Source organism: Arvicola amphibius, chromosome 1 (assembly GCF_903992535.2).
Source record: "Arvicola amphibius chromosome 1, mArvAmp1.2, whole genome shotgun sequence".
Classification (NCBI taxonomy): Eukaryota; Metazoa; Chordata; class Mammalia; order Rodentia; family Cricetidae; genus Arvicola; species Arvicola amphibius.
In genome coordinates, this window is record NC_052047.1 from 128,664,984 (window position 1) to 128,734,798 (window position 69,815).

The 69,815-nt window shown below is 47.0% G+C and overlaps 4 protein-coding genes across 8 annotated transcripts; 1 reads left to right on the forward strand and 3 right to left on the reverse strand.

The window, feature by feature from the left end:
- Positions 1–7,174: 7,174 nt before the first annotated feature.
- LOC119825754 (eukaryotic translation initiation factor 3 subunit C) lies at positions 7,175–20,054 on the reverse strand. Its single transcript, XM_038346841.1, has 21 exons — positions 19,904–20,054; positions 19,634–19,777; positions 18,106–18,171; positions 17,824–18,013; positions 17,074–17,199; positions 16,677–16,731; positions 15,830–15,936; positions 15,169–15,296; positions 14,288–14,447; positions 14,054–14,157; positions 12,876–13,017; positions 12,575–12,700; positions 12,377–12,470; positions 11,871–12,061; positions 11,408–11,632; positions 10,320–10,683; positions 8,022–8,181; positions 7,863–7,928; positions 7,689–7,776; positions 7,437–7,599; positions 7,175–7,342 (listed from the first exon to the last, which is right to left on the reverse strand). The coding sequence occupies exons 2-21, from the start codon at positions 19,732–19,734 to the stop codon at positions 7,260–7,262; spliced, it is 2,739 nt and encodes a 912-aa protein (XP_038202769.1). The 5' UTR covers positions 19,735–19,777; positions 19,904–20,054; the 3' UTR covers positions 7,175–7,259.
- A 7,880-nt stretch (positions 20,055–27,934) lies between these two features.
- Cln3 (CLN3 lysosomal/endosomal transmembrane protein, battenin) lies at positions 27,935–39,458 on the reverse strand. 5 transcript variants are annotated; one of them, XM_038335169.1, is made up of 17 exons: positions 38,971–39,458; positions 37,880–38,185; positions 37,564–37,668; positions 37,335–37,413; positions 36,323–36,419; positions 35,552–35,623; positions 35,072–35,151; positions 34,882–34,967; positions 34,170–34,242; positions 33,942–34,085; positions 31,952–32,064; positions 30,955–31,001; positions 30,811–30,879; positions 30,668–30,723; positions 30,460–30,553; positions 28,351–28,491; positions 27,935–28,266 (listed from the first exon to the last, which is right to left on the reverse strand). In XM_038335169.1, the coding sequence occupies exons 3-17, from the start codon at positions 37,607–37,609 to the stop codon at positions 28,147–28,149; spliced, it is 1,317 nt and encodes a 438-aa protein (XP_038191097.1). In that variant the 5' UTR covers positions 37,610–37,668; positions 37,880–38,185; positions 38,971–39,458; the 3' UTR covers positions 27,935–28,146. The 5 variants fall into 5 exon arrangements, with proteins under 5 accessions (XP_038191097.1, XP_038191119.1, XP_038191111.1 ...); XM_038335191.1 differs by having other exon boundaries at positions 37,564–37,690; XM_038335183.1 differs by having other exon boundaries at positions 37,564–37,747.
- A 293-nt stretch (positions 39,459–39,751) lies between these two features.
- Positions 39,752–43,970, forward strand: Apobr (apolipoprotein B receptor). Its single transcript, XM_038335161.1, has 4 exons — positions 39,752–39,873; positions 40,198–42,693; positions 42,779–43,041; positions 43,126–43,970. The coding sequence occupies exons 1-4, from the start codon at positions 39,817–39,819 to the stop codon at positions 43,193–43,195; spliced, it is 2,886 nt and encodes a 961-aa protein (XP_038191089.1). The 5' UTR covers positions 39,752–39,816; the 3' UTR covers positions 43,196–43,970.
- A 128-nt stretch (positions 43,971–44,098) lies between these two features.
- Il27 (interleukin 27) lies at positions 44,099–50,164 on the reverse strand. Its single transcript, XM_042054119.1, is given in 8 exon segments — positions 44,099–44,380; positions 46,046–46,069; positions 46,071–46,122; positions 47,467–47,606; positions 47,609–47,632; positions 47,722–47,778; positions 47,780–47,883; positions 49,876–50,164. Coding segments are annotated over 8 exon segments (933 nt in total). The 3' UTR covers positions 44,099–44,137.
- Between the last annotated feature and the right edge of the window lie 19,651 nt (positions 50,165–69,815).

Consider the following 69,815-nt stretch of genomic DNA (forward strand, 5'->3'; position numbering starts at 1 on the left):
AGAAACATGAGACATACCAATAACAAATAAATTTAGCATTTGTGTTAAGAAATTTTTCCTAGGGGCTGAAGAGATGGCTCAGAGGTTAAGAGCATTGGCTGCTCTTCCAGAGGTCCTGAGTTCAATTCCCAGCAACCACATGGTGGCTCACAACCATCTGTACTGAGATCTGGCGCCCTCCTCTGGCGTGCGGGCATACATCGAGGCAGAATGTTGTATACATAATAAATAAATAAATCTAAAAAAAAAAAAAAGAAAGAAATTTTTCCTAAAGGGTACTAGACAACATCTGGAGCCTTTACCCAGTATATAACGGCTTTTCCATTGTTGCACATGTAGACCCCATCCTTATCCTTAGCTTCGTACCCTAGTTTCTCCAGACAACCTGGAGGCCTCAGGCAAATAGGGCCTGATTACATACAACCAACGGGGTGGAGTGATTGGATGCCCAGGGGCAAGTCCAGTGACCTTGCTTATCTCAATCTTTGGAAAGATGTTTTGTTTTTTGTTTTTCAAGACAGTTCTCTGTAGCTTCAGAGCCTGTCCTGGAACTAGCTCTTGCAGACTAGGCTGGCCTTGAACTCACAAAGATCTGCCTGCCTCTTCTGCCACCACGGCCCAGCAAGAACATTAACTTTTAAGAAGTCCAGCTCTGATTTTTGTTTGTTCCGAGACAGGGTTTCTCTGTGTAACAACCGTGGCTGTCCTGGAACTTGCTCTGTAGACCAGGCTGGCCTCAAACTCACAAAGATCTACCTGCCTCTATCTCTTGCATGCTGGAGGATTAAAGGCGTGCACTACCACCTCCCAGCCAACTCTGATTAGTTTAAGCATATCTGGTGTTATTATTGAGATTTGTTTTATTATATAATTAGTTTGTGTGTGTCTACAGATGGATTCAGACAACCTGAAAAGCTTAATAAGTATTCATATGCTTATAAATCTTAAGGTACAGACAACATTAAAGCACAGCGTCTTTCTTAGGCTGTTGTTTGTTGTTTTTCCTTTGCCCTAGAATCAGATCCTCCTGACATAGGACACAGATTGAGGAAAATTTTTAAACAAGCATGCTTGGGTCAGGAGAGGAGGCCATAGACCAACTCCAGGGTCAGCTTTTTAATAAAATAGAACATCATAACACAGTATTTTAATATTATTCATAACCAAAAGACTGAATCCTTGAAAAACCAAATTCTGCAATCATAGGGAGAAACCAGAGCAAGCAGAATACAAAGAAGCATCAGAAATAAATATCTGGGTGTGGGCCAGCTGCAGCAGTGAAGTGAGCAGCAGGGAGTGGAACGGGGGCTGAAGGAACCCACATTACCCAGCCCAACAGTGCAGGGGAGTGACCATGGAGAGCTCCATGGTCAGTCCCCGGATTCAGCTGGGAGATACATCCTTCAGAAGCAGAGAGGAAAGGATCTCAAAGGGAGAGTGTGGAGAACCGCCTGATGGACCTGCAGATTTAAACAGTAGGCTCCAGCAAGGAAACATAACAGCAAAAGAAGCTCCTGGAGCGAGACCAAGTCTTTGTGGGAACCCTGAAAATGTAGTATGCACCTCAGGGGCAATTTGGTTGTGCTGATTGATTCCCATCCCTGCAACAAGGCTTGAAAATACAAACCTAACAGACAACAATGGACAAAGACAGACAGTATAACACAATCAGGGAAGACCAGATGGACTCAGACATATGGTGAGCACCTTCATTCATATACCAAAAACAGGACAGTATGCCAGAGACTGGGTCTATGATTGCACCCAATCTTAATCTTTCATCTCTTTAAATGTCTGGACTCTAAAACAGAATGCAACAACTCACCAATGGGGGTGGGGGTAAGGGGGCAAGCCAGTAAGCAACACCCTTCCATGGCTTCTGCATCAGCTCCTGCCTCCAGGTTCCCGCCCTGAGTGCCTGTCCTGACTTCTTCAGCGATGAACAGTGACGTGTAAGCCACATAAACCCTTTCCTCTCCAACTTGCTTTTGCGTCATGGTGTTTAACAGCATCAAAAACCCTAACGAGGATACCATCCACGAGTTGTGGTGATTTTCCCTTTTGATGCTAGGATAAAACCTGGAGCTTTGCAAATGAGAGGGAGATGATGGCTGGATCTTACTGTCTCCTCCAAATTCATGCGTTGAAGAGTTGGTCCCTAGTGTAGCAGTGAGCATCTGTAGGCAGAGCCCTGGGAAAGTCATCGCTTATGAATGCTGTCTGACTCATACATGGATTCATAGCCTAGGGACTACTGGGAGGCGGTGGGAACCTCAGGTCACTGGGACACTGTCCTTCAACAGTTTTGTTCCCTTCTTCCTTGCCTTTTCTGTTTTCCAGTCTATAATTTTGCTGTATGTGCCCCACACTATGATGCTGTCTCACAAGGCCAGAAACAAATGAGTTTTGTAATCATGTGTGGTGGTTTGAATGAGGATGGCCTCCATAGGTTCATATATTTGAATGCCTGGTCCCTGTTGCTAGAACTGTTCGGGAAGGATTAGAAGGCTGGCCATGTTGAGGGAGAGAGTGTGTGTCACTGGGAGGAGGCTTTGAGGTTTCAGTCTTTCTCTGCCTACTTGTAGACAAGATGTAAGCTCTCAGCTACTGCCTCCAGCCAGCACTAGGCCTGCCTGCCACCATGCTCCCTACCATCATGGTCATGGACTCATTCTCTGAAACTGTAAGCAAAGGCTCCAATTAAATGTTTTATCCACCTGCCTATGTCTCCTAGATCTGGGGTCAAAGCTGTGTATCATCATGCCCAGCTGTTAGCTTTCTTTTATAATTGCCTTGGTCACGATGTCTCTTCACAGCAACAAAATAGACACCATGAATTCAAACTTAAGAACTGTAAGCCAACAATCAAGCCTCTTTCCCCTTTAATTCTCAGTATTTTGTCAGTGATAGAGTTAACACAGTAGGGAAATGCTGTCACCAAACAAGTGTCTTTACCTTATTTTCTTTAGTGCAGCAGTGTCTGTTCTAATCAAAACATTCCCAAGACTGAGGAAACTCAGAAATTCAGAAGACTGAAAGGCTCTTACTCTAGGTGCGTAAAGCAGCAGACAGCTGCCTCTGAATTACCCAGGTTCCCCTAGATAACTAGGTACGTAAAGCAGCAGACAGCTGCCTTGAATTACCCAGGTTCCCCTAGATAACTTGGTAGATCCATAGGCTCTCCAAACTGGTCTTAGGTAAAATCCCAGGAAGTCACAGATGCACACTTACCTACCTTCCACACTCCAGGCTTACTGAGCTATACTCCTGTCCCTTAATGTGTCTCCAATGTATGCATCTGATTTCTTTTAATCTTACAATTTTGCTGAATTCATTTCTTAGGCTTAGTCTTAACATTTTTGGTTTTTCTTTAAAATTTTTTTTTTTATTAAGTTATGTGTAGATGTTAGTGTCTGTGCATGAAGCGGAGGTGTCTGTGAATGTTAAGTACCCAGGAGCTGGGGTGACAGACAGTTGTTATCTACCTAACATGGGTGCTGGGAATCAAACCCAGGTCTTCTGAAAGAGCAAGTACTCTTAACTGCTAAGCCATCTCTCTAGTTTCTTGAGATTTCTTTTTTATGTTCTACATAATGAATTGTGTCATCTGAAAATTAGTATCCTATTTCCTTCCTTATTTAGATCCATTTGAATCAAACTTCTAGACACCCTTGGTGCTAAAACCTGTGTTCCTGGTCTAACTCTTACTTGGTCAGGGTGCATAGTTCTTACAATAAGCTGACAGGTTTCACTTGTTAGACACCGTTGCTGTTTACGCTCATGAAATAAGCAGGTTACTCTAGGGTATATTGAATACTCCATTGCTAGATTGTTAAATTTCAACTACTTTCTGGTGTAGTGGTACATGCCTTTCGTCCCAGCACTTCTCTGGAGTTCCAGGGCAGGATGTCTACACAGAGAGTTCTAGGACAGTCAGGAAAAATAGAAAGATCCCCATCTCAAACAATACACCCCCTCCCTCCCGCAAACCCTCAAGTACTCACATTTGTGTGTGGACAACTGACACCTACCGGAAGGGCAGAACTGTTAAAGTTTTGAGGCTTCTAACACCGTTACAGCTCTGTGGTAGAGGACATCCTTAGGCTAAACCACAACAAAAGTGTTAAGTGGTGGCTCACCCCTCTACTGTCAACATTTTTAGTTGCCAGAGCCAGGCTCCACAGCCACTGCTGCCTATACTTGGAGAGAAGGGAATGGATTCACCTACCACACTCCTAACTTACAGTCCTTTTGCCTAGTCCTCAGTTTGACCTTAAAGGTTAAAAAAAGCCACAAGAAAGGAAAAATACCAGGAAGTCTTAACTACCTGTGTGGAACACATAAAGTTCTGAGTCCCCAATCTGCTTATAGTTTGCAAAGTTGATGGTACTTCTCGTAATTTTTCTCATTTCTTTCTATCTCCAGTGAGAAACAAGACACAGGCTGGAACATAACTCCTCAACTCCATACTCAGTAAATTCTTGATACTGAGCTGTCTCATGACTGCTGTTGCAGTTACTCATGTAAACTCATCTTGCAAAATGACCTTTTCCACATACATTTTATTAAAACTTGGTATCATTGGGTGGTGGTGTTACATGCCTTTAGCCCTAGCCCTTGGGAGTCACAGGCAGGCAGCTCTCTGAGTTCCAGGCCAGCCCAGTCTACAGAGCAAGTTTCAAGACAGCCACGACTACATAGAGAACTGTCTTAGGGGGTGGGGGAGAACAAAAAAAACAACAAAACACTTCCTCGAGCCAGGAGTGGTGGCGCATGCCTTTGATACCACTTGGGAGATCTCTATGAACTGGGACCAGAGCAAGCTCCAGGACAGCCAGGGTAACAGAGAAACCTTGTCTTGAAAAAAATAAAAACAACCCAAAAAACAAAACTTCCTATCTACTGAGCACCAAAACATAAAACACAAGCAGCAGGAATCATACAAATTAGCAGAAAAATAAAAATAGGCTTTCAATAAGTCACTCAGTTTCTCAATGTTCACTGTGATCATGGCACTTGGCCTACATTAACTGGTGCATCTCTGCTGATCACTGGACCACAGTGGTCTGAACTACCCCTGCCTGACAAATCACTACCCACCCCACTCCAGGTCCACTATACCTCCTGTACACTATACCCCATAATCATATCCTGTTCAATATACCTACCTGTTGATATAAATTTAAGGTCAATTTTGTTATGTGTATATGTATTTCTGATATTAAGGTATTGTGATTGTGTAGTTCATTTAAAAATGTAATGTATAATTAGGAAATATAGGTTGTTAATGGATAATCATTGATAATAGTTAGGCTTGCAGTCATGTTAGATTTTCTAGATTTTTTTTTTGTTTTGTTTTTCGAGACAGGGTTTCTCTGCAGCTTTTAGAGCCTGTCCTGGAGCTAGCTCTTGTAGACCAGGCTGGTCTCGAACTCACAGAGATCCGCCTGCCTCTGCCTCCCAAGTGCTGGGATTAAAGGCGTGCGCCACCACCGCCTGGCTATATTTTCTAGATTTATAGAGCTATATTTCAGTTAAATAGGCATTCCTAATATCTTTCAAAGACTACAGAATATGGCATTTAAATGTTTTAATAACTTAGGGCTTTTCATGACAATGAGACACGTCTATTCCTGGCAGCACCAATCTACTTCAAAAGGAAGATGGGCATTGAAGAGGCTCTTTATGGAGTTTGATAGCCATTTGGGCAAGAAACTGCTCTTGCCTGGACTATTGCATAAACTGGACACAGAAAACCCTCAGAGAGAGGACTGCTGAACTTGCCTAAAGGTGAGATCTTTCGGGGTTCCTGATTCATGAAAGAGTCTGCGAGACATTCTGCAGGACACAGCAGAAAGTGACTGAACTGCCTTTGAAAATTTCCTGCTTCATGGAACTGTCTGCTGGAAACTATGGGCCTGTAGGCCGAAGATGGATGCCCCAATGGTACAGAGAACTTTGGGTGACTGTCCAGGCAGCGAGATGTCTCTGTGATTTCTAGAGTTTTGTAAGAGAAGTAACTCATTTACTTAGATAATATTATATCCTTCTGGAGTCTTTGATGGAGTTGAAGAATAGACAGTTATAGTTGTTTTCCTTTGTTATGATAAAAGATAAAATAAATATTGTAACTGTAATTCTTACTTGATAACTGTTTTGTTATATGTAATTTTACTATGTTAAAGTGAAAGCCTTTCTTTTTTGTTTAAACAGAAAAAGGGGAAATGATATAGGTGTGTTTTCTATCTATCTGATGATTTCATTGGTTAAATAATAAAGTAAATGCTTGGCCTGATAGGTTAGAACATAGGTGGGTGGAGTAGACAGAACAGGATGCTGGGAGTGAGGCAAGATGCCTCAGGCAATCGCCATGCCTCTCCTCTCTGAGACAGTTGCCATGGAGCCAGCCACCAGGTCAGACATGCTGAATCTTTCCCAGTAAGATACCACCTCGTGGGGCTGGAGAGATGGCTCAGAGGTTAAGAGCATTTCCTGCTCTTCCAAAGGTCCTGAGTTCAATTCCCAGCAACCACATGGTGGCTCACAACCATCTGTAATGGGGTATGGTGCCCTCTTCTGGCCTGCAGGCATACACACATATACAGAATATTGTATACATAATAAATATTAAAAAAAAGATACCACCTAGTGGTGCTACACACATTACTAAATATGGGTTAAAGCAAAATGTGAGAATTAGCTAATAAGAGGCTGAAACTAATGGGCCAGGCAGTGTTTAAATGAATACTGTTTGTGTTGTTATTTCGGGTGTAAAGCTAGCCGTGTGGAAGCCAGACAGGACAAAAAGCAGGCCTGCTCGCCTCATCACTACACCTACCTCCTTTAGACATCCCCCTCCGAGACAGGGTTTCTCTGTGTAGTCCTGGAACTCACTCTGTAGTCCAGGCTGGCCTTAAACTCAGAGGCCCACCTGCCTCTGCATCCCAAGCGCTGGGATTATAGGTTTGAGCCACCATCACCTGGTTCATATTCTTGTTAAACACATTATGACATTTTCCTGAGAACACTGAAGAGCAGCAGCCCTCCCAACTGACGAGCATGTGAAATTCATCCTGCATCTGAACCTGGCATCTATCATGGGGTGGAAACTCAAAAACATGTTTGGCAAATGAGTCCAACACAGCTATATGGCAATAAGCAGACAACAACTATATAAATTCTCAACAGACCTTTAATGACTGGGTGAATTTAGGAATGAAAAGCTAAGTAGTCTGGTCACAGGATCAGAAGCGGAGAACTCAGTAGGCTGTCTGAGACTGCTGCTGGCGGTAGCCACCACGGCGCATATAGCCTTCGTTTTTTCGGTAGCCATCCTTTTGGTCTGCAGGTGAAAAGCACATTGGAAAGAGGGCGTGAGTGAGTGGAGAGACAAAGGTTCAAGGATCCTCGAAGAATGGAGAAATGGAGCCACTCACCTCGGAAATAGCCACCATAGGTTCCCTGCTTATGGTCAAATACCCGTTCATTATTCTCCACTAGGCTGCCAAGCTTCTCAGCCAGCTGCAGAGCCAAGTTCTGCTGGGCAGTGGGCTCAGTACGGTGCATCACCACTGTCTGTGTCGGCTGGTCCAGGGAAGCCTGACGGGAGTGAGAGGGACAGGCAGGATATAGGTCAAACTATATTGGCTTCTTTGTGACCTGCTCAACCCACCACCTCCGGCCCTCACCATCAATTCTTCATTAATGATCATCTTGCTGATGATGGAGTGAACAGTGGGAAGATCCAGCTCGAACATATCTGACAGCGTCTCCATACTGGGGAAATAAGGCAGGAAAGAGGGCTGTTAGTAAGGAACCCTGATGACAAAGCTGGGACTCTGCACCCCCAGAGCCCGCTCTACCTGATCGAGTCATAGACACTGCTGTAGGTAAAGAGGTAGGTCCTCAGTGACTCTTCCTGGATCTTCCTGTGAGGAGAGGGCAGAAAAGGTGAGGTCCCAAGGGAAGGAGACCAGCCAATCTTTTCCTTCCCATCTACCATGGTTTCCTCTACTGCTCACCGAACTAGCATGGTGCGAACTTTGTCAGCCTCAGGGAAAAGGTCCCACACTTTCCCATTCATCTTTTCATTAATGATGAAACTGTGACAGGTCTTCCAGTCACCCATCTTCATGGCCTTGGAGGCAGCAACCACATGCTCCCTCATGGATTCAGGAGGACCTGAAAGGGGAAGAATAAGGCAGGACTGAAAGAAACTTGGGACTATGACTCCTGCCCACATGAGTATTGTTTAAGGAGAAGCAGAGGCCATAAGGGCAAATAACCAGACTAGAGACTTTCCAGCACTCCACTGAGTAGCCACAGGACTGTACAAGTCACTTAATAGCTGAAGACACTGACTTTAGTGTGAACCAATCCATACAAATGTTTCAAAGGATTACTGACTCCCCTGAAACTGCTGACAAATGGTTGCTGTGGATACACTCATGTGCATTTTCCTAGGAAAAAGGCCCACAGCTTTTCATCAGATTCTCTTAAAGTTCCTTGACCTTAAAAAGAGTTACCGGGTGGTGGTAGAGCATGCCTTTAATCCCAGCAGAGGCAGGCAGACCTCAGTTTGAAGCCAGACTGGTCTACAGAGTAAATTCTGTGACACCCAGAGCCACACAGGGAGCCCATGTCTCGAAAAACAAAACAAAAAGTCTAGGGGCTGGAGAGATGACTCAGTAGTCAAAGGCACTTGACTGCTCTTCCAGAGGACCTGTGTTCAATTTTCAGTACCTACACGGTGGTTCACAATCCTCTGTACTTAAGTTTCAGCAGATGCAACACCTTCTTTTTCCCTCTGTAGGTACGTAGTATGTGGGCATACATGCAGGCAAAATACACATACACATAAAATAATTAAAAAGAAAAGGGTGTAAGATCTTGGGGCTGGACAGATGGCTCTTCTGCAGTTAAAGTGTTCTTCCTGCTCTTGAGCAGGACCTAAGTTTGACTGTTAGCATCCACAAGCATCTATAACTAGTTTCAGAAAATCTGATACCCTATTATGATCTTTGCTGGCACCCGTATGCATATGGTACACATAAATGCACACAGGCAAAGACATATACACATTAAAAAAAATGTTTGAGCTGTGTAAAATGTTTGAGGTGGTGTACGCCTTTAAACCCAGCATGCGAGAGGCAGAGGTAGGAGGACCTATGAGATAAGAGGCTAGCCTGGTCTAGAGTTAGTTCCTGGACAGCTAGGGCTACACAGGGAAACCCTGCCTCAAAATTAAAGCAAAAAAGCTTAACATATTTCAAATAGGATAATATCTACCAAGCTTTACAATTTTATTCATTTATGGTTTTTCGAGACAGGGTTTCTCTGTAGCTTTGGAGCCTGTCCTGTAACTAGCTCTTGCAGACCAGGCTGGCCTCAAACTCAGAGATCTACCAGTCTCTGCCTCCCAAGTACTAGGATTAAAGGTGTGTGCCACCACCACCTGGCAACCTTACTTATTCTTATATTACCTGTTGTGGGATATTTGTACACTGTGTGAAGTTATATTGCTGTGATTGCTTTAATAAAGAGCTGAATGGCCAAGAGCTAAGCAGGACTCCTAGGCAAAGAGAGGAAACTCGTGATGAATCTAGGTGTGAGATAGAGAGCCACCAAGAGACAAGAAGCAGGACAGGTGGAATGTGACAGACTATAGATGAATAGAAATGGGCATACACCTTTAACCCCAGCACCATAGAAAAAGGCAAGTAAATCTTTTTGAGTTTAAGGCCAGCCTGGTCTATACCATAAGTTTCAGGTTGGGCACTATACATGGTAAGACCATGCACTAAAAACAAAAACTAAAAAAACAGTAATTAAAGAAACCAATGTTAAGATTCTTGGCTGATAAAACCATACTATGCTTGTTTTGGTTCAAAGATAATGCACATGAAGTTGAAAAAAAAGGAAAATATTAACTGCACTAAACAAGGATAAACCATTTATGTTCGCCATACTGCAGATTTATCATCAGGTGAAAGGTAACAAAAATACACATCATGTTTTATTACTTAATGAAAATCTAATAAATATTGTTTTATTGAGACAGGATTACTAAGTAGCTCTGGGTAGCCTGGAACTTTCATTGTAGACTAGGCTGATCTCAAACTCACTATGTCTTGAGTAACAAATTATTATTTCTCAGAGACCGTGCCAGGCAGAGGAGGCATCAATATAAACTAGAAATCAAATGCAATCATCTTGTGAGGAAGTTATACCATCAACTTCTCTTAAGGCTTACGGGCAAGCAAAGTTGCCTGTAAACAAAGATCCAATATGTGTACAGGACTGCAGAGTGTCACACTCACCAAGCAGGGGCTGCCGCTCGCCTACCCGCAGTTGGTGATGGAACTGCTTGCTGATCATGCGTCGTCGGGCATCACTCTCATGGGCAGCCATGTAGGGGATCTCCAGGAGCATGGCAGACACCAGATAAACACACTCCAGCAGTTCCAGGTTGATGTGCAGATGAAAGGGCACTTGTCGGCGTCGCTCTACCTTCTCCTGTTCCTGGTTGCGTTCCTGTAGGCTGCGCAGCAGCAGACCCTGCCCCAGAAGTTCCTTGGCACGACCGCTTGACTGGATATCCAGAAGGGCATTGTGTGCATCCTTTGTCAGGCCTTGGCGGAAGGCACAGATGCCCAGCTGCACCATGGTACGGTTATACAGGATCTGAGCACAAAGAGCAGAGGTGATAGCCACAGGCAAACTATTCATTTATTCAGCAAATACACATAAAGCATCTATTTTGTTTGAGCAGTAGGCCAGGGCCAGAGATAAGGCCTATCTTCCATTCTAGAGGACAAAATTACTATGAGAATAATAATGTAAGCTAAGGAGAAAAATAAACTGAGGGGACGGTTTAAAAAGTGAGTTTGTATGATGACAGGCTGACAATCTGATAAAGGCTTCATTGTGAAGTATAGCTAAGAACTAAAGAAGCCACACAGTTAACACGGATAAAGTCCACACTAGAAAAAGGGAATGCTGTGGTGCAGATGAATGACTGAACAAGTACACGTGAAGAACAAGAGTGATGTAGCTGAGACTTGTCAAAGACCTTAGAGCATGTGTAAAGCAGGATTAAAGACAGGAAGCCACGGGAAAGTTCTGAGCAAGCTGGTGGATAAAATCTGACTCAACAGCGTTACTCTGGTTGTCATACTAAGAAACTCACAGAAAGACAAAGGGGACATGAAGGCGAACCAGAACGATGTTTAGGAAAAGGAGAAGGAAAGGACGATCTGTTAAGATTTGGAAAAGACCAAGCACCTGTCTGGGTCTGCACTCGCTAAACAGGTGATAATTCTTATTGAGTCTATTTACCTAACAGAGGACAGCGGCCCAAGGCCTGGCTTCTCCTTCACCATGAAGGCCAGAAATCTCCCCCACCCACCTGCACTGGTGGATCCGCATGCTGAATGTTGTCCTGCAAGTGGCTCATGAGCATGAGGTCACGAGCCTGGTACCAGCGCGAGTGGAGAGCATGATGGTAGATATGGCAGAGGATGGCACAGGTACGGATCCGGTCTGTGCGGTCCTTGGCATAGATGTATTTGCAGAGTCTTTCCATCAACACAGCTGAGTCCTCACCCTCATTTTCTGCCTGGTCTTGCTCAGACTAGAAGAATGGAAGATCTCAGTGATGGCTATCCACCAAAGACCATGGCTTTAAATGGCTGAGGCTCCAGCAACAAAACATGGAATTCTTCCCAACCTCAGTACAATCTCTCCAACTCCCTCCCTGTCCTACTTCAGAAGTCCCCTGGGAGATAGAAGACTTACCGTCAAGGTCTAACAGATAAAGAAGACAAATTCACACTTCTCTCGCTCCTCACATGATTGCCAAGTAGTCTCACCTTTGAGGACCCTTCAGGAGGAGTAAGCTGACGCTGATGGGCCTTGTAATCGAACTTGTAATAAGTGTGCAGGATGCGCCTCAAGTAGATCTGGCAGATTTCCTCAGTGGTACCTTTCTCCTCCAGGTAGCGCTGCACACGTTCAATGATGGCACATACTTGTGCCTCATCCTTCAGGTGCTCCACATACTCTGGTAGGGAGGACATCCACCCTCATCTCAGATGTGAGTACTGGCTTTCCCAACCAGCTGTCTGCAGTCAATCCAACCACTCTGATTTGCCCTCTATAGTTACACCCTGAAAACATCACCCTCTCCCATGAGCTTACCATCTCACTGCTTAGGAAAGTAGCTGAGTGACTACTCTGGGGTCAACAAGGACTACAAGTCTACCACTTGCCTCCCCAGGGTTGCCCTTTCACTCTGACTGTAATGCTTACAAAACCTCTGAGTTAGTATGACCACCAGCACTGTTCCTCTCACCAAAGCCCGGTTCCTTAGGCTTACCTTGGGAGTGAGGATCAGTATTTTGCATTATTTTGGTAAATTCTTCATCCATTCGCTCCACCAGAGTTAGGATGCAGCCACGTACACGCAGTGGCTGAAGGATGCAAAGAAGAAACACATTAATCCAGGGTCCTAGCCTAAATTCAACTCTTGTCTCCACCAGGCCTTTCCAGTTATCCTGCCAATCCCTCCCCTTACCTGATCAAAATTGTTTAAGTTCTCACTCTCTTCCAAAATGTTCTCTCCAACAAAGATGTTGGAATGTGCAACCAAGATATCCATCAGTTCATTGATGCAATCCAGGCACATCTGCCACATCTCTGGCTGTCAAGAGATGAAGGGACAAAGTTAAATAATAGATAAATGTTGTTTCTGAAGAGCCATTCACCAAGAATCACAGGGCCTTCAACAAGGCTGTTGTGGGCCCCAAACCTTAAAAGTCTAGGTATTTTCTCATGAGCCCCCCAACATAACCGCTATACTCTTCTGTTGTTCTCACCTTCATGTATGTGGCCAGGTTAGGGTTGTAGTCATAGAGAGAGGCAATGATATTGAACTTGATCTTGACAATGACACCCTCTCCTAGGTTGTTTTCAGAAGCAATTTGAACCAGCAGCTGAAGCAATTCAATCTGGGTAGCACTGGAGGGACATACACAGAACTGGGTGAGGCTTTGAAGATAAACCTGCCAGTCTCACTGTTATGCAGGCTATCCTTTCAGACCAGCAAAGCAGCCAATTCCACATCTTCACCATCTGTGTATGCGCTTCTTGTTTATTTATGGGTTCTTGTGAGACAAGGTCCCATGTAGCCCAGGCAGTCCTTGAGCATGCTATGTAGCTAGGAAGACCTTCAACTTCTGATTCTCAAGACTTTACCACCCAAGTGCTGGGATTACAGCTGGTTTTATGTGCTGTCAGGATTCAAACCCGGGGCTTCATGTATGCTAGGCAAGCACTCTATTAACTGAACTACAACCAACTGGAACTACATCCCCAACCCTTGCTTCTCTTTTAAATTCCCAACAGAAACAATGGTAATGCCAGCCATCCTGAAGTGCTGTTTATAAAAGGTCTTGATTATTACCATCTTTTTGGTTACCTAATAACTAAAGACACGTATCATTTCCATTTAATTAACTGTAACAGAAGTTCAGTAGTTCAAAGTTATAAAAAGAGAACGCAGCAGAAAATGGACATGTATGCTTCCAGTATACAACCACATATAATAGCTGGGTGATGGTGGCACACGCCTTTAATCCCAGCACTCGGGAGGCAGAGGCAGGCGGATCTCTGTGAGTTCGAGACCAGCCTTGTCTACAGAGCTAGTTCCAGGACAGGCTCCAAAGCCACAGAGAAACCCTGTCTTGAAAAACCAAAAAAAACCCACATATAATATTCTCTCAAAACAGAATGATTTCCATATCAATGTTTGTGTTGTAAAGAAAGCTGTCAAAAGAGGACCCTAAGAGAGACATACATGGATCTACATAGGAAGGAGAAAAAAGACAAGATCTCCTGAGTAAATTGGGAGCATGGGGGTCAAGGCAGAGAGTAGAATGGGAGAAGGGAGGAAGAGATGGGAGCTTAGAAAAATGTATAGTTCAATTAAAACAATTTAAAAAAAAAGTTGTCAAACTCTGAAAATGTAGCCATGAGCCAAGGCCACAAATCTCACCGGTCTGTTCCCTTCTTGCCTCTGGCCTGCAGAATCTCATTCAGTTTCTTGATGACGACAGCATGAGTAATCTCAGTGCCCTTGGCAAACATTTTTGGTTTCTCCTGGGCAAAAATATATCCGGTCATACATACATCAACAGAAATCTATTTTTTCTTTAAGCTCCTTCCCACTCCAACCAGGTGGAACTTGTGCACTTTCCTAAATCAGTCTCCTTTACTCCAAAACCCTCACCTTCACAAGTGGCACACCACCACGGACTCTTTCCCACTCCCCGCCTTCATTGTCTTCCTCTTCCTCATCTGGGCGCTTAGACTTCCTATCATGCTTCTTTTTGGCTTTGTCTTCCCGTTTCTTCTCAGCTGCTTTTTTGTCCTCCTCTGTAGTGGGTGCCCTGAAAGGAGACAAGGGAGATGAAAGATGAATCCTCTCCTTGCCCCTCTACCTCTGAGGCCTCCTTCTCCCTGCAAATGCTGGGGTTACAGATATAAACCAATATTTAATTTACATACTGCTTAGGGATCGAACCCCGGGCCCCCTGCATGGCAAGTAACCACTATATCAACTGAGCTACAAACCTAGGCCCAAAACTGACTTGCACATATGCCAAGTATACTCATTAAGTTGAATTCTCTTGGTTTAAAGTGACTATAAATTATGTCCACAGCTCTGACATAGAACTTCTTGTTCCTGATCCATGAGTTTTCCCCTTATAATAAAGAATAATAACTGGAATCTTTTTGAGTTAGCTTGGGATTATGTGAACCACACCCTCACCCCTCTTTTCAGTAACACTGAGCCACTCCCTACACTACCTCAAACAGCTCTCCTGGGAAACAACCCAAGACTGAAAAGGTGTAGCTTGTCCACTATCACATAACTAACAGATGCCTAAAATGTGAGTTTCGTAATGAGAATGTGGTTAAGATTTGAACTCTGAAGACTACAAATCCTGTATTTTCAAGACAAGCTTTATGATCAGGCACTAGAATCTAAAAACTGGCTATAAAAGGGGAGCAGTGGGATTCCATGCAAACAAAGAGCAACAACCTTCAAAATGATTATAAAGGCTTTTCTACCCTCTCACTGTAATGCTCAAACCCATTACTCCTTACTTTTTAAGGAACTTTGAAGCCAGAACAGTCTGTTTTCCTTCTTCTTCTTCTGAGTCCGAGTCAGAAGAGGTAGAACTGGTGTCCCATTCCTCATCATCTTCAGAATCTTCAGAGTCCTCATCATCATCCTTAGAGGAAAGAAAGGATCAGGAGAAAAACAAGAGACTTTCTCTGCTCCTGCTGACACACATTCCAGGCATTTGATTACCAGAAAAAGAGCAGTTACTGATAGAACCAAGCTATTACGTAAAACCGACCACTAAAACTCTGGAGATCATAAATTACCCCAAGAGGTCAGGAGATGGTGGCGTGTGTCCTTAATCCCACCACTCAGGAGGCAGAGGCAGGTGGATCTCTGTGAGTTCGAGGCCAGCCTGGTCTACGAAGTGAAGTCCAGGACAGACAGAACAAGAGAACAGAACAGAGAAACCCTATCTCGAAAAACCAGAACATACACACACAAAAAAAATTATTCCAAAGTAAGTACCACAAAGCTCCCCAGCACAGTGCTGGGCCTGGCAGTTAAGATTCCAATTCACCTAGTGTTCCAATACAATTTCCCTAACTTTCACTGTCTGAACTGCAAGATCAAGTTTCTTCTTCCAAGGACCCAAATAGCCTCTGGCAGCAAATCACCTCCCAGTCTAACTCTGGATCTTACTTCCATCTTTTTGAGGAACTTTCGGCTGTCTCCAGAAGATTCTTGTTTCTTCTTCAAAAAAGCTGCAGCACTGACCCCATCATCATCTTCATCTTCATCGGAAGAGCCTGGTAGGAGGTGGGAAGAGAAGAGCTAGAACGTTAAAGAGCAAGATTGAAATGGGAAACTAGAACAAAGGAACCCATGACTTTCTAACTATCTGTGTGAGGAGGCTTGTGTTAAGGTTCTGCAGTCTAAGGCATGAACTGTAGATGACCCCTCTTCTCTGTTTTGAGAACCTGGCCAGTTCTCAGAATTGAGAATGGGGAATGTTTTTGTTTTAATTAAGATAGAGACCCGTTGATGCGCTTCACGTCTTTGACATCTGTTCAGTGTCTGGGAGTGGACGTGCATGCTGGACCAGGTGTTTGGACGATTGCCAATGACTGAGCAATGAGCTCCCTTTGTTCCTGAGGCTTAAAATCTTGCCTCAGAACGCCTCTAGCTGCTGCTGTTTCAACCCGGGAGAGACATGCAGTCAGATGAATGTAAGCCTGTGCCTGTGATGCTGTGCTGGTGATGTGTAAGGTCTGTCACTGTGACATTTACTGGGATGTGTATTTCCATGTTCTGGTGCTGTATACAGAACGCCTAGTGGTAAATTCCCGGGTGAAATACCCCATCTTGGGGGCTTCCCACTCTATTCCTTTGTTTCAATTAAGCTTCCTTATAGAGTAAATCTCTCTCTACTAATTTCATGTATTGTGGAAGTTCTTTCTCACGGATCGAATCAAAAATAAAAGTCTGCACAGCAAAGTGAACAAAATTATTTGCCCTTACAATCTGCAATCAAGGGATCCTCTCTCACCTTCTGAATCTTCCTCATTCTTCTCTGCATCTTCATCTGCAGACTGTTCAGGGTTCTGCATTGAAGAAAAGCATTGAAGAAAAGAATTCAGGATGCCTGCCATAAACCAGGCATGGTGATGCACATCTTTAATCCCAGCACTCAGGAGGCAGAGGTAGGCAGATTTCTGAGTCTGAGGCCAGGCTTATCTACACAGTGAGTTACAGCAGAGTCAGATCTACATAGTGAGACCTCCATCTCAACTACAACAAAAATGCCTGCTAAATATAACCAATCCTCCTTCTCAAACCCAAAGAGCTTGTTATGGCTCTTTCTCTGGCCATGCCACCATGTACTAGTACTGAGTTTGGTCACAGGATCATTTTGCTAGTCTGAAGTTAGCCTCGAGCTGACTCACCTGCTTGTAGTTTGTGATATGTGACTCAAAATCTCGGTTGTATTTTCGGATCTTCTGCCGCAAGGTACTCAGAGCCTTGGCATTGTTCTTGTTCATCTTCTTTTTCCCTTCTTTATCCTCCCAAAGCTAGCACAATAAGAAAGGAAGAACAGGGATCCAAGACTCAGTGGCATTTTCCAAAACTTTATAGTCACATTTTGGGATCCTGCTGTCTAGATACCACCCGAACCACCTATTAACCAAGACTGTAACTTTTTATTTGTAATGCTGGGGACTAAACCAATGCAAGTGCGCTACAACTGACCTGTATCTCCAACCCTAACTAACTTATTTTTTTGAAGATTCTTTATATATCACGACTACAAATACAAAACCGTAAGTAAAAGGTGATTAAAAAAACAAAAGCAAAACACAACATGGGCAGTGGTGTCACACCCCATCAATCCCACCACTCAGAGGCAAAGGTAAGTGGATCTCTGAAGATGAGGCCAGCCTGGTCTACAAAGCCAGTTCCAGAACAGTCAGGGCTACACAGAGAAACCCTGTCTCAAAAAGACAAAACAAAACAAATACTCCATAAATATAATCGAGCTCTTTTTAAATTAAAAAGTTTCTCTTCTGCTCTATCTCATCTTTTATGAGAGCACGGTACTGTATGTAATAAGACAAAGAACCCCGAGGAGAACCCTGGCTACAGGAAAGGAGCACAGCCGGGGTCACATCCCCCTCTGTATCCTCACGGAGTCACACCTCATTAAGATAGTCCTCGAGGTCAGCCAGGATGCGGATATAGAATCGGGGGACACCTTCCTTATCCACAATACTCTTGGCTTTCCCATACGCTTTTCCCAGGAGCTCAAACTCTTCCAGACACTTGGTGACATCCCGAATCTTCATGGCATTACGGATGGTTCGTATAAGGTTGGTCAGCTCCTCAAACCTAGGCAGAGAGGTCAATACCAGATTGGTTGTGTCTATCACTGAGAAAATAACATCAGAACTCCCGTAGTACCCAACCTACAGTGGCCTCACCTCTTGTCCTTGGCACTTCGGACAACTCTCTTTGTATCCTCCTCATCTTCACTCAGTAACAAAGGCCTGTATGGAAGAAAGAGACCATTAACCTTCATTCTTATCTATCGTGATTCCTTTTCCCAGACAAACCAGGTAGAGAATTAGAGCATCCACACATCCTCTTTTCTGATTCTGCTCTTCATACTCAGCTTAACAGCCATAACTTTCAACATGGCCCTAAGTCAAACCCACACAGCATATACAAGGGTACCCCCCCAAACAACTGAAGTGTGTATGTATATACCCTACGAAACTGGTTACATAATGGCACACATGGCTACAGAAGTACCTAAGAAAGAAGCAGAGAAAAGGTACCTCGACCCTAACAAATGGAAAAGCCTTCAAGGAGCTGGTACATGAACCAGATCCTAAAAAGAAACATTTAGCAAAACAGGAGAAGCCACTAGTAAGAAAAGCTTTAGTGGATTCCAGGGTGGTGGTGGCACACACCATTAATAGAGCATTCAGGAGAGGAGGGTGGATTTCTGAGCTCGAGGCCAGCCTGCTCTATAGAGTGAGTTCCAGGACATCAGGGCTACACAGCAAAATTCTGTCTGGGACATAAATAAATAAATAGAAACTTTTGCAGCTGGATAGATGGCTCAGAGGTTATAAGAGCACTGACTGCTCCAGAGGTCCCGAGTTCAATTCTCAGCAACCACATGATGGCTCACAACCATCTATAATGAGATAAAATGCATTCTGGCGTACAGGCAAGTATGCAGACAGAACACTGTATACATAATAAATATTTCTTTAAAAAGTTGTGAGATGGGCCAAAACATTCATTCAGAACAGTTAATATTTTTAAATACTTTTTGTTAATTTTCCCTGATGGTTTTTCATTTTTGAACAGTGCTATGGAAATGTAGTCACATGAAGATTATATATATAAAAAATAAGATTTTATATATACACACACATAGATATATATAATACTACATTATTATATAACATATCCTCATCTACAATTCATAAGTCTCTGGAGAGGTACTATATAATAATAATATATTAAAACACTATAGGCACACAGAAAAATAACTGAAGTTTTGAGAACTTTAAAAATTTTTAATTCGCAGAGATGGGGGTTAAGACAGTAAAATAAAGGCGAGCACAGCAGCGTTTAACAACTTTCACGCAGACTCCAACGACAGGACAACAGACCAGACACCACTACGCAGCAGTCAATGTTTCCGTGAATACAAAGTCACTGAGGGCTTCTCGGTGGGAAGAGTTTTACGACGCCCAGTGCGACGCAGACACGGAGAGGAGGACACCGGCAAGGCAATGAGGAATCTCAAGATGCAGGCTTCTGATGCAACACCAAGAGGCGGGAAACCTCGGGTCCTCGGTCCTTAGCACCGCGGCGAGGACCCCCAAAGTCGGCAGCCGCTAGGAGAGCTGCCCTCGGCAGACGCCCCCAGCCCACTCGGCCCCCCCCGCCCCGCGAACTGCCAAACCCGGCCTCTCGGCTCCCCCAGCTCACCGTTTGCCGTGGGTCCCCGAGAAGGGCTTGGTGTCCAGTTCCTCCCCGGACAAGGACGACTCGGACTCACTGTCCGAACCGGTGGTGAAAAACCGCGACATGGCGACGGCACTGCTGAGGGGCTGAGGCTCGCGCGGCCGGAACCTGAGGAAAACCGCGGCGTCAGGGCTGGCGGACAACCGTGGCAATCACCTCCCGACCCCGACCCGGTTCCGCCAGCACGCCGCCCCCCTCGCCCTCCGGGGAGCACGAGGCCTAAGAGACACAAACCAGCTGTGCGACGGACTCCCCGGGAAAACACGAGTCAGCCCCGACGACGGAAAAGGAACTGATTCTGCGTCACTTCCGGAAAGCGCCAAAGACTGCGTCAAATAACTACAATTCCCAGCGGTCTTTGCACCATCTATTTGCTGTGCAGGCTCTTTGACTTGTCCCTTCCAAAAACCGCTGCCACTAGGCTGTAGGACTGAAAAGACAGAATGTGGTTCCTGTCTGATGGCTTATGTCTGTAATCCCCAGACTAGGGAGGCTGAAGCAGGAAGATACTGGGTTCTGTAGGATCCTCGAGAAGTCACCAGAAGACCACCAGTCACAATGCAATCAGCAATAGTGTTTATACTACATGCAGGTGGGGTCGCAACGACCCAGAGGAATCTCTCAGCTCCTTTTAAGCACAGCTGTGGGGCTGGAATAGCTTGGTCACACGGCTGACGTGACAGGCTTCATAAAAACTGGGAGGCAGCACTGAATTCCAGGAAAAGTCATAAGCTGACGTCATTCAGAAAAGCCCAGCGTCTAAGGGAAGTAACTGACATTCCAGACCTCTCAACTATTAGATAAGATCACCAGATGTCCTTGAGTCCAGCACGTACCTATTCCATTTCAAGAATTCTATTTCAAGAAGACAGCTTTAGACAAATCACGGTCTTGAACTCTGAAAAATCCCATCACTCCCAACAATTACTATGATAAAAACCCTACCCTGCCCAAGCTGGTCACTCTTTGATCACCTACTCCTACTTAGGACACATGGATGCTACAGCCTCAAGCTTGAAATAAAGGTTCTTCACTTTTACATATGGGATTTGGTCCCCATGGTGGTCTTTTGGAGGTCCCCAATCTAGGCATAACACAGCTACAGGAATTTTAAAAGCCGTGTGATCATTCTATTTAGGATTGGCTTATGAAAGGGGCAATCATATTAGTATATTACTAATTGGTTAGGTCTGGTCTGGATGTGTCCCAGACTTTGTCATTTTTTGGCTATCGCCTGTGTGTGTGTGTGTGTGTGTGTGATTTAGCCCAGGCCCAAGTATGTGTATGAAGTGAGGTCTAGGTCTTAACTGTGTTTTTAGGGACTTGCCATGGTACTTGCCTGGTCCTCTCTGTTTTGAGACCAGACTGGACCAAGAAAAATGCTCTGGCCTCCCATCTGAACTTCAGAGTAAGAATCTAAGGGCAAAATGAGCCTATACTAGCCATAGGACCCAGGAGAAAATTCAGCAGAAAAGGCACTTGTCACCAAATCTGAGAACCTTAGTTCTCTGGGGTCACAGTGGAAAAGGAGAACAGACTCCTGATGTTTGTCCTCTGAGCAATCTCCCTCTCTCTGTCTCTCTAAATGTAATGAAAACAATAATGAAAACAATAATGAAAACACACCCTCACATTCAGGCGTTATTTCATGCATACTTACTAACAAAATGGTTTTTGTGACTGAGCAATGGTGCAGGCACAGGACACAGTGAGTAAAAGTGGGCAGACTTAAAGAATCCACATGTGTGTTCAGGGAGGAACTACTGCTCTCCCAGGTGCTTTTGGCTGTGGAAAGACAGTGATTTCACAGTCTCTGTCCAAGTGTTCCAACAGTGACGTGATCATCTATGTAGGATGCGCTGAAAGAGGAAATGAGATGTCCGAAGTTCTTCGGGACTTTCCAAGCTCACTATGGAAGTTGATGGTAGAGTCAGTCATGGAGAGGACAGCACTGGTGGCCAATACCTCCAATATGCCTGTAGCTGCAAGAGAAGCCTCTGTTTACACTGGAATTACACTACCAGAATATTTCCGTGACGTGGGCTACCACGTCAGTTATGATGGCTGACTCTACCTCTAGATGGGCTGAGATCCTCAGAGAAATCTCTGGTCCCTTAGCAGAAATGCCTGCAGATAGTGGATATCATGTATAACTCGGTGCCCGGCTGGCTTCTTTCTATGAACGAGTGGGCAGAGTGAAATGTCTCGGGAACCCTGAAAGAGAAGGAAGTGATAGCATTCTAACTTGACTACAAGTTTGATTATTACTATAGATGACTAACTACTAACCATTTGGGAGGATGAGGCAGAAGCAGAAACCTGGGCTACATGGCAAGACCCTGCCCCAGTCAAACAGCAGTAAAACCCACACACATCCACCCCACCCCTTTTTGGGCTCATCCCAAATCAATAATTGCAGTGATGTGGGTAGCAAAACACACATTTCCACCATCCTTTGGTAAAGTTTTGGTTGTTTTTCTTTTTTAACTGACTTAGGATCCTGAGAAGGGTATGAGGAAACACACATGTGCACACAAAGCCACTGTTACTGAAGCAAACTTGGAGAATTACTGAATTATCCTTTTTTAAAGGATAATTACTGAATTTTCCTTTTTTAGAAGACTTTTTTTGTTTGATGTGTATTGTCCAAGTATATGGGAACCGTGTGCATGCAGTGTCTGTGGAGACCAGAGGAGCACAATAGATCCCCTGAGACTGAAGTTACAGTCAGTTGTAAACGACCCTACTTGTGTTCTGGGAACTGAACCTGGGCCTTCTAGAAAACGAGCAAGTCCTTGACTGCTGAACCATCTCTCCAGCCCTTTGCTTTTTCTTAAAATATACATTATTTTCTCTTCATACCAACAAACGTATACATAATGTCTTCAGGCCAAGAACTTTCAGGGAATGGAAAAAGTTTCCCTACTCTTCCTCCTTCTTTCTTCTTCCTTCCTTCCTTCTGGTTTCTTCCTTCCTTCTTTCCTTTCCTTCCTTCCTTCCTTCATTCTTTCAAGGAAGGACCTCAAGACTGGAGAGATGGTTCAGGTTGGAAGCACCAGCTGCTTTTCCAGAGGACCCAGGTTCAATTCCCAGCACCCACATGACAGCTCATAGCTGTCTGTGGCCCCAGTTTCATAGGATCTGACACTTTCACAGACATATATACATGCAGGCAAAACGCTAATGCACATGATATTTTTTAAAAAAAAAACATGAAGTAACCCTTTAAAAAAAGGAAAGGACCTCAAGCCTTGCTGTGGTGGTGCACGCCTTTAATCGCAAAGGTAGGTGAATCTCTGTGAGCTCAAGGCCAGCCTGGTCTACAGAGTGAGTTCCAAGACAGCCAGGTCCACACAGAGATCCCTTTCTCGAGGGTAAAAGACAGACAGACAGATAGAAAGAAAGAGAGAGAGAGAGTCTCACTCAATAGCCCAAGCTGGTCTTGCCTCATGTTCCTCCCACGTTAGGGTCCCAGTGCTTGGATTACAGGAATGAGCCACATACCTGGCATTATATTTCATTTTGATGAGTGTCCACAATCCTGTCTTCTTTCTCTTTATTCGTTCACTATTAGGAATTGATCTAGGACCTCATGGGTGTTAGGCAAACACTACTCCTGAACTGTATTCTTTCATCTCTATATGAAGAGGGGAGGGACGAACTCACTGTGTAGCTCTGGCTGACCTGCAACTTAGTAAGCGAACCACGCTGGCCTCAAACTCACAGACATCCACCTGCCTCTGCTTCTTTAATGCTGGGTCTAAAGGCGTGCACCACCATGACCAGTTTTGTTTGTTTGTTTGCTTTACATTTAAAATATTTTAGCTGGGTGGTGGTGGCACAGTGCTCTAAACCCCAGCCTTTGGGAGGCAGAGGCAGGTGGATCTCTGTGAGCTCATCACAGTCTGGTCTACAAAGCTAGTTCCAGGACAGTCAAGGTTACATAAACAAACCTTGTCTCAAAAAAGTCCAAAATCTTGCTCACCTTCCTGGACTTAGGGGGAGCTGGGAGGACCTTGGACTTAACATAGTGAAGGGAACCCTGATGGCTCTTTGTCTTGGAGAGCGGTGGAGTAGGGGTATGGGTGGAAGGGAGGGGAGGGAAGGGGGAGAAGGAGGGGAGGAGATGGAAATCTTTAATAAAAAAAACGAGAAAAAAAAGTCCAAAATCCAAACTCAAGGTTTATTTTGTATCTGTACGGGTGTATTACATGCATGCATGTCTGTGCACCACATGTGTGCCTGACACCCATTTGGCCAGAAGAAGGCATCAGATCCCTTGACTCTGTAGTTGCAGACAGCTGCAAGCTGCTCTGTGGATGCTGGGAATCAAATCAGGGCCCTTTGAAAGACCAGTAAGTGCTCCAAACAACTGAGCCACCTTTCTAGCCCTTTTTTAAAAAAATTATTTATTATGTATACAATATTCTGTCTGTGTGTCTGCCTGCAGGCCAGAAGAGGGCATCATATCTCATTTCAGATGGTTGTGAACCACCATGTGGTTGCTGGGAATTGAACTCAGAACCTTTGGAAGAGCAGGCAATGCTCTTAACCACTGAGCTATCTCTCCAGCCCTCTAGCCCTTTATTTTTAATCTTAAAAATTATTTCTTTGGATATTTTATCTACCTGTATTGTATGTCTGTGTCTGGTTCCTGCAGAAGTCATAAGAGGGTGCTGGATCCTCTGGAACTGGGGTTACAGTTGACTCTGAGCCACGGTGTGGGTGCTGGAACCATACCTGACTCCCCTTCAGAAGCAGCAGGCGCTCTTAACTGCTGAGTCATTTCCTCAGTCCCAATTAAACTTTTTTTTTAAAATTGTTTTTGCCTTGTTTTGGGAGACAGGGTCTCACTATGTATCCCTAACTGGCATGAAACTCACCTCACCCAGTCCCAATCAAAACATTTCAAATAACTCTATTGAGACACACTTCACAGGCTATACAAATGGTCTTTAGTATAATGAAAGATGCCTGTGAGTGTGTCCACACAGATGCCTGTGAGTGTGTCCGCACAGATGCCTGTGGGTGTGTCCACACAGATGCCTGTGAGTGTGTCCACAAAGATACCTGTGAGTGTATCCACACAGATGCCTGTGAGTGTGTCCGCACAGATGCCTGTGGGTGTGTCCACACAGATGCCTGTGAGTGTGTCCACACAGATGTTTGTGAGTGTGTCCACACAGATGCCTGTGAGTGTGTTCACACAGATGCCTGTGAGTGTGTCCACGCAGATGTCTGTGTGTCCACACAGATGCCTGTGGGTGTGTCCACACAGATGTCTGTGAGTGTGTCCACACAGATGTTTGTGAGTGTGTCCACACAGATGCCTGTGTGTCCACGCAGATGCCTGTGAGTGTGTTCAGACAGATGCCTGTGTGTCCACGCAGATGCCTGTGAGTGTGTTCACACAGATGCCTGTGAGTGTGTTCACACAGATGCCTGTGAATGTGTCCACAATCTGAGATCACATTTTTCACCTTCAGAAGAAATCCTGGCTGGGCATGAAAGGAATCAGGTTTGAAGCCAGTTTGGGCTACACGATCCCTGTCTCAAAAACAAAACTAAGTGGCCAGAGAGATGGCTGAATGGGTAATAGAACTTGTTGTTCTTGCAAAGGATCCAGCTTCAGTTTCTGTCACCCCCATGGTGGTTCCCAATCATCCATAACTCTAGTTCTAGGAGATGTAATGCCATCCTCTGGCCTCCTTGGGCACCAGGTACATACATAGTACACATAATACACGCAGGCAAAACACTCAGAAAACAAACAAATAAGTTGAAAACAAAACCACCATTTTCTTTTTGTTAAAAAAAAAAAAAGTGAATTGAAAGAAATTCTGAGCCAGGCATGGCAGCATGCACCTAAATTCCAAACCTTCAGGAAACTGAGGTGGAGGATCTCAAGTTTAAGCCAGCCTGGACTTCATAGTGGAATTCTGGAGATAGAGAACAAGGAAGGAAGACTTCATTTGCTGATAGGGTCTTACTGTGTAGCCCAGGCTGGCCTGTAATGCCCATTCCTCCTGCTCCAGTCTCCTGACTGCTGGGATTACACCCGTACCAGTCTGCTGGGCATTTGTGCCATTTGTTTTCTATCCTATCCTCTCTCTACTCAGTCACTCACAGCCCTCCAAGCTGCAAGCCTACTTCCTTCTCAATACGTCATTCTTTTTATGCCTGAATATTATTTCATTGCAAGGCTATGCAGCTATATTCATCCATCTGTTAGTTGATGGACATTTGGATTTCAGGTTTTTTTTTTTTTTAGTATGAACAGTGCTGTTATAAACACTTACATTGGATAACATCAAGGAGAATTGCTAACTCCTTTACCAGTAGTGTATACTCACTCCCCAATACTTGCTATTCTGTGTGTGTGTGTGTGTGCATGTGCGTGTGTGTGCGTGTGTGTGTGTGCATGCGTGTTTGGCTAGTTTTGATTTTGTCTTGTTATAGCTATTCTCACTCTGATTTTGATTTGTATTTACACTATTGGTAAAGATGTTAGACATTAAATCATTTTTTTTTTTGTTGTTTCTGTTTTTTACAGGAAGTCACACATATGTGAAAGACTTAGAGTTGTGGTCTTGTCAGGCCTGGTGGACCAATCCTTAACTGCAGCACTCCACGGGCAGAGGCCAGAGGGTTTCAGAGTTCAGGGCTAACCTGGTTTATAGAGCAAGCTCCAGGACAGTCAGGGTCACAAGGAGAAACACTGTCTTAAAAAAAAAGAAAGACTAGGGCTGGAGAGATGGCTCAGTGGTTAAGAGCATTGCCTGCTCTTCCAAAGGTCCTGAGTTCAATTCCCAGCAACCACATGGTGGCTCACAACCATCTGTAATGGGGTCTGGTGCCCTCTTCTGGCCTGCAGGCATACACACAAACAGAATATGTATACATAATAAATAAATGTTAAAAAAAAGAAAAGGGAAGGTTTTAACTCTAACACAGTAAAACCATATAAAATAAGAACAGTTATCTGGTAAGAATTACATTCACATGTCCAGTCCATTTGTACTTGGCATATTTAAAGAAATTACTCCACTATCTATCCTATCTTGGTGAGTCTAGAGTTCTATCCTAAACCAGTTTCTTTTTTTTTTTTTTTTTTGTTTTTTGTTTTTTGTTTTTTTCGAGACAGGGTTTCCCTGTAGTTTCTAGAGCCTGTCCTGGAACTAGCTCTTGTAGACCAGGCTGGCCTTGAACTCAGAGATCCGCCTGCCTCTGCCTCCCGAGTGCTGGGATTAAAGGCGTGCGCCATCACCACCCGGCTACCTAAACCAGTTTCTATCATAACTTGTATTACCAACTGAAAAATATCTTTTTAAACTTAAAACATTTTCTTAGGGGGCTGGAGAGATGGCTCAGAGGTTAAGAGCATTGCTGGGAATTGAACTCAGGACCTTTGGAAGAGCAGGCAATGCTCTTAACCTCTGAGCCATCTCTCCAGCCCCCTAAGAAAATGTTTTAAGTTTAAAAAGATATTTTTCAGTTGGTAATACAAGTTATGATAGAAATGGTTTAGGAATAAAACTCTAGACTCACCAAGATAGGATAGATAGTAGAGTAATTTCTTTAAATATGCCAAATACAAATGGACTGGACATGTGAATGTAATTCTTACCAGATAACTGTTCTTATTTTATATGGTTTTACTGTGTTAGAGTTAAAACCTTCCCTTTTCTTTTTTTTAACATTTATTTATTATGTATACATATTCTGTCTGTGTGTATGCCTGCAGGCCAGAAGAGGGCATCAGACCCCATTACAGATGGTTGTGAGCCACCATGTGGTTGCTGGGAATTGAACTCAGGACCTTTGGAAGAGCAGGCAATGCTCTTAACCACTGAGCCATCTCTCCAGCCCCTTCCCTTTTCACTTAGACAAAAGGAGGGAGACGTTGTGAATATTTGTGGATACTGTGTGAAGATGTGTCACTGTGATTGGCTGAATAAAGAGCTGAACGGTCAATAAGTAGGCAAGAATAGGCAGGATTTCATGGGAAAGAAAGAATGCTGGGAAGAAGAAAGGCAGACACCAGGAAAACACACAACAAACTGGACATACAGTACAGAGGGTCCAAGCCACATGATAAAAGGTAGATTAGTAGAAGTAGGTCAACTGAGCTATAAGAGCTAGTTGGGAACAAGCCTAAGCTAAAGCCAAGTTTTCATAACTAATAATAAGTCTCTATGTCATTATTTGGGGGAAGGGGCGATACAAAGATAGTCTGACAGAAAGCTTGTTACACGGCACAAAAGGTAAACTGATAAAATAAGCATTTATTAGAAGGGCATGAGGCTGAGGGAAAACTCCCAGAGACCAGCTCAGGGGTGGGAAACAATGGGGGCTCCTTGCTGAAGCGTGGCAGGACTGTAGCTCTTCCCACTCCCCAGCCTGCTAGGAAGGGCTAGAGCAGAGCTCACAAGTGTATCTCATCTGTCTGCAGGTCAGTGAGTCCTGAACAACCCATGTTAAGGGAGATGGCAGAGGAAGTCATGCAAAGGCAAAGCCAGGACCCCTGACATGGAGATTCCCAAGGTGTCAGAGATACAGGCAGCCTCCATGGCAAACTCTCGATGCTTGTCACTGGTCTAGGAGAGCAAAGAACAAGTTGTTAGGCTTCCATCCACAGGAACCTGGAGGCCACCCAAACCCCTTACCCAGCCGGCACAGACCTCTAGAGCAATGTTGTGGAAGGTGTTCACGTAGGCGGCCCCACCCAGGAACCCTTCATACAGAATGATGATGAAGATGAGGTAGATGCTGGGCAGGAAGCTCAAACAAACATCAGCCAGTAGAAAGGCCAGGTTGAGGCACTGTGGACAGAGGCAAGGGGAGGCTTGAGACCGAGCCACAGCAAAGAACAGAGGTCGCAAGTCTCAAAGCTGGGGAAGGAAAAGAAGAGACTAACAGGTCTGGGTGGGATCCCAGTACCCAGCCGGGCCTGCAGGACCCTGAGATCTTGGTGGGCCTCTCCTTGCCCCATCCTCATCCCCACACACCTTGTAGGTTCCTCCCTTCCTTTGTTCCCAGAACTCCTAGCCCTGGAATGCTCCATCACACCTAGATTCTCCCACACTGCTCTCCTCCCCCCCCCCCCCCCCCCCCACCGCCAGCAGATGGAAGTCAGGACCTTGTGCTTCACAGGCAAGTACTCTACCAGTGTTATCTTCAGCACCTAGGGCTGCCCTGAACATCCCCCGTTCTCCCCTCATTACTGGACTGAGACCAGTGGGTCTCTGACAATGTCTGGAGGCCTCCCTGTCTGTCTCACTGCATCTAGTCAGGGACACTGCTAAGCACCCACAATGTACAAGACGACAACACAACAAACTATCAGGCTGCAAATGTCAGGACCACGAAAATGGAGACTGGAAAGATGACTCAGTGGTTACTGGCACTTGCTGCTGTCGCAGAGGACCTGAGTGTGGTTCCCAGCACCTATGGGGCTCAGAAATATCTGTAATTTCACTTCCAGAGGATCTGACACCCTTTCTGGCCTCCACAAGTGCCAGCCACACAGGTAGTTCACACACACACTCTCACACACGCATGCACGTGCAGGTCAAGGTTTTTCTTTTCAACGTTTATATAATAAATTTAAAAAAAAGAGGGTCGGTAGCGTGGTAGAGCACGCCTGTAATCCCAACACTCCAGAGGCAGAGGCAGGCAAATCTCTCTGAGTTTGAGGCCAGCCTGATCTAAATAGTGCATTCCAGCCCACTCAAGGATACATAGAAAGATCTGGTCTACAGAGTGAAGTCCCCATAGCCAGAAAGAACTGTTATACAGAGAAACCCTGTCTTGAAAAACAAACACACGAAAAATAAAACAAACCAAAAAATTTGCCTCCAAATAAATTGCTTGGGCTGATGAGATGGCTCACTGGGTAAAGGCACTTGCTCCCAAGCCTGATGACCTGAGTTTGATCCCTAGAACCCACATGTGGGAGAAGAGAACCAATCTGCAGGTTCTTCTCTGACCTATACACACTACTTGGCAAGCGCCTTCTCCCCAATAAATAAGTAAAAATCTAACTATAATTTTTTTAAATTGTAAAAATAAATAAATAAAGTTTGAAGGTTTAAGATGTACCTCAAAAGAGCACTGACCTAACGTGCACAAGGCCCTAGGTTCAATCACAAGGACCATAAGAACAAGCGACAACAAGAGGCCAGGCATGATGGCACATGCCTTTAATGCCAGTATTTGTGAGGCAGATCTGGGAGCTCCAGGACAGCCTGGTCTACATACTGGATTCCAGGCCAACCAGAGCAACACAGTGAGATCCTGCATCAAAAACAAAGACAAAAAAAAAAAAAACCCTAAAAAATAAAACAAACAGCAATGAAGCCAAAACATCTTAGTCTTCCATTTTCTCCTCAATGTTGTTGTACAAACACCACGAGAAATAGTTGCTGCCCACAGCTATTAAACATTTTAGTCTCTGTAGTACTAAGATGGAACCCACAGTCTTACACAGGCTAGGCAAACACTCTGCCACTGAGTTACACATCCTGACCCAGCACATCTGATTTCTCAGTGGGGAAACTGAGGCTCATTAGAGGTTCAAAGACCTGCTCTGAGTCACACAGCTATTCAGTACAGAAACTGGTATTTGCCCACAAGTATGGCCGGCTTCTGATGCCACCACACCTTTTATATAGAATCCTGCCGGCGTTTACTACCGTACTTAGGAATGCTAGTGTACACTAAGATCTTGTGCTGAGTGAGGGATGCTGGGAGTCAAGGTGAGAGTGGAAGAAAGGGCAGGGGCTCAGTACCTGCAGCAAGGCTAGGACCCAGGTGAACCGGATTCGGCAACAGTTCAGAGAAGAGCGGGAGACAAACACACCAGCCTGGTAGAGCATCTGGTACCTGAGGTGGGGGCAGGGAGGATGAGGACGCTCCTCTGGTCCTATGGGGTTAATTCCAGGTCCCCAACATAGAGGGATCCTCCTAGCCCACTGCCCACCTGCCAACTTCTCTCACCATCGGTACTGCTGAGCGTGACTCAGGGATGTGTTCCGGAAATACAGGAGCTCAAACTGCAGCAAAGACCAGACAAGTGGGGATTTGTGGAGCCTTGGCCCTATTTCTCCTCCCGCACCCCCTTCCCAGCAGCCCTCACTCACAAGACCCTGGTTGATGAAATATTCGGCAAAGTAAACCAGCACCAAGGGGGTGATATATCGCAAGAGGCCCTGGAAGAGTGGGAGATGTAAGCGGGTAGCAGAGACAGAGGCTCCTCACAGCCCACCCACAGCCACTGTCCAAACCTTGAACACTATCCACCGTTCCTGGAACGAGAGGTCCCAGCTGAAACCTAGAGAGCAGGGAGAAAGGGGGAAGAAGTCGAACACAGAATGCTTAGCTGGGCACCATCATGTACCGAGCAACCAGCCATCACAGCAGTGTGTTTGCATTAAATGGGGCTGGGATGCATACTTAGTAGTGGCTAAAACGATAGATTTCATAACTTGTGCACATGTATACACACACACACATTAAACTTTTTTTTAAAGCAGCAAGATGTAGATCAGTGTAGAGCTTTCATCTGCTGACCCCATCCCAGACTCTGGTTCTGAGTGCAATTCCCAACAGCCATATGGTGGTTCACAACCATCTATAAAGAGATCTGGTAGCCGGGCGGTGGTGGCGCACGCCTTTAATCCCAGCACTCGGGAGGCAGAGGCAGGCGGATCTCTGTGAGTTCGAGACCAGCCTGGTCTACAAGAGCTCGTTCCAGGACAGGCTCCAAAGCTACAGAGAAACCCTGTCTCGAAAAACCAAAAAAAAAAAAGAGATCTGGTGCCCTCTTCTGGCGTGCAGGCATATTTCTTTCTTTCTTTCTTTCTTTCTTTCTTTCTTTCTTTCTTTCTTTCTTTCTTTCTTTCTTCCTTTTTATTTCTTTTTAAATTTTGATACAGGGTTCTATTATGTAGCCCTGGCTGGTCTGGAACTCCTATGTAGACAAGGGTGGGCCTTTAAGTCATAGAGATCTGCATGTTTCTGCCTCCCAGGGGTCGGGATTAAAGGTGTGCACCACCACTCTGGGCCTGATTGCTGTTCTAGGTTCTTCGGTGAAAATGTCCTCATTTCATCTTGAACACCATGGTCTCAACAACTGGAATGCCTGGCATGTGGTCTGTAAGTGCACGTGACTGCTTTGACCGACCCAAAGCTGTTCATCCAGCCTGTCCCTCTCAACTGTGTCCACTGTTGAGACCAAAACCCCAGAGGGAAAATAACCCTGGGAGGGCCGTTGTCTCCTACCTGGATTTGACTCTGGGGTCTCAGAACCTATGAGTGGCTGCCGGGCAGCAGTCTCTGCTTCATCTTCCCCTCCAGGGTCCTGGGCTTCAGGAGATGTGAGCAACAAGAAGTAGCTGGGATGGAACAGAAAAGCAATAGTCACGGAGCTCTTGTTCTGAAAAGAGCCCCAGGGGTCCTGCAGGTCACACCTTTTTGGGGGCCCCTATACATCTGTATGCATCTAAAGATGGGGAGCTCGCAGACTCTCAGGTATCCAGTTCTGTGCTATGAAAGCCTCAAATGCATCCTTTTGTTTTGTGGTTTTTTTTCTTGGTTTTTCGAGACAGGGTTTCTCTGTGGCTTTGGAGCCTGTCCTGGAACTAGCTCTTGTAGACCAGGCTGGCCTCGAACTCACAGAGATCCGCCTGTCTCTGAATTCCGAGTGCTGGGATTAAAGGCGTGCACCACCATCACCAGGCCAAATACATCCTTTTGGAGCCCAACTTTGGCTCTTTGTTTCTACCCAGGGACCTCATATGACTGGGGCCACACCAGCACCTCAATTCCATTTCCTTGTTCTCATTATCCAACAACTGCTCTAGTACCACTTCTTAAATATTTATTGCAATTCTTACTAAATGTGTTCCTTGACGTTTTAATACGTCTCTACGGCACTCTGGTTCCCTCACCCCACCCTCCCTGTCTTCTTCCCACACCTCACAGATTCCTTTCTCACATTCATGTCTCTTGTGTGTATGACTCACTGAGTTTAACCAGAGCCTGTATGATCATGGGCTTTATGTCTTCATTTAGTTTTTCTGAGACAGGGTCTCACTGTCTGGTCCTGGATGGCCTGGGGCTCAATATGTTTACCAGGCTGGCCTCAAACTCACAGAGTTTGCCTGCCTCTGCTGCCTGAGTGCTGGGACTAAAGGCATTTGCCATCAGATCCAATTATCTATATTTATTTTTTGAGCCAGGGTCTCCAACATGTGATCCCTCTGCTCCAGCTGCCCAAGTGCTGGGATTATAGACTTTCACACTACACACATCCTGACTTCTTTTTTGCCTTGTCCTTGTAACAGGCCCCCAGACCTTAGCATGACTGACTCCATGACGGGAAGTGCCACTCAGGCTATAAAACTCAGCATGCAGACAGCACCACCTGCCAAAACTAAAACAATGACCTAATCCATCAAAGTCCCTAGTTCTGGGGAAGTCTCTAAATGTAGTACCCTCAATTTTTAGCTTCTGTAGTTCTGTTTCTGGGTAATTGTTCTTGTGAACTGAAGTATGTCAACCCAGACCATGTTTTTTTTTGTGCTTAAAAGTTCACCCTGAGAAAGGCTCAGCGCTGCACTGGGATCCTGCACAGCCAGAGTAGTTGTCAGCTGACTAACAAATACTTTTACTGACTTAAGCCCATGTTCGAGCAGTCTTCTCTGGTGAATACCCCACAACAGTCCTAAGCTATAGATGAAGTTACAGCTTTAACTGGCTAGGTAATGTTTTCTTTCTTTTTTTTTTGGGGGGGGGGGTGGAGAGACAGGGTCTCACTATATAATTCTGGCTGTCCTGGAATTCATTATGCAGTCCAGCCAGGCTGGTCTCAAACTCACAGAGATACCCCTGCCTTTGCCTCGTGAGTGCTGGGTTTAAAGGCGTGCGCCAACACTCCAGGTTTAATGTTTTCCCTACACACAGATCCACACAGAATAAACACTGAGCGTGCTCAGCCCTAGTCCAGTCTCAGAGCCCCACTGTGCTGATGCTTCACGTCACCACAGACACGAAAGGACAACCACTGTGACGTTACAGAGACAACTGAGGGTCCGGAATGAAGCTGTCCAGAGTCACCCAGCTAACACATGCCCACTCTGGTACTTAAATTGAGGGCTGTCAAGAGCCCAGAATCCACATGACCTTAGAAAGCTGAGCAGATCTCAAGACTGGATCGGGATCAAGTTTCTCCTCCCCCACAGTTTTGTCCTTTGGGCCCAAGGACACTCACCTGGCCAGCAGCAGAATGGGAATCCCCAACATAGAAAGCAGGGTGTGCTGCGGGGAAAGGCCAGCCTGCGTGAGTCCCAGGTAAGACAGCGATCCAAGGAGCCCTGCACCCCCAGTCCCCGAGGACCACCAGGAGATCACAGCACTGAGGAGAACACAGGAGCACTTAGGAAGATGGAAGCCAGCAGGGGGCACATCTCTCCTCTTCCTTCCTGACCAGCCTGCTTACCTGGGGTAGAAGGCGGTGAGTGAGAGGAAGGTGACCTCCCCTAGACCTGAGGAGATGCTGGCCAAAACCACTCCTGGGAGGATGAAAAGCATATGGTGGCCTTTAACAGAAAGGAACAGTCCCCTACGGTGCTTGATTATAGCCTCATCTCTCCATCCACTCAGCGAGCTAAAATCAGACATCACTGAACAGACTGGACAGGGTAGGGTCTCATCTGAAAGAGCCACACCCTCTTCCTCATGTCTTCTCTGAGACTGTACCCCATCCTCATCTTCCCAGTTATTCAGCCCTGCTCAGCCCAGTCTGTACTGGTTCACCCATCTCTTCCTCTTAACACCTCCAAATTGTTCCTAGAGCGCACTCTGATTGGGGAGCTCTAGCAGGTTCGTTCTTTAGACAAGGTTTCAGTATGTAGTCCAGGAGGGTCGGGAACTTGCTGTGTAGATAGATCAGTCTAGCCTGGCACTCTTCTTGTTTTTTTTGAGACAGCATTTTGCTGTGCAGTTTAGGGTAGCCTCGAGCTCACTATGTGGCCCAGACTCAAATTCACAATCCTCCTGTCTCTCAGTGTGTGTGTCCCAGACAAACACTACTCGCAGGCTCTTGGGGTTACAGACATATCCTTTTACTCTGGGAAGCTGGGGGGACAACCTCAGCAGCAGACTGTGGAGGCTTCTCCAGGCCAATCCACCCCACAAAGCTGCATACTCACCAAACAGGCTTAACCCCACTGAGTGAGAAAAGGCAACCAGGATAAAGCTTCCAGCAGAACAAACTCCGCTGACGAGGACCCGGGGACTGAGAAGAGGTGGAGAGGAACTCAGAAGGCCGCCTCCATTCGAGACTCGCCAGCCTCCTGCTACCTCCCGTCTCTGCCTTCCTCCTGCCACCCTGACCCAGACCTGTAGGGCAGCAAATGAAGGCCAAGAGGAGCCAGGAGTTTGATGATGAGGGTAGGAAGTATGTCTGCCAGGAGCACTGCCTGAGAAGGGAGAACACAGTAAGAGCCGAGACCCTCCCAGAGGTAACCTTCCCAAACCAGCAGCAGAGCCAGCCGAGAGGAGACCTCTGCAAGGTCAGGCTCTCAAGTTGGACAGAACAGTGTTTAGTTTCAGCGTTCCCAGCTTTGGGCTTCTCCAATGGGTGTAAAGGCATTTATTTAAACGCTCTGAGCTTTAGTTTCCTCATTCCAAAAGGGGAGGCGTGCAGTGCCTCGTGCACGAAGTCACCTTGAGGGTTGGTTACCTGAGCTATTTACCACTCACAGAAAGGGCCCCCTGTAACTAGCAGTCTTGATCATTGTAATACTGACAATCCCAACTGGGTGCAGAGGGGACGAGGGTGCAAAGGCATGGATCATGGGGCCTTGTGTGGGTACTCACAGCCGTGGAGATGGAGTTGCAATCAAATCGAGACGAGCTGTTGTGAGGTAAGGGTGTTGGGCCTGGCTCCACCTATGAGAAAGAAGAAAGTCTTTCCCATAAGGAGGCAAGAGGTTAAACAAGGTCCAGTCCCAGCTTTGCCCTAACTTGATGGATAGCTTTGGGTAGGCATGGACTTCCTGGGGCCTTAGGTTTTCGACATGCACAGTGAAGGAGAGTGTTGATAAGCAATTCAAACTATTGGCCCAGAGGCCAACGATGACCCCCTAATATGGATCTAACATATTTAAGAGCATTCATATAGCAATCTGGGTTTCTGGAAAAAAATCTCACCTTGGGCCAAATTCCCTATTGAACCTGCAAAGTAGAAGCTGTTCTTAGGGCAAACGTTTTCTAGATCATGGAGACAAGAAGTTCTGCACCTGGGGTGATTTTACCTGCTAGCAACGTTTGTAACATCTGGAGACATTCTTGGCTGTCACTTTTGGTTGTACAATAGTCACCCAGCCCCAAATGTCAACAGGACCCAGATGACAAAACACACTACAGAACAAAGTCTCATGCAGCCAGTTAGTTGAGTTCACCAACCTGGTACCTGTTGCTCTCTTCAGCATCCCTCCAGCCCTATGTATGGGGGACTAGGGACTTTAACTCTCTTGGTCCACCCGTGGCTACTTCATGAGTTTTTCAGGGGACCTCTGGCCCTGGATGAGTCCTTAGTAGTCCCGTAGGGACTAAGCACACGGTGGTGGTGAAGAGGGGCTCACTTACATGGCTCTGGTTCCCAGACGCCTGCTCTTGCTTAAGGATGTCATGGGCAGCGCTCAGCATCACAACATATGAGAAATTGTTGCAAAGACCCAGGATCCTAGAACGAGGAGGGAGCTTCACTTCCTGGCTTTCTATCTACCTATAGCCCTTAAAGATCTCTCCCTTACCCGTACCCTTCAAACACCAACCTCAATAACAGTGTTGGGGTTAGAAATAAGAGACTTTGATATTGGACCATCTCATGGCCAAGATTCAAGGCTTCTCCCAGGAAGCTACCCTGACCACTCTTTCTTCTATGCTGGCACTAAGATTCAGTTCTGGGGGCATTTCTCATCCACATATATACTGTGGTATAACAGAAATACCCAAGGCTTGAAACCCCAGTCAGTTGCTTCCTACTTCTGGGGCCTTAGTATACTCTTATGTAAAATGGGGGGCGAGTTCTCACCTGACCTTAAAGAGAACTGGAGGAATCAAAATAATACCAGGACTTCTTTTGATTTATAAAGCATTATTGTTTTTATTTTTGTCTTCCAGTGCTGTGCTCAGGGCTAGGCAAAAGCACTGTGGACAGAGCTCACTTGTATAACACTCTGTGAGCATCCGGAAGGCCCTGCTTTCAATACCCTGCACTGCAAATAAAAACAATGGGGAGCAGGGCATGGTACTACAGGCCTGTGATCCCAACACCTGGAAGGCAAAGGCAGGAGGATTAGATTCAAGGCAAGCCTCCACTGCCCATAGAGTCTAAAGCCCGCTTCGGCCATTAAAAAAAAAAGTTGCAACTGAGTTGGTGGGAGAAAAGCATTTAAGAATGTTACAGATGGTAGAGGCTCTGATCAATAGGTGACGACGGTAATTTAATGGGATTTGGAAAGCTCACAGTAAGCCAAGGGTAAACAAGTTGTGACTCAGTATTTGTAGATTCAGTTGCTTTTTTGCAGCTTGACTCTCAACTCACCCCTTTTCTTCCGGTCGCACCTGACCTTTGCACAGCATTCAGACCACTTACCAGAAACCCACCGCATTCTTCCATTGGGCCCTCTGACCATCCACCGGAGGGGCGTGGGGCTCTGAGTTGGTCTCCTCCCCTGGGAGGAAGAGAAGGCAGGAGCCACCATTCACGGAGGCCCCGCGTGTTTTATGTATTCTGTTGCGGGGGTCAGGGCAGTTTCCGAGCTCCTCAGAAGCCTCGTGGGACAGAGGTGGTCACTCTCAAGACAACCGACAAGAGTACTCACTCTCGGAATCTTCAAGGCGCCTCCACGAGCCCGTAGAGCTTTCCATAGCATCGAGTTCTATCTAGTCCCCCAAAGGACCCAGAGTCAGCGTGAGTTCGGGATTGGCTTCAAGAGAACAGATAAAAGTCTGGGGCAGGTGGGTGCGAAGGATCAACGCCAGGCGGTCAGCCCCGGGTCCAGCTGTCTGCTACACAGGACCGTCCGTCAACAGATTCCCCCAGATCCCCGGAACTCCATCTCAGGTCCAACCACGCCCCACCCTTCGGACCCCGCCCCCAGCCCCTCTAAAGCAAAGCCCCCGCCCCCGGACCTGTACCTTTAAGAGCAGCTGAGCTCTCTGCAAGGTAGAGTAGTAGGTTGGAGGGTCACGTGTCAGAGCCAGCGCCTCTCCCATCACGTGCTTAGAAGGTTCCCCCTACTTCCGGGTCCTGTTTTTCGCCTTTGGCCTTCCCAAACTTCGGCGAGTGAGAAAAGGAGAGTTCAAGGGAAGCACTGGTTTGAACTGGAGCGGTGGGAACCACAAGTAGCGCTGTGAAAAGCGGCACTCCTGTCGCCGACCAAATCTGCCAGTACTAGTCATGGCGCAGGAGACTTCAGCTTCTTTCCTGCTCCCCTCGCTTGCCTGAAACAAATATGGCTACTTTCCTACTCCGGTACCACGACCCACCCAATTCCCCAAGGACTAGTTCTACATCCGAGCAAAGGCGACCAGCCTCAAGTCCTTCTTATCTGTTGTCCTTACAGACTGTTGTAAATACCTAAAAAGTAAGCAGCTGGGAGGTAGGTCAGAGTAGAACGATTACCTAGAAAATTTAAAAGCAAAAAAACAGCCACCAAACAGGTTTCCATGAATTGCCTATGGCAACATTCAAGGCGTTAAGAAATGCCCTTTTCCATATTATCCTAGAACCAACAAATATCACGAAAGTAGTTTTACAGATGAGAAAATCGAGGTTCCCTTTCCCCAGTGTTAATCCTGCATTAGACCTATAGGTGACTTTAGAGACCCAGTTAGCTGTTAAAAAAAGAAGAAAGAAGCCGGGCGGTGGTGGCGCACGCCTTTAATCCCAGCACTCGGGAGGCAGAGGCAGGCGGATCTCTGTGAGTTCGAGGCCAGCCTGGTCTACAAGAGCTAGTTCCAGGACAGGCTCCAAAAAAGCTGCAGAGAAACCCTGTCTCGAAAAACCAAAAAAAAAAAAAAAAAAAAAAAAAAAAAAAAAAAGAAGAAAGAAAGGAAAAAAGAAAAAAGAAAGAAATAGAGCAGAGGTGCTGAGTTCACTGAGCAAGAATTTTTCCTGTTCTGTGATGTCAGTCAGTTGTCCTCTTTGGAAATTAGAAAACCGGGGCTGGGAGGGCAGTTGTTACATGTCACCTCACATAGCCCCAAATAAGGAGTCCTTCCCTTACCTTCCTCTCGGTGGTAGGGCAGCATCTTGACCATTCTTCATCAAGCCCATTCCTCTGTGGGAATGGCTTCTAGCAGCCTGTGCCCATTTCTACCGGTTCTTTTCAACCACCAGTCATTAGGATCGCTGTTTGAAATACGCCCTCCTCTTGTGTTCTTCCTAGCTCACTCAACCAATGAGACAAGGATCCTGCTCCCCATGCAGGGCTCTAGAGATACCGCAGCCTCTGTTCTTAATGAATTCACAGAAAGCTGCATGACACATGACCACAGTACAATAGCCACAGGTGAGGACATGGGTACTGGAAACACCAATCCAGGCCCTTCATCCCCTCAGAAGTGTCAGTGGCGTGGAAGTGGGAAGCCAGAACTTCCACTGGCCTCATTCTCCATCCTACTGCTTCTTCTCAGACAAATCAGGAACCACAAACCCGAGCTTCCTCTCACTGAAGGCTGTGGCTTGGAGGAGACGGAACTGGCTGAGGTGTAAATAGAAGACCTGAGTCACTCAGGCTGTGCTTGCCACATGCCCCCTCCCCCATGCCCAAATCTGCTGTCTCCGGTTCCCACCTTTCCTTTCTGGCCTGATCCTCTGCCCTGTAGCTCCAGATGTGTAGCTCCAGATGTGTCCCTGAGCCTGAGACACCTGGACATCGTACAGCCATTTCCCTGCCTGTCGTGAAGTCATCCATCAGCATGGGGGAGGTGCCAGGGGGCCTGGGGTGGAGAGACGTCAGGGACAGGCAGGGGAAGAGGAAGTGTCTTGGGTGCTGGGGAGGACTGGCTTGCACTAGTGGGTGGGGACGGATGGTCATTGTGAGCTTTCTGGACAGACAGAGACGGACAGGATGGATTTTCTCCAGCTTCACCTCCCTGGGCTACATCAGGCCTTGAGGGGAGCACTGGTGAGAGGGGCAGGGAGATACCAGAGGCTTCCAGCCATTCCCTGTAGTCTCACCTTTCCTCCTCTCTTGGAGCCTCTCCTCAGGTGTGGGGTCCTTTCCTACAGTCAGCCAGACTTCCTGGGTTTTAATCTCCCGCCTCTACAAGCGCCTGCATGCACTCCAGACTAGGCCCTGTCTTGGTCCTTACTTACTTATTTATTATTACTTACTTACTTACTGTTTCCAATCCCAGATTTCTTACCTGGACTATTTTTTGGCGTAGTGCCTCTAGGAAAAGGGCTAGATTTCCCCTGAATGTCTTCACTCTGCTCTCTTCTCTTCTAGGATTCCGTCAGTGCTTTTGTGTCCTACCTCATAGGAGATACAGTTCCCACGGTAGAGAGGGAGAGGCAGGCAGCTGAGGAACTGGGGGAAGTGGCTGCAGGGAAGCCGGGGAAGGTTATACAGGAGGAAGCCCAGGAGGCACTGGAGGGATTTAGAAGTGACCAGAGTCAGAGGGTAGGAGCACCTAGAGAGATCATCAGATGCCAAGAAGGAAGTTTAGCTGGTGAACAGGCATGGGGGTGGAGAGCAGACAGCTCCCCAAGGCTCCGAGCAGAAAAGCAGGACACTGGGTCCAGGAAGGCAGCTGAGGGTGCCAGGGGCCAGGAGCCAAATACTCCTCTGAAACCTGAGGCAGGGCCTGGGACTCATAGAGACAGAAACAGTAAGAGAGCCCAGGAGATCTGGGAGAATGGTGAGCAGGAAGTGAGCAGTGGGGAGCCGCTGAGAACCTGTGAACAGAAGGAAGAAGAGGAGGAGGTGGTCAGAGCAACAGAGCCAGGAATGGCCAGGGGTGTGGAATTGTCACAACCAGCCTGGCACAGGGAGCCTGAGGGGAATGCTGGTCCTGACAGGCAGAACGTAACAGAGGAGAGCAAAGAGACAGACTGGGTGGCTGAGGAGGTAGTTGCAGAAACTGAGGGGTTTGAGGCCAAAGAGGCTGACGAGGAAGAGGTCCTGGTGAGGGGTGGCCAGAGTGCAGGGGCACAAGGAGCACAGCACCTAGGGGCAGAATCTGACGCCGTGCTGGGTAGAGAGGCCTGGAGAGTCTCAGGCAGGGAGGACACTGATTACTTAGGCATTAGGGAAGCAGACTATGGGCTAAACCCAGAAGACAGCATTCCAGAAGCTACTGGGAGAATCTGGGTCCTAGAAGAGGCTTGCCAGGGAGAGCAGCAAGGTGGGATGGACGAGAAGAGAGAGGCTGAAGCTAGACATCAGCCCCAGACCCTGAAGACCGAGAGGACTGAAGAGATGACTGAAGGCCAGATAGTAGGGAAGGAGACTGTGGGAGACCAGGAGACGCAGGGCAGCTTTGAGGGCCAGGAAAGGCAGGACTTAGCCACTGCTGAGAGGGGGATGAGTCTGGAAGAGGAGGTGCAGGCAGAGGAGTTCCCCGAGGAGGAAAGGGGCTATGGGACCACAGAGGCTGTGCTAGTCCTGGACAAGGAGGTTAAATGTGAGCCTGACTTGGAAGACTCTCCAGAAGCCAGGCCTGAGGAGTTGTTTATGGCAGAGGAGCGTGAGGCCCCTCAGATGAGACTAGAGGTATTGAGAGTAAAGGTCACCGAAGGACAGGACCCTGAGCTGCTGAGAGGTTCCCAGACCTTGACTGAACACCTTAAGGAAGGACAGCAGGCTCAGGAAGAGACCAGGAGAGCTCCAGACCTGAGCCCAGAGGGGGCGCTGAGCTTAGAGGACTGTCTCAGGCCTGTGGGATTAGCAGATCCTGAGCTAGAAGCCCAGGGAAACTGGGGAAGGGATGTGGACAATAGAAATACCCAGGATGTAAAAGCAGATGCTGAAGAAGAAGACAAGGAAGAGATTGCAACAGGACAGGCAGTGGAGGTCGAGGTTGAAAGAGGCCAGGAGTCCCAACAGCCAGAGGTCCCAGGGTGGGGAGCAGAGGCAGAACTGACCTCCATAGCAGTGGGCCAGGAGCTGGAGCGAAGCCAAGGAGCAGCGGCAGCGACAGGCCAGTCCGTGGAAGAATTCAAGCCCACGGAAAGCAAGACTAGTGAGGGGGAGGCTGCAGTGCCTTGGGAGACAAACAGAATGTGTAGGAAGAGGAGCCTGGAGGAGGTGGCCCTGAGCCTGCAGGACAGTGAAGATATGCATACCAGTTCTTCAGCGGCTGAGATTAGCATGGGTATCAGGACTGTGGGAGCAGAGGAAGGGCCCGAATGGGAAGCTGGTGTGAGTCAAGAGAGGGAATTTGGGAGAGCCCAGCATTCCAAGGACAGAGGGGAGATTGGGGGAGGCACGGAGCTGGAAGAGGCTACAGAGATGCAAAGTGGGCAGGAAGTTGCCTCAGAGGGCTCAGTAGAGGAGAAGGCACCTATTTATGATGTCCAAGAAATTGGTGGGACTGGAGAGAGAGAGCAGGCAGACATGGGGACATCTGTAATGGCAGAAGGAATGACGGGAATAGATGGCGTGACCTTAGGCTCCCAGGCAGAGAAAGCTGAGGAGTCTATAACCATCATGGAGACTGAGGGGCTCCTAGGAGATCAGACGTTCTTGGAAGAAGAAGCTGGGGGAGGGCTATCAAGAGAGTGGGAGGCCCACAACTCTGAGAGAGAGACACAAAAGCTGCACGATGTGGAGGATGCCGAGAGAGAAGCACAGAGGACAGAGATCCAGGAGAATGATCCAGAACCCTCAGACCAAGAGAGGCATCAGACCCACCAAATCCCCACACTAACTGTGCCTGGCTTCTCTGAATCGGGTGGGGCCACAGCAAGTGCCCCAGGGGATGCTCACAGCAGCTGGAATGAGGTGAGGGCTCCAGCAGGACCCTGAGAGGGACAAGCAGAAGTTGAAAGTCAGCTCTCCACAGTCCTCTGTGTCCCCTGCCCTGCAGGCCCTGCTCCCTGGAACCCGCCTGGACGTCTCTGTCCCACGGAGTCGTGTGCTTCTCTCCCGAAGTTCCTCACGGCGGCGCTCAAGGCCCTCGCTGCGCAGAATTTCCGCTCCCGAGCCGCAGTATGACCCTCCCAGTCCCCAACCCCCAGAGGAGCTGTTCCGTCAGCCGTTGCCTCTTCAGCCAGAGGAAACTTCAGAACTAAGTGCCACAAGGCCTGAAGACACTCCAGTGCCAGCCAGGAGAAAAATGCTGGGACCTGGGTAGGCACGGGGCACTACACTTGGGATGGTGAGGAGGCTGTGGGCACCTGGGATCCAGTTCCCATGAGTCTGTTCCTTCTACAGGTTCGGCTTCGCCCATTCTGGCATGATGCAGGAGCTGCAAGCCCGACTGAGCCGGCCAAAGCCACAGTGACAGGGCCTAGAGCTCTTGTGATACAAGCCTCCTAAGGGAGGGTCAGGACGCTCTGCTGGACTCTGGTTACCCTTGACTCCCTCAGCTACTGAAACACATCTTTGTCCCTCTGTGGGCCTCAGTTAAACCAGACGTTTATGAAGACCTTGAATCTAAGGAGTCTGATCCCACAGTGTAAGCTGGTGGAGCACTGGTTCCACTGCGTCTATCATGGATCCCTCCCTGGTCACATTTCCCATCTGTCTTCAGGAGACTACAAGGAAGACAGGATTAGGGAAACTCTCCTCCCCTAAGTCTTCCCTGTATGATCACCCCCACCCAACCACCCATCATGCTAGAGCCCCACAGAGAGCTGTGTAAGGTAACACACCTCTGGGGTGGAAGCCAGCCCGAGGGAAAGAACTTCAAGGGCCTGGAGCTCAAAGGTCATGAGCAGCAGACCAGCTGCTTTGAGTTTCCAAAATGATAGCTCAGCATCACAACTCTGCAGGTTGCTATGGTAACCTCCTGGCCAGAGTTGGGGTACGTTGTAGGAACTTCAAGAATATAGAAGTAGAGAAAGGTTCTGGGTAGGTAGAAGCTTCGGACTGTCCCCAAGCTGTCCTGCTCTTTGGGTGTCAGACACTCCTGTGAAGACGTGGAGGCTCAGAGTGGGCCAGAAGGCTTTATTAGGCACCCGGCACGGTGGCCTAACTCAAGAATGAAACAATAAATAAACAATCATTTCCTAAAAATAAATAAATATCCAAGAAATAAATATCTGGTGAGGACTGTTGGACATTTAAGTTATTGGGTCAGGGCTGGGGACTAGTGAAGCCCTGCCCAGTCTGAGGCAAGTGGGCTAGAGGCTGTCCTATGCTGTTGGCCAGACTCCAGCCTTAGCGTCTTAATGGGTGTGGGAAGAGAGCCGAAAAGTCACTCCATAGGGCTGGAAGCCAGGTGTTAGGAATCCCAGGCCGGGCCTGGGTCCTGGGGCATGGTCAACAGCAGCAGGTCCCGAACAGCCCGAGAGAGGACAAGCTCCAGGGAGTGTAGGAGCTGGTAGGTATAGAGCAGCTGTGGCCAGGACACTTGGAATGACACCTGTTTGGGGCCATCCAGAGCCCCTAGGAGCAGCTCCTTCCCTTCTTCCTCTTCCTCTTTGTCTTCCTCCTCCTCAGAGCAGTTAAAACCTGCAGCCAGCACCTGTGAGGAAAGGCCCGCGGATCACACAGTGCCGCATGAAGAACCTGAGAGTCTTCACTCCTTCTGTTGCTCATCACCTCCTCATGACATTCATGACCATGGCCATGATTGCTCTGGACAGCCTCTCCCCCAGACCTCGGGTTTCAGCATCTCACATCTTATCCGAGTCTGTTTCCTTTTCCTTTAAGATTATCTGTCTGTCTATCTATCTATCTATGTATCTATGTATCTATGTATCTATCTATGTATCTATCTATGTATCTATCTATGTATCTATCTATCTATCTATCTATCTATCTATCTATCTATCTATCATCTATCTATCTCTGTCTGTCTGTCTGTCTATCTATCTGTGTATGTGTGTGTACCTGAGTGTATGTATGTACAATACATGTGTGCAGCTCTTGAGAAGATGAAAAGAGACATCAGGTCCCCTGGGACTGAAGTTCAGGATGGTTATAAGTCACCATGTGGATGCTGGAACTCAAACTAGGGTCCTTTCCAAGAGTAAACAGTGCTCTTGACTGCTGAGCCATCTCTCCAGTCCAGATTTTTTAAATTTTTAATGATTTACTTATTTTTATCTTATGTGTATGAGCGTTTTGCCTGCATGTATGTATGTGCGCTGCCTGCAAGACTGGTGTTCTTGGAGGCCAGAAGAGGGGGCTGGATGTCCTGAAATTGGGGTTATGGATCTTTGTGAACATTTATCTTCTGTAAGAGCAGCAAGTGCTCTTATCGGCTGTGTTCTCTCTAGCTGTATATTTCTTGCATTTGTTTGTTTTCTACAGAATCTTCCTACGTAACTCCAGAATGGCCTTGAGCTCACAATCCTTCTTCCTCAACCTGTCAAGTGTTTGGAACTACAGGAATGCGTCACCACACTTGGCTTAATAGATAAAAAAAAACCCCAAAACAACATTTACATTTATTTTAGGTGTATGGATGTTTTTCCCTACAAGTGGGTCTGGTGCACCACCTATGTGCCAAGGTCCCAAGGAGGTGAGAAAGGGCAATCAGATCCCCTGAGCTGATGCTTATGAGCTGCCATGTAAGTACTGAGAATTGGACCCAGGTCCTCTGGAAGAGTGGCCAGTGCTGTTAACCACTGAGCCATCTCTCCAGCGCCCTTACCTATTTTTTTTTAATTAAAAAAATGGCCATAGTAGAGCAAGGCACTACAAACAGGGTGGGATTGATCCCCTGGGTCAGCCTGGGGGTCAAGCTCAGGAAATCCCTCTCTGCTATTAAGGAATTTTTCAGGGTCAGCAGGTGTGACATAACTACTTCCCGCTCTTGCTTGCATTTTCTATTCTCCTTTTACTAAGGTAAAATTTCTATTGCCCTCTGACATGTCTAGGAGAATCTGAGTGATGTCAGAATCGGAGGGAGAAGAGAACAGATACTGGGCCTGATGATGGCAGAGTCTGTCCTGGTGACCCTGGGTTCTTTCCTTGGAAATCCCAGTCCCCAAGAGCAGGCAGAGGACTTTGGGGCAGAGCCAGGCTCTGATGCCGCCATTTACCTCACAGGCCCTGAAAGTTCTCAACTAGGCTTTCCTGCAACCTACTCATCTTTCAACAGGGGTCTTTTCAAAAGGGAGCCAGTGAGTTCATTTGGCTTGTAGATCCCTGGGGTCAAGGGTGTCGTGGGCCACACTACCACCTGGAAGCGGAAGTGCCTGTACACCACGGTCCCGGAGATCCAGCCTCATGGCCCACACTGCACCTTCTGTCTCGGAGCTTGGTCATGTCGCCTGGCCTCCCCAGGGCCTCCACAGCAGTGTCAGGGAAGGTGGGCCGAGTGGTGGTGGAGGAGGAAGCAGAGCCCTCTCTGGGTCCTATTAAAGGGAATGGGGGATGGGTCAGGAGACACACCTGGCAGAAACCCCAAGCCCAGCCTCATCTTATTGTGGGTCTCCTTTTCATGCCAGCTTTCAATCTCATTCTCAATTTTCCTCTTTAAAAAATGTATTATGTCGGCCGTGGTGGGCCACACGCATTTCATCTCACTCAGGAGTCAGAGGCCGGTAGATAGATCTCTGTGAGTTTGAGGCCAGCCTGGTTTACATACTGAGTTCTAGGATAGCCAGAGCAATAGTGAGAACTTATCTCAAAGAACCCAAGAACTCATTAACACTGGTGTTTGTTTATAGCTCGTGTGTATATGTATGTGTGCACTGCCTGGTGGCGGTCACAGGACAACTTGCTGGGAATTGTTGTCTTCTTCTGCCATGTAGGGTCCCAGGGATTGAATGCAGGTCTTTAGAGGCTTGACGCAAGCACCTTTATCTACTGAGCCGTCTCGATGCCCTCCTTGAATTTATTCTTGTGTTCCCTCACCATTGCTTTGCGCTCTATCCCATCCCCTCCTTAGCCCATACTCTTCTCTGGCCTCAACTCAGCCCATCTTCCTCCATCCTTAGTCTCATTCCACGCCTTCTGGTGCTACCCGGTCCATCTGTCAATCACAATCCTGTTCCCAACATCTCTACCTCTTTCTGCCTCATTCCCACTCCTAACCCAGATTCCCACTGCAGACTCAGATCCGTTGTTTGCCCATTCCACCCCCTTTGCCCGTCCATAGCCTAAGTTTCATCACCGTGATTTCTACAGCAATCTTCTCATCTCGGACCTGACACCCACTCTCATCCCAGTTCACTAGCCCATTCTTCTTCTTCCACCCCCAATCCACTGCACTCCCAGCCCCACCTCCTCCCCTACCCAGAGTCAGCCTCACCATCTTCCTTTCCCATTTTCAAATTCCAGCATGCTTTCATCTCCCTCCTTGTTCCTCTCTCTCTCTCTCTCTCTTCTCTCCTCTCCTCTCTCTCTCTCCTTCCCTCCCCTCCCTCCCTCCCTCCCTCCCTACCCTCCCTCCCCCTCCCTCCCATCCCTCTCTCTCTCTCTCTCTCTGCCTCTGTCTGTCTCTCTTTCTTCTCCCTCCCTCTCTCCCTCGTCTCAAATTGAAGGTCTCTGCTTCCTAGTCTGGGACTACAGGGTGTATGCCACTATCCACTATCCTTTCGGCTTCTCCTCTATAGCACAGAGCATATTAACCACACAAACCTGTAGATTCATGTTCACTTAAAACCCTTGTCCTGTGTACCAGGCCTTACTGCCAGTTTCCCCACTCCCTGCCCTTCACTCACAGAGAGGTGACGCCATGCCTGGAGGTCAGGGAAAGCATTGGGGAGATGATGTCCCAGGGGCAGGAGAGTCCAGGTTCACATCCTGGCAACCGAGATTCAGCCTGAAGGGTAAGTTCTGTTAGTGGGGCCCAATGGGACTCGGGGGTGTCCCCCACCCACCTCCAGACCCGATTGCATTAAGGAGACTCACAAAGCTGTGGACATAGCTCTGAACCTCAGAGAGCAGCTTCCTGGCAAGGTGCAGGCTGGGCTGTGAATGCCCTGCGCAGCTCCTGCAGGCTCAGGGGGCCTGTTGGGAACCCCCAGGCACCAGCTTGTACCAGAAGCAAGGGTAGCAGCAGCATGCTGAGCCCTGGAGAGAGGAGAAAGGACTCAGATAAAGAGGGCAAGATAAAGGGCCTGAGAACCCCCAGAGAAAGAGAAACAGCGTCTATACAACACTGAGTTTCTTTCTCCCTGGCAGCTTCAAGCTGTCCCCTTAGGATCACCATTGTGGACCATGGAGGGTGCCCTGTGTCATCTCTGCACAAGTGCCACTGTTTGTAAGGAGACAAAGGTGGGATCTGGACACATACAACCACCCCCACTGAATCCCTTGGTCAGTTGCCTGCATAACTGCATGCATGTAGCCTGGTCCTTAATATTGTCTCCATTTTGCAGTGGAGACGGATCTTGAGACCGGGAAAAGCAACTAGCCGAAACCAGACAGTGAGAGGAACAGAGAGGCAGGGCTGGATTCCAGATCCGTCCAAACACTGGCCAGTATGCTTCCCCCAGGGAACTCAGATGAAGTAGTCTCCTTCCCAGAAGCGGGGACTCTGCTCTGCTAAGGATTCCTTGGACTCTTCCAGGCAGCTCTGGTGTTTTTGGACTAATCTAGGGCTATGGAAGAGACCTGGCAAAGCCAGTGGCTCTATTCCAGGGCCAGCAGTGCACTGGAGCCCTTCTGGGGTAAATCAGCACCAAGGGCACTGGAAGGGACGTGGGGTGGGGTGGCACTGATGGGAGGGAGGAGGCTATCCTAGAACTTTCTTGAGCAGGTTACTTATTATCTCTGTGTCCCAGGCTCCCAAGAAGGGAGCAGGACAGTGGAGTGGAAGAGGGCAGTCTTCAAAGTTTCTCTCTCAATCGGGAGTTACACAGTTCCTCTCGAAACCCAAACCACCCCCAAATCCGTCCCCACTCCTGCTCTTCTCCATTCCCCTTCTCTGTCTATTCATAATCTCTAACCCGCCTCTGAGTGCCCTTGGAAGAGGCTAATGGGCTTCCAGAAGTAGGCAGGGCCTGAGATCTCTGGCATTGAGGCTTCTCGGCTTGGGAACTACTCTGACTCTCTAGCATCCTGGAGACTAAAGCAAAGCAGAATTCTTCCTAGCTCTAGGATGGGGATAGAACATGTACCCTTAGGCCCTAGTAAACATTACAACCCCAGACTAAGCTGTGCTAACTCAGACCCTCTTTAAGTTCTGGACACGCCAAGACCCCTTTTGTAGTGAATCGTGCCCTCATCCTCCAGCTACCCCAGGCCTGCCCTTGTCCTCTTACACTTCTGTTCCTAGCTCCTCCGTTACCAGCTGCAGACTGGGCAACCTCTAAGCTTCAGAGGGCCTGCCCACTTAGTCCCAGGCATTGCCTGTTCCAGCCCCCTCCCCATGCCGTTCCTCTGACTGTCCTCAGTTCTCAGCCCTGTCTTCATTTGTCTATAGAGTCTACTCCTGGCCACATTGCTTATTCCAGTTTTTCCTTACACATCCCAGCCAAACTGTCCTACCACTTGCCCAGTCTGGGCAAGACTATAATCCCACTGTTCCAGCCCCCGCCCTCCTACACTGGGACTTGCTGCATGGTCAGCCAGCCATGCCCATGAGCTGGGCCAAGGTGTTTGCCTCTCAGCCCTCTTCCCCTGCCCTACCTGTCCAGTTCTCCCAGGCTCTCTGTCAAACCTCCCATCCCTCATGCCCCAGTCCCAGCAACTCACCGCCAGCCAAGGCCTCCTGTCACCTGGCCCATGTCAGGGCCCAGCCTCTGAGTGCAGCCATCTCCTGGGTAGGGGGGTCTTATACTGGGGGTTGTGCCCAGTTTCACTTTCTGTCCTGCTTGTACTTTCAGCTTTGTGCTCACCAAGTCTTCCCTTCTAAAATGGGGAAATGTAATTTCCCTTCCCAGAGGGGGAAGCATGGGGGGTGGCGGGAAGCTCAGGGTTTTCAGCCCATCTGAGCTCCGGAACCTGCTGCTGGGCTCCCAGGTCCAGCCCCTCCCTCAACTCCCCACCTCTAGTTCACTCACATAGTTCCGTCCACTGGTGGAACTCCAAAGACCCACCCCTCCTCATACTTCTACTTACTGCCACTAGCATCCAGGGGCCATTGCCACTCCCATTGTCCCGTGAATGACAGATGGCCAGGTAAGGGAATTACCCATAAGAGGGGACTTGGTGGGGTTGACTCATCCATACCCTCATTTGGTTTACCAGATGGCTGAAGAGTGTGCGGGAAGTCATAGCTCCATATTGAGGAATGAGTCTGTGTGGGGCTGGCAGGGACTAGTTTGATGATGCACCGAGAGCTGGCATTCAGGTATCTGTAACCAAGTGTCAGGGCTGAAGGAGACCAATCTCGAGACCACGGTATCATAATCAGCTTTATTCAGACAATGGCTCTGTCTATGGACAGAGTCACATAGGATTAGGGCTCAGTCCACATCAAGGGTCAGAACTTGGTCTAGAGCCGAACTCAGTACCTAGTCTGGGGCCAGTGTGTGTGCTCTCTCTGTATTTGGGGGGCCAGAGCTATCAGTGAACCCTCTGCTTGTGGCTGGTCAGGTGTCAGGCTTCGGGCTTCATGGGTGACAGAGCTGTTGTAGCTTCTGACTGAGCTGTGACTCAGTGAGGTGAAAACTTAGGCTAGGCTAAGACCCCAACCAATGACGAGAACTGAGGTTCAGCCTGAGGCCAGCTTGGGGTTGTATGAGGTTCAAGTCTCAGTCACGCCCTGCAGTAAACACAGGGTTTCAGGACCATGAGGATCATGGTCAGGGATGGAGCCTGACCACAGCGTCCCTGCTAGTACAACTCTGCTCTCAGCCACACCCTTGATTTCCCATCTTCTGAGAGAGCATGGGGGTTTCTTGGTCTTCCCCAAACTCCCACTTTCCTTTTGGGACTTGTGGGGTTTCCCTACAGGGTTCCTTCTGTGAGACAGAAACCAAGGGGGCTTCCCCTTTGGGTACCCTAGCTCCTCAGCACTGCCAAAGAACTGCCCACCCAAGTATGCCAGGGACACGGTGCCAGGGAGATACCAAGTCCTGGAAGCTGTTGGAGAGCTGCAGGGGAGAAAATGGAAACTGGACCAGTGCATGCTGGTCCAGTCAGGTGTCTGCTGCTGTGCCCCCAGAGCCGGCAGCTCCTCCACCCATTTCTGATGTGTGTAGGGGGTCGGGGGCTGCGGGATGATAAGGACAGAGATGAGTTTGGCCTTCTGCATAGCCACCCCACTCCCCACCATGGAGCACACAGTCCTTGGTCCTCCCTCAATTCTGTCCACTGCCCCTCCCATTGTTCATCCCCTCAAGAATAAACCACATCTCTGCTTATCGCCTTCTGGACCTCTGGCCTTCCCTCCCAGTCCCTCTGGCCTTCATCATTCCCCCTGACCCTCGCTTTATGCCAGTTCTAGCCACTGGCATGCTGTCCCCAGTGTTGGACAAGTGGCTCCACTCGAGTCCTGGACCGACTCCTTTGGTTTCCCTGGCGTTCTGGCTCATCCCCTCCTGACAAATCTGATCTCAAATGGATTCTTTGCAGTTGCTATACCCTGTGCACTCCACTCCCACACGTTTCTGCCACACTGGCCCCCTTGTTGCTGTTAGAGCATCAGGTTCTCATGCCCTTTGCACTTGCTTCTCCTCCTTCCTTTCCTCAGATATCTGAAGAGTTTCCTCTTTGAAAGAGCCCCTATACCTCCTGCCTCACGTTCTCCGATGATCCACCCAACAAATAAAATTCTCCCTTGGGTGGGGGTTACACAGTTCTCCTCAAAACCCAACCCTAACCATCCACTGTCTCTGCATTTTCTATCCTTTCCCTGCTTAATCATTGTTATCATTAATAATTATCATTATTAATTTTTTATTATTTGTTTTGCGTGTGTGTGTGTAAGGCAAATGTGTCAAAGTGCACATGTGGAAGTCAGAGGAAAACTCTGGAATCAGTTATCTTTTTCCATCTTTGTTCAGGTTTTAGGGATCCATTCTAGATCCCCAGGCTTGTATCGCATATACTCTACCCCCTTAGCCATCTTGAGAGCCCTCCATACTTTATTTTTGAGCCTTGCCTGTCTGTCTATCTATTTTATCTATCTATCTATCTATCTATCTATCTATCTATCTATCTATCTATCTATCTCTAGTCTGTCTGTCTGTCTGTCTGTCTATCTATCTTCTATCTATCTATCTATCTATCTATCTATCTATCTATCTATCTATCATCTATCTATCTATCTATCTATCTATCTATCTATCTATCTATCTATCTATCTAATCTATCTGTCTGTCTATCTATCTATCATCTATCTAATCTATCTATCTATCTATCTATCTATCTATCTATCTATCTATCTATCTATCTATCTATCTAAGACAAGGCCTCAAGTCACGCATTTAATCCCAGTGCTTGGGAACAGAGAGAGGCAGAGCTCTATGAAGTCAGCCTAGCCTGCAAGGACAGCAAAAGCCACATAGAGAGACCCTATCTCAAAAAAAAAAAAAAATACTAAAAACTTTTGAAAAAAAAGAAAAAGACAGACTGGCCTCAAGCTTGAGCTCTTCCTGCTTCAGTGTCCCAAAGCTGTGGCTTAGCCTGGAGCCAGCAGGAAATGGAAGGGATGTGGTGAGAGGTGAGAAAAGGAAACTAGGGAAGCCTGGGGCGTGGCTTCTAGGGTGCGACCTGGCAATCTCGGACCTCAGTTTCCTCCTTGAGACTTGACAGCTAGTTTCAGCCTCAGCCAGTGATATCACACACAGAAATTAAAACCCAGAGCAAGAGCGAAAGGACCGTCTGCCGAGTTTCTAGTTCTTTCCCACACCCTGCGGGCTCTCCAGAGCTTGGGGGGGGGGGAAGCCCTGAGCTTGGGGCAGCATTGATTTCAGTGGAGCCATGGGAAGGAAAGTCTCATTGGAGGCACGTGGAGAGCAGGAACAGAAGGCAGTCCGGAACTCAAACTCGCGTTTCCAGCTTGTGCCGAACTGGGGAATCCCCAGGTTACGTGATGTCAGTGCAAACTTCTAACATGGTGCCACCAAGACGGCCTGTGGGGAAGGCAGGAAGGTCTGGAGTTGAGCCTCACGTGGAGGTTTCTGAGCCCAGATGGAGAGCCCCTGATGTTGGGAAGGCTTCCACTCTCTCCAACAGGAAGGTGGATGTGGCTGTATCAGGCCACATTCCACCCGGGGCCTTTGTTTTGTTTTTGTTTTGAAACACTTTTTTTTAAAATTATACATATTTGTGTGTGTGTCTGTGTTGGTGTTGGTTTATAGCATGTGGGTACTAACAGAAGCTGAGGTGTTCGATCCCTTGGAAATGGAGTTAGAGGCAATTAGTTGTATTGTCTAACATAGTTCCTGGGAACTGAACTGATGTCGTCGGAAAGATCAGTAAAGCTTCCGTAACTGCCGAGCCATCTTTCCAGCTCCCTTCCCCTTTCCAGACAGGGTCTCACTGTGTAGCCCTGGCTGGCCTGGAGCTTCTCTGTAGACCAAGAACTCACAGTGACTGACCTCTACTTTTTGAGTGCTGAGATTAAAGGCATGTGCCACTATGCCAGCCCCCACCACCCACACCACATTTCAAAAAAAATATATAAGATTTTGTCATAAAGCCCAGGCAGGCCTGGAACTTTCCATCCTTCTGTTTGAGCCTACCAAGTTCTGGGGGTCTGGGCATGTGCCACTATGCCTAGCTAAGATTCCTTTTATCTCTCAGGGCCTTGAGTATGTTAAGGACACTCTACCATTGAGAGTCTACCAGGAGAAATCCTACAGTGTCCACTCACAGAATGAGCAAGGGCTTCATTGTCTAGCTCCCTCCTGACTACCATCCTGCACCTAAACACACCTGTTTTTCTAGACCTAATTTTGCGATGTCCTTTTACAGGAAAAAAATGAAGCTTTTACCTCTTGCCCTCCAAGGCTGTTGGTTCCATGACAACATGTTTAGGCACAGGATGGTAAGCACATAGTGAGTTCCAGGACAGCCAAGGATATATAGTGAGTGTCTCAAAAGAGGACCCCTGCTTAGACTCCTAGCAATTGGGGACTTAGGAATAAGTAACCTGTGACCAGATTGGTGCCTGGCCCAATTGTCATCAGAGAGGCACCATCCAGCAACTGTTGGGGGCAGATGCAGAGACCCACAGCCAAACATTAGACAGAGTCTGGGAATCCTGAGGGGGAAGAGAAAAAGGCGTGTAGGAGCCAGAGATGTCAAGGACACCTCAGGAAGGCCCACACACAATCGACTAACCTGAGCTCCTAAGGGCTCTCAGAGACGGAACCGACAACCAGGGACCCTACATGAGACTGACCTAGGCACTCTGAATATATGCTACAGTTGTGTAGCTTGGTCCTCTTGTGGGATTCCTAATAGCAGGAACAGGGGTTATCTGTCTCTTTCACTGGCTTTTGGGACTCTACTCCTTATACTGGGTCACCTTGCCCAGTCTTAATACATGGGTGTGTGTGCATTGCTTAGTTTTACTGCAGCTTGGTAGGCTATGTTTTAGTGATACTCATGGGAGACCTGCCCTTTCCTGGATGGAGTTGGAAGAGGAGGGAATGGGGTGGAAGTGGGGTAGAGATGTAGGGGGCAGGGATGAGGAGCGGCTGCGGCTGGGATGTAACATAAATAGATGAATAAAATTAAACAGACCTCTTGGAAGGGGTCTGTCTGCAGAGATTGATGGACAGACTGGAGTCCAGTACTGTAGAGAGCTAAGAATGTCATCAGATAGCATCTTGGACCTTTAAAAGGTTTCCCTCATCTCAATGTATCTGTCAGTCTGGTGTGCACACCAATGTATTTTAAACTTGCCCTGATTTATGACTTCCTTTGTTCTGTAACACTGAAAAATCCTTGTGAAACTGCTTCCATGTTGGAACATGGAATTTGGGGGTAACCTAAGCCTGTGTTCCAGGGTCATGGTCACTCATAAATGCTCAGGAATAAACTGTTTTATTCCTTTCAAAAAATGGAAAACTAAGTCAGCACAGCCGCTGGGTAGCGAGTTGTTTGACTGTCAGGTTCTCTATCTGTACCATCTGTATGCGAGACAAAGGGAGCCGACTGCTACACCTGGAGGGTTCACCAAGCCATGTGCATGAAGCAGTAAGCATGAGGCCCTGCATTGGTAAAACAGGGGTTTAGCTATTAGTGGTTATTATAAGGCCTGACCCACAGGAAACAACAAGAAATACCAGTTCTTGCTAATCTGAGATGAGAGCCCGACAAGGCACTCAGCTTGTAACTTGCTGGGAAACCCTTGAAAGTCACAAAGACCAGAAGTCTTTCTTTCTTCCCTTTCAGAATGGGGTTCAGCAAGCAGCGGTCTCCTTCCCAGAGGAACAAAGGGCTCAGAAGAACAGAGAATGCTACATAAAGAGACGTCCCGAGAAAGGGACCCAAGCCCAAACACATTTGTTTCTTTTATATGTGACTAATACACACACAGCCAGACCGGGTGGTGGTGGTGCATATCTTTAATCCCAGCACTTGGGAGGCAGAGGCAGGTGGATCTCTGTGAGTTTGAGGCCAGCCTGGTCTACAAAGCAAGGTCCTGGACAACCAAAACTGTTATACAGAGAAACCCTGTTTCAAAAAATCAAAACAAAACAAAGGTATACACACCCAGAGGTATGTTATATCCTTTACATTTGATCTCACAAGGCTGAGAAGCAATAATGTTATATATTTCCAATGGTCCGATGCTTTGTCTGGAGTCACAAGTTCAAGTGTGGAACATCCCACTGTGGCATTATTTTGGCATTCAGAAGGATTATATTGAGTCTGTCAAGATAGTTCACTGGAGGCTGGAGAGACAGATCATTGGTTAAGGGCCAAGTTCACAAGTCTCAGCATCCACACAGCTGACCACAACTCAATTGTTTATAACTCCAGTTCCAGAAGATCCTTTGCCCTCTTCTGGCCTCCCCCAGGCACCAGGCATGCACGTGCACACAGACATACATGTAGGCAAAACACCCATCCATAAACATAAAAACAATAAAAAAGATTTTTGAAAAGCTGGGTGATGGTGGCACACACCTTTAATCCCAGCATCCAGGAGGAGGAGGCAAGTGGGTCTCTTAAGTTTGAGGCAAGCCTGATCCAGAGAGAGTTCAGGACAGCCAGGACTACACAGAGAAACCCTTCCTTGAAAAACCAAAACCAAAAAAAGACTCAGCCAGGTGGTGGTGGTGCACACCTTTAATCCCAGCACCCGGGAGGCAGAGGTAGGTGGATCTCTGTGAGTTCAAGGCCAGCCTGGTCTACAAGAGCTAGTTCCAGGACAGGCTCCAAAGCTACAGAGAAACCCTGTCTCGAAAAAACAAAACAAAACAAAACAACAACAACAACAAAAAGCCTCAGTTGTTTAGGGCTACTGATGTCAAGCCTGATAACTTGAACTTGACTCTCAGGACACGTGATGGGAAGAGAGAACTGACCAGCTGTGGTGTGGGGTGCTTCCCCTTGCTCGCCTTCACACACATACACACACACACACACACACACACACGCATGCACACACACACATACACACGCCTTCAGGATCTAGGAACATTTAGATTTCAGATTTTTGAGTTAGGAATGCTCATCTATTTGATAAATAAGTCAAAACCTGTCAATTGCCTAGGGAGTGAACAAGTAAGGAGGGCCTACAGGATACAGTTGACAGGTCATTCCCACCTTTTCATTTAAAATGGAGTCCTCCACTCCTTTTTAAATAAATAAATAAATAAATAAATAAATAAAGGTACTTAGAACTGAGCATGGTTGTGTGTGATATCCCAGCACCTGGAAGGCTGAGGCTAGCCTATGCTACAAGGTGTCCTGTCTCAACTACCCTTACCCTAACCAAAAAAAGAGAAAGAATAAAAATTAAAGTCTTTGGTTATAATCCCAGCACTGAGATAGAGGTGGGTGGCTAGACAGGCAGACAGGTAGATTTAGATATAGATCTATGGAACACCAGTTAAATGTGGCCCAGTCATTGCTCTATTTTTTTATTTTTAAATTTTACTTTTTTTCTCATTTTTTTTATTAAAGATTTCCATCTCCTCCCCTCCTCCCCCACTTCCCCTCCCCTCTGATCCACCCATACCCCCACGCCCTCCCTCTCCAGGCCAAAGAGCCATCAGGGTTCCCTTCACTATATTAAGTCGTTTCATTTTTAATGTGATAGAGATTGAATCCAGGGCCTTGTTTGGGCTGGGCAGTCTACCACTGAATGACAATCACAGCCCTAGTCATTCTTAGTGAAGCCTATGATCACTGCCGTGGAATTATAACTGCACTGTAGTCAAATGCTTATGAAGTGGCCAAGCTAATGACATCTTGTTCTGTGTGGTGGTTTGAATAAGAGTAGCTCCCACAGGCTCCTATATTTGAATGCTTAGTCGTTATGGAGTAGATCTATTTAAGAAGAATCAGGAGGTGTGTCCTTGTTGGAGGAAGTATGTCCCTGAGGGTGGGCTTGAACATTTCAAAAGCCCACACCCATCCCAGCCTTTCTTTCTCTTTTTCTCTATCTCTGGATCAGGATGTAATTCTCAGCCACTGCTCCAAAGCCATGAGCATCACCATGCTCCTGCCATGCCCCCACCACGATGACAATGGACTAACCCTCTAAAACCGTAAGCCAGCCCCCAATTAAATGCTTTCCTTTATAAGAGTTGCCGTGGTCATGGTATCTCTCACAGCAATAGAACAGCGACTAAGGCATCATTATCTTACTCTAGCTCCATTTTTGTGTCTGCTCAGGCAATTTTCAGTCCCTAAACCCCCTGAACAGTCATATCCACCTTGGCAATGAATTCACATCCCATTCGGGACTTTTCATGACCTTGACCATGGCCCAGATGAGAACCAAAATAGCTGCTGAATTTATAGCTAACTCAAATGTTACCAGGTTTCCCCGACCTACACCTGACAGTGGTGCAATTTCGAGTTTTGCTGTTAAAATTCTCTGTACTTCTGAGCTTTAGTGGCAAGAGTTCTCTAGGGCAAGAACCTGCTCTTGTTGCTAGCTAATAGCAGAGTCTAATTTGGCTTACACGCTTGGTCTGGAACTTTCTCACCTGGGCTATAATATTTACTCATGCCACACACTTCAGCGGTTTCCTCATTTAACACCCCCACTACTCCTACGCTGCTGGCATTATTCTTTATGCTCATTCTATATGAAAGAGGCTCAGAAAGACCTTCCCAAGCTCACAGAGCTAGCAAGTGGTAGCTTTGGGATCTGAACCCAGGCAAACTGGCTTTGTTAATTTAGGACAGAAAGAAAAAAATTAAAGGAAAACAGGAATGGAAAAGAGCCAGGAAAATCTGGTGGAATGTTCTTGCCAGCTGAGAGTTAAGATTCCCAGTATACAATGCTGGAGATGACTCAGTGGCTGTCGCTCTTTCAGAGCTCCTAGGTTCGGTCGCTGGTGCACAGTGGTTCACAACCATCTGTTAACTCCAGTTCCAGGAGGTCAGGATTCAGGATGCTCTCTTCTGACCTCTGTGGGTGCTACATGAACATGCTGCATAGAGACACTTCAATGAATGTTAAGATAGAGATGAATCATGCTTAAGGCCTAAGCAGCTGTGGCTGCTCTCCTTTCCCAGATGCTAACCTGCAACTTTCAAGAAATCTCACAAGAAAAACCACCTACAGGAAAGACAAATTTCAACCCATCTGTGGGACCCTACTGTTCCATGTTTTATCTTAACTAATTACAGATTTGTCCCCAGAACCACCCTGTAATCTCACTGAAAAGGAGAAAGGATAGACGAGACAGCAGAGACGAGTCTTAGAAACCCACTGAGCAACGGGATCCCCAAAGCCTTCAAAATCCTCTCCTTTGCTACTGCTGAGACACTTTCAACTCTCCCCTGAGAAGTCTTCACCCACCCTTGAAAGTGTCTTATTCTCTCTCTACAAGTCCTTTCTCTCTCAGTTAACTCCTCTCCTCGTAGCTCAGTTAAAAGTTCTTCCTTTTCAGGAAGAGCCCTGGCTGGACTGGAACTCACTATATAGACCAGGCTGGCCTCAAACTCACAGAGATCAGCCTGCCTTTGCCTCCTGTATGCTGGGATTAAAGGCCTTGTGCCACCACTACCTGACAAAGATACCATTTAAAAAATATTTATTTTCTTTTATTTTATGTGCATTAGTGTTTTGTCTGCATGCATGTCCATGTAAGGGTGTCAGAGTCTCTGGAACTGGAGTTACAGACAGTTGTGAGCTGCAATGTGGGTACTAGGAATTGAATCCAGGCTCTCTGGAAGAGCAATAAGTGCTCTTAACCTCTGAGCCATCTCTCCAGTCCAAGCTACTCTTTTTAAATTATTATTATATTTATTCATTTTTTTGTTTTTGTTTTTCGAGACAGGGTTTCTCTGTAGCTTTGGAGCCTGTCCTGGAACTAGCTCTTGTAGACCAGGCTGGCCTCAAACTCACAGAAATCTGCCTGCCTCTGCCTCCTGAGTGCTGGGATTAGAGGCGTGCGCCACCACCACCCGGCTTATATTTCCTCATTTTATTTTGTGAATGTTGGCTACATGTCCATATGTGTACCACATGGGTGTCTGATGTCCACAAAGGTCAGAAGAGGGCATTGGATCCCCTAGAACTGGAGTAACAGATGGCTGTGAGCCACCATGTAGGTGCCGGGAAATGAAACCGGGTCCTCTGCAAGAGCAGCAAGTGCGTTTAACCACGGAGACATCTCTCCAGTTCCCACGTGGTAACATTTTTTTTAAGGTAATAGGGTTTCTCTGTGTAATAGCACTGGCTGTCCTGGAACTCGTTTTGTAGACCAGAATGGCTTCAAACTCACAGAGATCTGCCTGCCTCTGCCTCCCGATTCTGGGATTGAAGGTGTACTCTTCCATGCCTGGCTTTTATATGATAATAAAAAAAATTATTTTAAAAAAACTTTGCATTGCCGGGCGGTGGTGGCACACGCCTTTAATCCCAGCACTCGGGAGGCAGAGGCAGGCGGATCTCTGAGTTCGAGGCCAGCCTGGTCTACAAGAGCTAGTTCCAGGACAGGCTCTAGAAACTACAGGAAACCCTGTCTCGAAACACCAAAAAAAAAAAACAAAAACAAAAAAAAACCCTTGCATTCTCTAATGACTCATGCCTGTAATCTCAGCACTAAGGAGGCCAAAGCACTAGAACTGATGTGAGTTTGAGGCCGGACTGATCCATGTAGCAGGTTCCTGTCTCAAAAATACCAGTAAACCAAACAAGTATTTTTTGACAACATTGTCAGGTGTCCATGCCGATCCTTTCTGTATTTATTCTGAAAATTCATGAGCCTTACTTGCTCCATGGCTCAGCAGCAAGACTTACCCCTGTTCCCTCATCCCTGAAGATGTGATTGTCATGACCGTGCTGGTCAGCAGAAGGCACAGCACACGGGGGACTAGAAGCACTTTGTGGGCAAAGGAGACTGTGGAAGCCCTGAAGGCTCCCAGCACCTGGGACCTGCACATTCCCCACTGGGTCCCTCACAGCCGTCCCCTCTCAATCTGTTGTTGCTCATCAGATTAAATGGAGGCGTCAAAGCATTTTAAGCTTTCATAGGAAAAGCCAGGAGCAAAGAGATGGAAAAGAAAGGGACCAGGCCATTGGGAAAGGGGCTACATGGAGTTGCCCCTCTGAACCTCCTACACATATGTGTGCATGCACAAACACACATACCGGCTCTCTGCACCTCCTACACACACACATACACATGCACGCCTGTGCGCACACACACACACACACACACACTAGCCCTCTGCACCTCCTACACACACACACACACACACACACACATATACACACAGGCATACATACACACTGGCCCTCTGCACCTCCTACATACACACACATACACACACACACACACATATACACACATGCACACATATGCATACACACACAGACCGGCCCTCTGCATCTCCTGCACACACACATGCGCATGCACACACATATGCATGTGCATACACACGCGCGCGCGCGCACACACACACACACACACACACACATACACACACACGCACACCGGCCCTGGCTGTGGACAGATTGATTCTGTCCCCCTCCTTCAGGACTGGTTAGTTAGGACTTCAGAGGCCTCAGGCCATCCTCCTGGTCTGATTCCAGAAAACCACTCGTTACTGGAGGAGGAGGGCAGAGCAGGCCCTGCAACTCCAATAGAAGCCACAAAGTTATTCTAATACAGCATCTGTGCTTTATTCAAAAGAGAAGATATGGACACAAACCCTAAAATAGGCCGTGTTGACCCAAGAAGGCACAGATCTGTAGTGAGAAGATGGTGCCACTTAGAGGAGCAAGAGGAACCCTGACCTCTGAGCCTTTGACCTCAGATGGGAGGAAAGAGCCTGGACGGCCTAAACCAGGCCCCAGGTCTGTGTCCAAATTCACCTCTGAGCCACTTCCCCATCAGAACCCAAACTTGTAAAGATTCGAGCAAACACTGTTTCTAACAGCTCAAGTTATGATCCCTAGGATTATCCCATCTCGACTTACAGGGCCTGGTGCAGGACAATTGTCTGTATTCTGTCAATCTGTTTATCTTGAATAAACGCTGATTGGCCAGGCAGGAAGTAGAGGCAGGGCGATGAGAACAGGAGAATGCTGGAAAGGAGGAAGCCCATTCCTCTCACTCCTGCGCAGACCACCAAAGAAGCAGGATGTAATCTACCTGGCTGAAAAAGGTACCGAACCATGTGGCTAACATAGATAAGAATAATGGGTTAATGTAAGCAACAAGAGCTAATACGTAGCCTAAGCTAATGGGCCAATCAGCTTTATAACTTATGGAGATCTTTGTGTGATTTTCTTTGGGGCCTGCCAGCTGTGGGACCTGGTGGGAGGACAGAAACCCCAACAAGCAGGCCTCTCAATGTTACAAGGGCTGGTCCCAAAAAACTCAAGGCAGTCAAAAGAATTTATTGTTGCTAAGCATGGAGGCACCCACCTATGATGCTAGCACCCAGGAGGCTTGGGCAGGAGGATGCCCAGGTGCAGATTCACCTTGGTTACATGTAAGACTTTGATTCAAAAAGCCAAGTGTGTATGTATCACATATGGGTACCTATGTTTTATCTGTCTACCTGCCTGTCTGTCTTGTTGGAGTCAAGCACATTCATTGGTACATACATGTACATTCCTATAAACCCAGCATAAGGATTACAAGTTCAAGGATATCCTGAGCTACATTAGGAGACCTCATCTGCATATGAGGGCAATATTGTTTGTTCCAGCTGTCCTCTGAAGACAGAGCCCTGTCTCACAGCCTTGAAGGAACCTAATTTTATAACCACCGCTTAACCAAACCCCAATGGGTTTCACATGAACCAACACTTCCTTTCTAGTTTTTGAATTGGTGCTCACGACATGCTTCTTCCCGATTCCCTCACTCTACTCTGTAGAAACCAGAGCTGAGTTCAGTTCACCCTGGACTACTTTCTGTATTGCAATAATTTATTATTGATTCAGATCTGCTCCTATCAGGAAAGAGATGTGGCTAAGTGACAAACCATTTCCCCGGAATCTCTGAGGCTCTGGGTTTGAGATCCAGTACAGTGAAAACAAACACAATCTATCCAACTCTTCTAACTAGTGTCTGCTATTTATTTATTTATCTATTTATTTACTTATCTATCTATCTATTTATTTATGGGGGGCACATGTGGCCATCAGAGGACAAGTTACACGGGTCACTTTTCTCCTTATATCACAGAGGCTCTGGGGATCAAACTCAGGCCATTAGACCTGACAGCAAGCACCTTGGCCCACTCAGTCATCTTGCCAGCCCTTTGCTTTCCCTGTGCCTGCAGCTTTCGCAACCAGCGTTGCTAATTGTGTCAGAATGCAGGAGGCTCCATCCAGACTGGAGTGAGGGTCCCTTTTCCTTCCTATGACCCCACAGTTTTCCAGTCTCCCTACCCTGCCTCAGGATGAACAGCATTAGAAACCGTCTCTGAGTTTATAAGCAGTCTGTCGGCAGTGCTGGGACCACTGTGTAGTTGAGAGGCCATGGATTGGCCTAATACTGGAGAGTTCTAGGCTGGGCAAGGTCTCCACTTCATGGGAATCCCTTAGATTAAATGGCCAGCACTTGAGAGGCAGAGGTGTGAGGAAAGTATATGTGGTTTGATCTGTAATTATCCAAGTGCTCAGCCCAAACTAGGTTCACTTTTCATAGCCCAAACACTCAGCACACTATTCTGAATTGTCTGTCGATGTGAACTGCAGTCCACAAACTTCAGAAATGGCCAGAGCAGCGTAGAGGGGCCCAGTTGGCTGCTGTGTCCTGTGCTGGCCAGATTTCCTCTCAAAGTTCATTGCTTTTGTGTCAGAGGTCACTTGTTTCAGACTTGTTCCTGTCCAAACAGTGGTGCAGTGGCTCCCTCTCTCTTTTCCCCACCATTTGAGCATGAACTGGTGGCACCTCAGAAGCCAAGCTGTTTGCGTCTTTTGACCAGTCAGGGTGATAAGGGCCTTTATATGACCTGCGCTATAATCCCTTCTGTCCCCTGCACATTCACGCTGCTGTACTTTGTGTACAGCGACAGAGGCAGACTAGACTTCATGTCTTACTTCTAAGAAACAAAAAAAAGCATACATGATGGCTCTTCAGGAATGGAAGACTCGCTTGCAAGGGTGATTGTTACATAATGGCAAGCTTGGCAGATTTGGTGGCCTCTAAAAGCCCAGCATGGAGAGTGAGGTAGGGGTGTGACTTGTAAAGGTCAAGGGTAGCCTGGGCTGCCTAGTGAGATCTTGTCTTAAAAGAAGGAGGAAGAGGAAGCCTGCTTGGCTCCTCTCTTGCCACCTGATACCAGCCTTCATGCTGTGACACAGCTGGATGGGGTCCACCAGGTACTGATACTATACTGTTGGATATCCTAGCCATTCCTAGCCATTAGCAGTCATGAGTTAAATAATCTTCTTTTCGTTTACTTGGAAACTGTTTTTTGTTTTGTTTTTGAGACAGGGTTTCCCTGTGTAGCCATAGCTGTTGTAGACCAGGCTGGTCTTGAACTCAGAGATCCATCTGTCTCTGTCTCTCCGTTGCTTTACCCCATTGGAGTAAAGGCATATCCAGCACACCTGGGTAATTTTTTTTGCAGTGTTTTTATAATTTTTTTTATTAAAAATTTCCACCTCTTCCCCGCCTCCCATTTACCACCCCCTCCTCCCTCTACTCCCCCTCCCTCTCCTGTCTGAAGAGCAGTAAGGGTTCCCTGCCCTGTGGGAAGTCCAAGTTCCTCCCCCCTCCAGCCAGGTCTAGGAAGGTGAGCATCCAAACAGGCTAGGTCCCCCCAAAGCCAGTATGTGTAGTAGGATCCAAATCCAGTGCCATTGTCCTTGGCTTCTCAGCAGCCCTTATTGTTCACCATGTTCAGGGAGTCCGGTTTTATCCCGTGCTTTTTCAGTCCCAGTCCAGCTGGCCACACCTGGGTAATTCTCAGTCCAGGCTGGACTGAGAATATACAACCCTCCTGTCTCAGTTTTCTCCAAAGAAATATCTTCTGATCTTTTATTTCATCCATCATTATCGATAATACTGTTTTATTTAATATTTATTATTTTATTTTGGTCTTTTTGACACAGAGTCTCTCTGTTATGCATGTGCTACCATGACCAGCTTTATTTATTTTATTCTTAACATTATTCATTTAGTCAGTAAATATTTATTAAAGATTTACTATATTCAGGTAGCAAAGAGATGGCAGTGGACTAAACAGCCACTCAATAAAGATATAGCAATATAATGTGGCAGATGCATGACAATGTCCTCTTAATGAGTAAACAGGAATTGTAGCATGACAGGACTTCCTTCCGGCCTTGCTTAAATGCTTCTTGATGTAGCTTCTCTTACCCAAGGTACTTAAAAATACACAGTGTGGTGAGATTCTTATCTGCCCGCTCTCTTGTACTTTTGCCCTACTGTTTATGAAAACTCCAGAAAGAATGAAGTGTTTCTCTAGTTACTGCTGCGTTTGTACCTTCTAGAATATTCCCTATGACACCACAGGGACTCAGGAAAGATTTGGTAAATAATAAATGTTTGTTTTCCCCAAACAAAACCCTCCAAAATGGCTTTTTAGGAAAGAGAGACTAGGATAAGGGTGTCAGAGCTAGTAAGAACACTCCATGATGGGATTATAATGGGTTAATTTCACAATTGAAGTGTGTTTTGTAAGAGCTGGGAGGAGGGTGCATTTAGGACTTGGAGGACAGACCAAAGCCTGGAGATTCTCTTGTGTTTCTGTGGTCAGAATGCTTTAATAGTCAGAAAAGGAAAAAGAGTATGACCAGATGACAGACCTGTCTGTTGGCCCTGCCCTGCGGAGTGGCCTTGTCCCTGAAGTGGCTGATAGCACCAGCTCGCAGGGTCATGGGTTGGGGATGGGGGCACTCCTGGAGCTCCTCTCCTTTGCTCTCCCCCTGGAATAGAGTAGTGCACTCCTTTAATCCCAGGACTGAGGAGGGAGAGGCAGGTGGATTCCTGTAAGGCTAGCTTTAACCTATAGATCAAGCTCCAGGCCAGCCAAAGCTACATATTGAGTGTCAAGTTGCAGAAAAAAACAAACAAAAAATAGCCAGCAACCATCAGGTGTAGTGGTACAAGTCTTTAATTCCAGCACTTGGGAGGCTGAGTAGAAGTTCAGGGTCAGTCTGGATGTAGAGGGCACAGCCTATGGGCCGCAAGCATTCTTTATAATATCATGCTGATATAAAAGTTAAAGAGACATCCCAGCAACCGGGGAACAGTTGTTTAAGCGGAAATGCTGCTGCAGGGTTCCCCTGGGGAATTTTCTCTGGTGAGGTCAAGTTCTTCAGCTGTGACAGTCTGAGAGGACGGCCTTGATGGAGGGTCAGAAGGTCCTTGAGAGCACAGGCCAATAGTTAGCACTGACAGCTCAGGGACAGTGCCAGGAAGTTCAAGGGTCATTGAGTCCTGAGTCACGCAGTCTCAAGTCCTCTAGGAGATGGATCTCAACACAGAGAGGCTAGAGAAACAGTGTCTGGGGTACACAGCAGTGCAATCCTAGAAACCATTCCCCAAATTTTTAAATTATTTCACTGGGCAGTAAACTTGCACTAGTAGGGCTCACAGGACAGCTTAGGGTCGGTTTACTAGTACATCAGTGCCGCCTTGGGGTTAGTTTGTTAGTATATCAATGTCTGTCCTGCTGCAGGCTGGTGTCTGAGCTGCAGGGTGGCCTGTCGGGCTTGCTTCGGAGGCCTAGCTCCTGGTGGCAAACTTCTATCTAACATACATTATATTATTCCAAGTCACGCAAAATGGTTTTTGAATCTCACAAAATTGTTTTTAAGTTATATTCCTTACATTCCGTGCCCTTGATACCATCTTGTGCTATGTAGTCTTGGTCAAGTCAAGTACCAGAGCATTCGGACATGCAGGGTAGTGGAGGCATGCGTGCCTTTAATCCCAGCACTCAGGAGGCAGAGGCAGGTGGATCTCTGTGAGTTCAAGGCCAGCCTGGTCTACAGAGCAAGTTCCAGGATAGCCAGGGCTACACAGAGAAACCCTTCCTTAAAAATACAACCCCCTTGCCTTCCAAAAAAAAAGAACGAGCACTTGGCATTAGTTTTTTTTTTAATTAAAAATTTCCACCTCTTCCCGTCCTCCCATTTCTCTCCCCCTCCCCCCACTCCTCCTCCCTCTCCCTCTCCAGTCCAAAGAGCAGTCAGCTGAGGTGCCTATTTAACATATCAAACTGGTACTGGCCTTTAGGTTCTCCCAGGATCCCTCAGTCCCTACCTGTTACAGTATATGGCTGGCATACCCTGCCCTCTACCCTGTCCTTTCCCCGGAGTCTCTTCCTTATATAATCCAGACATTTTGGTTACCAGATCCTTTTGTTCCTTTGGCCTCCTAGATGCTCCCACCTGGTTCCCCATTTCCTTATTTCCTTCTTCTCCCCCATGTCCTTACATGGCTCAGAGTCATGCCCACTCTAGACTCTCCCAGATGTCTCTGCCTCTGGGTACGTTTCCCTTTTATCCATAACCAACCTTCTCCTCCACCATACCTTGGGGTGAGACATCCAAAGGCTGAGCCTTCCCAACATGCAAATCCAGAGAATCTTAGATGCCCTGTAGTTAAGTGGCAGTGTTTGTTAACCCCGTTAACATCTTCTTAAGCCTATTGCCTTTATATTGAAGACATGAACCATAGTGATGAAGTTATGTGCTTGTTCTGCATCAGAATTTAGGTTATCATTATAATTTTGAACTGCTTTAGAATGCTTTTTAGTCATCTCCTAGATAATTTGAAATTTGTTATAGGACTTTTTTTTGAGTGTTTTGGGGATGTCTTATCCTTTTAAAGTTCCACAAGTGCTGTTAAGTATGAAGTGAAGGCTCAATTAAGTAGATACATTATCGGTTAAGATGTGATTGTGTTTAGTCTTTGTCTTTACAGGACATAGTTTTATTTTAAGATCACCAGAGTCAGTAAAGGAACAAACAATCCATTCGTATGGACCAGTATTTAGGAGTCGCTTGCTATGTGAGTGGTCAAAGATGGTTTGAACTAAATTTGTATCAGAAACAGGTTCAAGGCCAGCCTGGTCTACAGAGGGAGTTCTAGGATAGCCAGGGCTACACAGGGAAGCCTTGCCTTGGAAAAGAAAGAGAGAAAGAAAGAAAGAAAGAAAGAAAGAAAGAAAGAAAGAAAGAAGAAAGAAAGAAGAAAGAAAGACCGGACGCAGAAAGAATAAAGTAACAGAAAGAACAGAGAAAAGAAAGAATGCAATAAAGGAAAGACAAGAAAGCAAAGCCACCGGTCCTCATCCCTCCTGCCCGCCTCCCGGAAGGCACTCCCTCCGCCTCCGCCCTCCTCCTCCCCTCCCTCCCTACCAGTCCTCCCTCCCTCCTCCCTCCCTCCTTCCTCCCGCCTACCCGCCCGCCCCCCATCCTTCCGCCTCCCTCCCCTCCCTCCCTCCTCCTCCTTCTTCCTCCCTCCCTGCCTTCCTCCCTCCCTCCTCCCGCCCGCCCCCCTCCTCCCCGCCTCCTTCCTCCCTCCCGCCCTTCCTCCCTCCCTGCCTTCCTCCCTCCCTTCATCCCTCCCTCCTCCCGTCCCTCCCTCCGCCTCCCGTCCCCGCCCGCCCTTCCCTCCCTCCCTCGAAGGAAGGAAGCACGGAAGAAGGAGAAATACAGAAAGAAAGAAAGAAAGAAAGAAAGAAAGAAAGAAAGAAAATGTGTCAGTCCTTTTAGACCAAAGCTATTTTTCCATTGATGGTAAAAATTTTCCGTTTATTTGGACAAGATGGCAATATGGTTTGCTAAGGCTCAACAGTCAGTGTGTGTTTATAATCTTGTGGCCATAGAGCCCTCCTTACTGCTTGGGTTTCTGCATGCTCTACAGACCTGGACGTGTTATCCTCTGTGGTGTGGCTGACTTCCAGACAACCACATTGCTTGTCTCTGAGGCGGAGCCATCTCTGAACCAGACATTTTGTAGGTCTGAGCTGTAAGTGGGGCCCCAAGACTCTATAGAGGTGAGTGTTCCTCCTTAGTCTCCACCTCTGGTGGGGAGACCTCTACAACTGAAAGTTCTTCAGTCAGGTTGTATATTTCTCCACCCTGAGTTCCCCTGCTTGGATGTAGTTGGCATTTTTTTTTTATTCCTTGCTCTTTGGGGGGGGCATGCCACCCAGCTCCCAAATAAATAAAGAGACTTATTCTTACTTATGAAGGCCCAGCCTTTGCTTGATTTGTTTCTAACCAGCTTTTCTTAATTTAAGTTATCCCATCTACCTTTTTTTTTTTTTAAAAATTGATATTTATTGAGCTCTACATTTTTCTCTGCACAACTCTCTGAACTCTCCCCTCCCCCTTCAATCCTCCCCCAAGGTCCCCATGCTCCAAATTTACACAGGAGATCTTGTCTTTTTATACTTTCTACTTCCCATGTAGATTAGATCTATGTAAGTCTCTCTTAAAATCTTCATTGTTGTCTAAGTTTTCTGTGATTGTGGTTTGCAGGCTGGTTTTCTTTGCTTTATGTTTTAAAACCACCTATGAGTGAATACATGTGATAATTGTCTTTTTGTGTCTGGGTTACCTCACTCAAAGTAATGTTTTCTAGCTCCATCCATTTTCCTGCAAAATTTAAGATGTCATGTTTTTCTGCTCTGCAGTACTCCGTTGTGTAAATGTACCACATTTTTCTTATCTATTCTTCGGTCAAGGGGCATTTAGGTTGTTTCCAGGTTCTGGCTATGACAAACAAAGCTGCTATGAACATAGTTGAGCACATGTCCTTGTGGCACGATTGAGCATGCTTTGAATATATACCCAAAAGTGGTATTACTGGGTCTTGAGGAAGGTTGTTTCCTAATTTTCTGAGAAATCGCCACACTGACATCCAAAGGGGTTGTACCAGCTTGCATTCCCACCAGCAATGCAGAAGTGTTCCCTTTTCCCCACAACCTCTCCAGCATAAGTTGTCATCAGTGTTTTTGATCTTGATCATTCTTACAGGTATAAGATGGAATCTCAGAGTTGTTTTGATTTGCATTTCTCTGATGACTAGGGATGTTGAGCATTTCCTTAAGTGTCTCTCAGTCATTTTAGATTTCTCTGTTGAGAGTTCTCTGTTTAGGTCTGTACTCCATTTTCTTATTGGGTTATTTGGTAGTTTGATGTCTAGTTTCTTTGAGTTGTCTAGTTTCTTGAGTTCTTTGTATTTTGGAGATCAGACCTCTGTCTGATATGGGGTTGGTGAAGCTCTTTTCCCATTCTCTAGGCTGTCGTTTTTGTCTTGTTGACCATGTCCTTTGCTTTACAGCTTTTCAGTTTCAGGAGGTCCCATTTATTAATTGTTTCTCTCAGTGTCTGTGCTGCTGGGGTTATATTTAGGAAGTGGTCTTGGTCTCCTGTGCCAGTGTGTTCAAGTGTACTTCCCGCTTTCTCTTCTATAAGGTTCAGTGTGGCTGGCCTTATGTTGAGGTCTTTGATCCATTTGGACTTG

Bases quoted from the DNA above. Each gene is read 5' to 3' on its own strand.
- LOC119825754 (XM_038346841.1), bottom strand. From the start codon at position 19,734: ATGTCGCGGTTTTTCACCACCGGTTCGGACAGTGAGTCCGAGTCGTCC. The intron at 14,158-14,287 runs GTGAGGGTTTTG...ATTTTTGCCCAG, and splicing joins GTGGTGTGCCACTTGTGAAG to GAGAAACCAAAAATGTTTGC. The intron at 7,600-7,688 runs GTGAGGGCCGGA...CACTCCCGTCAG, and splicing joins TCATTAATGAAGAATTGATG to GCTTCCCTGGACCAGCCGAC.
- Cln3 (XM_038335169.1), bottom strand. From the start codon at position 37,609: ATGGAAAGCTCTACGGGCTCGTGGAGGCGCCTTGAAGATTCCGAGA. The intron at 34,968-35,071 runs GTCTGGGTCAGG...ACCTCTTCTCAG, and splicing joins CTTCATTTGCTGCCCTACAG to TCCCCGGGTCCTCGTCAGCG. The intron at 30,724-30,810 runs GTGAGTGAGGGC...TCTTTGCTGCAG, and splicing joins ATTTCATCAACCAGGGTCTT to TTTGAGCTCCTGTATTTCCG.
- Apobr (XM_038335161.1), top strand. From the start codon at position 39,817: ATGGATTTTCTCCAGCTTCACCTCCCTGGGCTACATCAGGCCTTGAGG. The intron at 39,874-40,197 runs GTGAGAGGGGCA...CTTCTCTTCTAG, and splicing joins AGGCCTTGAGGGGAGCACTG to GATTCCGTCAGTGCTTTTGT. The intron at 42,694-42,778 runs GTGAGGGCTCCA...CCTGCCCTGCAG, and splicing joins CTCACAGCAGCTGGAATGAG to GCCCTGCTCCCTGGAACCCG.